The 69,815-nt window shown below is 50.9% G+C and overlaps 3 protein-coding genes across 6 annotated transcripts in view; 1 reads left to right on the top strand and 2 right to left on the bottom strand.

Moving 5' to 3' along the window:
• The window catches only part of ACAN (aggrecan), a 39,963-nt gene extending 19,448 nt beyond the window's left edge, over positions 1-20,515 (top strand). The window contains exons 11-17 of the mRNA XM_049905976.1: positions 1-2,860; positions 12,284-12,397; positions 15,329-15,487; positions 15,934-16,016; positions 17,548-17,692; positions 19,637-19,819; positions 20,445-20,515. The exon at positions 1-2,860 is cut by the window's left edge and continues 887 nt beyond it. Of these exons, the coding sequence (XP_049761933.1) occupies positions 1-2,860; positions 12,284-12,397; positions 15,329-15,487; positions 15,934-16,016; positions 17,548-17,692; positions 19,637-19,819; positions 20,445-20,515 (3,615 nt within the window). The remainder of the gene's footprint in view (positions 2,861-12,283; positions 12,398-15,328; positions 15,488-15,933; positions 16,017-17,547; positions 17,693-19,636; positions 19,820-20,444) is intronic.
• A 3,129-nt stretch (positions 20,516-23,644) lies between these two features.
• Positions 23,645-48,269, bottom strand: HAPLN3 (hyaluronan and proteoglycan link protein 3). Its single transcript, XM_049852582.1, has 5 exons — positions 48,096-48,269; positions 39,095-39,265; positions 33,779-34,147; positions 31,662-31,964; positions 23,645-30,725 (listed from the first exon to the last, which is right to left on the bottom strand). The coding sequence occupies exons 2-5, from the start codon at positions 39,204-39,206 to the stop codon at positions 30,439-30,441; spliced, it is 1,071 nt and encodes a 356-aa protein (XP_049708539.1). The 5' UTR covers positions 39,207-39,265; positions 48,096-48,269; the 3' UTR covers positions 23,645-30,438.
• A 3,219-nt stretch (positions 48,270-51,488) lies between these two features.
• Positions 51,489-67,420, bottom strand: MFGE8 (milk fat globule EGF and factor V/VIII domain containing). 4 transcript variants are annotated; one of them, XM_049906096.1, is made up of 10 exons: positions 67,245-67,419; positions 63,512-63,637; positions 63,042-63,173; positions 60,671-60,852; positions 60,016-60,171; positions 59,157-59,301; positions 53,647-53,834; positions 52,417-52,572; positions 52,143-52,322; positions 51,489-51,837 (listed from the first exon to the last, which is right to left on the bottom strand). In XM_049906096.1, the coding sequence occupies exons 1-9, from the start codon at positions 67,315-67,317 to the stop codon at positions 52,179-52,181; spliced, it is 1,302 nt and encodes a 433-aa protein (XP_049762053.1). In that variant the 5' UTR covers positions 67,318-67,419; the 3' UTR covers positions 51,489-51,837; positions 52,143-52,178. The 4 variants fall into 4 exon arrangements, with proteins under 4 accessions (XP_049762053.1, XP_049762052.1, XP_049762054.1 ...); XM_049906095.1 differs by having other exon boundaries at positions 51,489-52,322; XM_049906097.1 differs by having other exon boundaries at positions 51,489-52,322; positions 53,647-53,831.
• Between the last annotated feature and the right edge of the window lie 2,395 nt (positions 67,421-69,815).

The following is a 69,815-nucleotide window of genomic DNA, read 5'->3' as shown; positions in this document are numbered from 1 at the left end:
ATCAGTGGACTTCCTTCTGGAGAAGAGGGTCCAGAGGTCTCTGTCTCTGGAGTAGGGGAGCTCAGTGGACTTCCTTCTGGAGAAGAGGGTCCAGAGGTCTCCGTCTCTGGAGTAGGGGACATCAGTGGACTTCCTTCTGGAGAAGAGGGTCCAGAGGTCTCCGTCTCTGGAGTAGGGGACATCAGTGGACTTCCTTCTGGAGAAGAGGGTCCAGAGGTCTCTGTCTCTGGAGTAGGGGAGCTCAGTGGACTTCCTTCTGGAGAAGAGGGTCCAGAGGTCTCCGTCTCTGGAGTAGGGGACATCAGTGGACTTCCTTCTGGAGAAGAGGGCCCGGAGGTCTCTGTCTCTGGAGTAGGGGACATCAGTGGACTTCCTTCTGGAGAAGAGGGTCCAGAGGTCTCCGTCTCTGGAGTAGGGGACATCAGTGGACTTCCTTCTGGAGAAGAGGGTCCAGAGGTCTCTGTCTCTGGAGTAGGGGAGCTCAGTGGACTTCCTTCTGGAGAAGAGGGTCCAGAGGTCTCTGTCTCTGGAGTAGGGGAGCTCAGTGGACTTCCTTCTGGAGAAGAGGGTCTGGAGGTTTCTGTCTCTGGAGTAGGGGACCTCAGTGGACTTCCTTCTGGAAGAGAGGGTCTAGAGACCTCTACTGCTGGAATAGGAGACCTCAGTGGACTTCCTTCTGGAAAAGAAGGTCTAGAGACCTCTGCTTCCGGAGCTGAGGACCACAGTGCATTGCCTTCTGGAGAAGAAGACTTGGAAGGGTCTGCTTCTGTACCCTTGGACTTTGGCAGACTGCCTTCTGGAACTCTAGGAAGTGGACAAGCTCCAGAAGCAAGTGGCCTTCCCTCTGGACTTAGTGGTGAATATTCTGGGGTGGAAATTGGAAGTGGCATATCCTCTGGCCTACCTGACTTGAGTGGACTTCCATCTGGGTTCCCAACTGTCTCCCTAGTGGACACTACATTAGTAGAAGTGGTCACAGCCACCACTGCAGGGGAACTAGAAGGGAGAGGAACCATTGGAATAAGTGGTGTTGGAGAAACATCTGGGCTGCCCTTCCATGAGTTGGACATTAGTGGTGGAACTAGTGGAGTACCTTCAGGAACTGAACCCAGCGGCCAGGCATCTGTGTCTCCTGATATCAGCGGGGAAACATCTGGACTCTTTGGCATTGGTGGGCAGCCATCAGGTTTTCCTGACATCAGTGGGGAAACATCTGGGCTTTTTGAGGTGAGTGGGCAGCCATCTGGGCTTCCTGGCATCAGTGGTGAAACATCTGGAGTGACTGAGCTTAGCGGACTGTTTTCTGGACAACCAGATGTCAGTGGAGTAGCATCTGGAGTTGCTTATGGCAGTGGACAACCATTTGGCATAACTGACCTAAGTGGAGAAATATCTGGGGTCCCTGATCTCAGTGGGCAGCCATCAGGGCTGCCAGGGTTTAGTGGGGCAACATCTGGAATCCCTGATCTGGTGTCTGGTACCGTGAGTGGCAGTGGCGAATCTTCTGGCATTACATTTGTGGACACCAGTTTTATCGAAGTGACCCCTACTACATTTAAAGAAGAAGAAGGCTTAGGGTCTGTGGAACTCAGTGGCCTTCCTTCCGGGGAGGCAGATCTGTCAGGTACATCTGGGATGGTGGATGTCAGTGGACAATCTTCTGGAGTAGTGGACTCTAGTGGGTTTCCATCCCAGGCTCCAGGATTCAGTGGCCTGCCAAGTGGAACAGCTGAGATCAGTGGCGAATCCTCTGGAGTGGAGATTGGAAGCAGCCTGCCCTCAGGGGCTCATGAAGGCAGTGGACTTCCATCCGGTTTCCCCACCATCTCTCTTATAGACAGAACTTTGGTGGAATCTGTAACCCAGGCCCCAACCGCCCAAGAAGCAGGAGAAGGGGCCTCAGGCATTTTGGAACTCAGTGGTGCCCATTTTGGAGCACCAGACATGTCTGGAGACCGTTCTGGGTTTTTGGACCTTAGTGGCCTGCAGTCGGGGCTGGTAGAGCCCAGTGGAGAACCTCCAACCACTCCGTATTTTAGTGGGGACGTTTCCGGCACCGCTGAAGTAAGTGGCGAATCCCCTTCAGCCACAGGCACCAGTGGGGAGGCCTCAGGACTTCCAGAAGTTACTGTAATCACTTCTGATTTTGTCGAGGGTGTCACTGAGCCAACTCTTTCCCAGGAACTCAGCCAGAGACTTCTTGCGACACCTTCTCAGCATTTTGAGTCCAGTGGGGAAGCTTCTGCGTCTCGGGACGTTAGCGGAACTACACCAAGTTTCCTCGAGTCTGGGGTAGAAGCGTCATCTGTCCCAGAATCCCGCAGTGAGACATCTGCCTACCCTGAGGCTGGGGTGGGGACGTCTGCTGCCCCTGAAGCCAGTGGAGAAGCTTCCATGTCCCCTGATCTGAGTGGAACCACGTCACCCTTCCATGAAGCTGATCTCGGGACAGCCTCAGTCCTGGGCGGGAGTGGCAGTACCTCTGCTTCCCACGAAGGCCCCAGAGAGGGCTCGGCAGCCCCGGAAGTGAGTGGCCAACCAACCGTTCCCTATGAGGTGGGCACAGATGCTTCGGGCTTGTCTTTGGCCACTCTCCTAACTTCTGGAGACAGAACTGAAACCAATGGAGACCTGTCTGGTCACACCTTGGGGCTGGATGTTGTCATCAGCACCAGGACCCCAGAGGCTGAGTGGACCCAGCAGACCCAGCGCCCTGCAGAGGCACGTCTAGAAATCGAGTCCTCAAGTCCCTTGCACTCAGGAGAAGAGACCCGAACAGCCGAAACAGCCATCTACCCAACAGACGCTGCCGTCCCGGCCTCTCCAGAAGAGACAGGTGAATCAAGGGCAACCTTTGAATGTGTTTGGGTGGGCCAGACTGTGAACAGCATAGCATAGTGGGAGGCAGTATGCTTCTAGGTTCCATCCACAGGCTGGTTATCAGCTCCATCACTATTTGCTGTGCAACCTCAGGCAAGTTTCTTAGCCTCTCTGAGCCTCATCTGTAAAATGGGAATAGCACCAGAGAAGATGAAAAAGGATATAAATACATGTAAGAGGAGTCCCTGTGTGGCACAAAGAGTTAAGCATTCAGCTACTAACCAAAAAGTTGGCAGTTCAGACTTACCCAGAGATGCTTCAGAAGAAAGGCCGGGCGATCTACTTCCAAAAGGTCACAGTCATGAAACCCTGATGGAGTGCAGTTCTATTCTGCAACACATGGGGTCATCACGAGTCAGAATTGACTTGACGGCAATTTTTTAATATACGTAAAACACTGAGATCATACTGTGCACCTAGTACACGCTCATAAAGATTAGCAGTTGTCATCGTTCCAGTGGAGCTCCATCACGTGAACACTTATATGTGAATGCCACAATCTGTGCCTGGCACAGGGAGAGAGAAGGATGACTATTTAGAGAGTACTGGAAATTCCTCTCACCCACCCAGCCCCAGAGAGAGTGGAAACGAGAGAATGAAATCTGCTGATGATGTTTATGCCCAAATACAGCCTCTGTGTGTGCAGGGTTAAAACCTGCACAGTTTAAGGAACTATCAAGGGTAGCTTGGGCTGTGTCCTGACTTTAGACCTCGTGTCCCCACCCCACCCCTGACACCATGTGACACCTCTGTGTTACCATATTATCTTGATTACTTCTCCTCAACATAATTAAGAGTACTGGGCCCTCTCCAGTCCCAAGCACCAGATGCGGTGGCTTTTTTCCCTAGGATGACCTTGCACCTCCCTTTGAACTGAGAGAGCTTTTACCGTCAGAGAGAGACCCCCAGATGCTGTGGGACAGGTACCCAGGAGGACAGGGTCCCCAGAAACATGCTGACCCACGTCAGCCTCATAGACCGCAGGGCCCTTGTACCCTGACTGTGAGCTCTCAGAGGCTGCACTGGTACCCAGGGCAGCTGAGTTCTTGATGCTCAACTTCTCCCCTGGGGCTGCGGCCCCCACCAGATCCTGTGCTAAGGAGCTTTGTGGCACTGGAACCTGCCAGGAGACAGAGGGACTCGTCACGTGCCTGTGCCCTCCTGGCTCCACTGGCAAGCACTGTGACATTGGTAAGACCCTCATCAGCTGGGGGGTGGGCGTGAGGACAGGGACAGGATAGATTCTTCCATCTCCAGAAGGGACTGCAGGTAGGACAATGCAACCGAGGTCTATTGAGACTCTGGCTTCCCCAAAAGGGCCAGGAGAGGCTCACAGTGACCTGTCGGGGTAGAGCTACTGGATAAACATGGCATGTCTTTCTAGAATGTCTATTTCACATGACAGTTTAGGAGAAAAAAGTCAGTTAAACTGCTAAGTAATTTGTTTTCTCTCACGCCATTGGTGATTTATAAGTAGAATGCAAAATGTGCTTGGATTTTGAAGATAAAACTTGAGACCTCAAAGAAATATTGTGCCTGGGTCAGTATCAGGTATAGCCAGTCACGCCCCTCTGCCCCTGGGAGGGAAACTAGGGTCTCGCAAAGTACACCCCACCAGGAAAGCAGCTGAGGCCTGTCCATGGGTCTGGGTGGGCCTCAGGCTCCTTCTTGCCCTGATGGAATGAGACAGACAGAGCTGCTTACCTCAGTGGTAGCTCAGGGGGTCATGGCCACAGGACAGCTGTGACCCAGGGCACCCTCTTCTGGCCACGTACCATTCTGGGGTCTCTGTCCTTAGCCACAGGCTACACACTTGTGGGACTCTGTGAGGATGGGGCCTGGGAGAGGAACTGGGGGTCCTCTGGTTGGAAGTGGCCCCAAAGTGACACGATTGGAATCTACTTCTCAGTCCGTGCACACACCCAAGGTCTTTGGCCCTGCTGATGTTTTGGCTCTTCAGTATCACTACCTCGAGAGAAGAAATGCCCAGTTGACGCCAAGCTCATATTCTTGGGTTAGCTCTCTTCCCTGCCTTATGCCCCTTGTCCTAAGCCTCTCTCCTAAGTCCAGAATCAAAGACCCAGGGTCTTTCATGAAAGGGCTTCTCTTGTAGGACGCATGTAAAAATGGAGAAATGAATCCTGGGAGAAAAACAACCACTATCAGGTAAACAGGAAGCCCTGGTGGCGTAGTGGTTAAGTGGTCTATGGCTGCTAACCAAAAAGATCAACAGTTTGAATCCACCAGGCGCCCCTTGGAAACTCTGTGGGACAGGTTTTACTCTGTCCTATAGGGTCGCTATGAGTCGGAATCGACTCGACGGCAATGGGTTTGGTTTATGTTGTTTTTTTTTATCAGGTAAACCATACTGGGCAACTACGCTCCAGTAGCCTTTACGTCATACACAAAGAAGGATGATTCTATGTTTATATATATATTAATATATATTTAAATTACCATATCATTATATATTATATACTCATAATATAAATATACTGTACATATGCACTATACAGGAAATATATATGTATATATGAACAGACATTAGGGTGGCTATATATTCCCTCTGTCCCCCATTGGGGTCAGCCTCAGCTTATGTGTGGTTACGTGATCTGAGCACACCTGTGCCTTCATGGCCAGAGATGGTGGCCTAGGAAGGTCCTAGCCTAATTGCCAAGGGAAAATATTTTCATTGGACCCTAGTGACCTCAGGGGCCAAAACTTTACCATGATGGATCATTAGCCACCCCTGATGGAAGGATGGAGTGATGCCTCCATTCTGGAAGAGGCTGCCCCAGAAGAAAACTGGGAGAGGCCCTTGCTACAGAGTTGATTCCGACTCATAGTGACCCATATGTTACAAAGTAGAACTCTTCCATAGGGTTTTGTTGGGTATAATCTTTACAGAAGCAGAACACCAGGCCTTTCTTCCACAACAGTTCTGGCTGGGTCTGAACTGCCAACCTTTAGGTTACTAATCATGTGTAAACCCTTTGTGCCACCCGGAACCTGGGGAGACCCTAGGAGTGCGCTTTCCTGCAAGCCATGGCTGAGAAGACTCCTGAGTCAGCCACAGGTGTGAGCACTGTCCTGTGAGAAGCTCCCCCTGGTGGACACTGTCTATATGCACTTCCTACTGTCATGGGTATACAGAGAGAAGGGGAAGCTCATCTTGAGTGGAAGCGCTTTGGAGCTCAGTTCAAGGAACAGTCTCAGTTCGCCAATAGGACTTCCAGGAACTAGGGCAGCCTCCAGGACCGGAGCCCCTCCTCTCCCCCTTTTAGCATCTCCTGACACTTTTCTTAGCTACTCTTGTCCCCAACCTGATACTTGAGGCAAAAATGTCACACTGGTATCAGGTAAATTTAGGTATCAGGAGCCACAACAGGGCTGGTGTCCTAGGTGGTCCTGAAATTAGCAGAATTAGTTGATTTGGAATCGACTCGATGGCAATGGGTTTTAGGAGACAAGTGGCCCTTGGCTATCTTGCTGTAAGGACAAGCATGTATATTTCCGAAAGGTTTTCTTTCCCACAATTTCTTCCCCAAACAGCTCTGCGATAGCTGGGTAACATCCCTCATTTGAAACTGGAACACACAGAGGATAAGTAATTTCCCCACACCACTGAATAAGTGAGTCAGATCAAGAGTTGAGGTCTTAATTCATATGTTTAACACACGTGGCTAAATAAAGAACTCCCTCTGGAACACAGTAATGGTCCCAAAAAGCTAGGTAGCAGCCACCCGGACTTCAGGGGAACCAGAATGGAGAGGGGTCCAGAATTAGAGAGGGGTCCGATTCAACACTTACAGCCAAGTCCTCACTTTCTTCATTTGTAAGTAGGGATAAAGGGAACTGGTTCTCAGCTTTAAAAACTTCTGATGCCTGGGTCCCATGCCCGCAGGTGCTGATCGTGGCCTGGGTATTGGGGCTTTTTAAACTCCCCAGGTGATGATCACGTCCACCCCGGGGCTGAGGACCACTGCTGTAAGGACTGAGACCATCTTTGTACAGCATCAAGCCAAAAGAAGCATTTACTAACAATATGTGTTCCTCCTCCCCAGCTCTCCAAGGGGGAGAAAAATCTTCATCTCTAAAGAGCCAGTGGCAAGGGTCAGCCCAGCACAAAACTGTTAAGCCACCCCCATGACTGCGCCCCTCCATGATCCCAATATAGCTATTCAATATAGCTCATGACTGTGCTTTCGAAAGGACTGCAGATAGTTTCCGGTCTCTGTGGGTGAGCCACCAGTTGTTTTGTGCTAGAAACCAGAACTTCTCACTACTCAGTGCCATCGAGTCGATTCTGGAACTACAGGTTGTTAAAAAGACCACAGATCAGTCATCCTGAGGGGCCGTCAAACCAAAAACCAGTTGCTGTCGAAGTCAGTTCTGACTCACGGGGACCCCATGTATGTCAGAGTAGAATTGATTTTCCAGAAGTAGGTGGCTGGACCTTTCTTCCGAGGTGCCTCCGGGTGGACTCGAACCTCCAACCTTTTAGTCCATGGCTGCTAACTGTTTGCACCACCCAGGAGGCTGTAGGGCCTGGGTATTTTTTAAAATGTAGCATTATTCCTGTGCGAATATATGAATACTTGAGGAAAACTTCCATCAGCAAAGGGGATCAGAGGCTGTATTTAGTCCTCAAAGAAAATATTTGACAATTACTGCCATCTTGTTTAGTCAATATTCCACAATTTCTTGATAAATTATTAATCAGTACATTTAAAAAAATATTTTCTTCTGTTTTTGGTGAAGGTTTACACAGAAGTTTAGGTTTCCATTCAACAATTCCTACGCCAGTTGCTCAGTGACATTTGGTTACATTCTTCACAATGTGTAAACATTCTCATTATTCCCATTCTGGTTGTTCAGTTTCCACTAATCTAGTTTCCCTGCCCACTTATATTCTCATCTTCATTTTAAAGTAATTGTTCATCGTTTGGTCTCATACGATTTTTTTTTTTTAAGGAGCACAGCACTTATGGGTGATATTCATTATTTTTTGAGCCTATTTGTTATTTAACTAGACGGTGATCTCAGTGATTAGTTTTGGATCAAGGTGTGAAGAACATCTCAGGGCAATAGTCTCAGTAATTAATCAGTAATTTTGACATCAAAATACACATCTACTAATGACCACTCCAATTCTTTAGCAATTAAAATCAGGGCTGTTCTAGAAATCTGACCCACCTGAAAACCAGCAGCACGGTTCCCACCTTCATTGCTGATAGCGCCTATGGGAATTAGACTTCCAACTCCGAGGTTTCAACCCGGGCTACCCCTTAGAATCACCTAAAGTGCTTTTAAAAAGCACCATGCCTGGGCCTCACCCTTAGATACTCTGATTCAGTTGGTCTGGAGAGAGACTCGGACATTGGTATTTAAAAACAAAAACAAAAACAAAAAAACCTATCCTAGTGATTCTAATGCCATGGTTGAGAAATACTGTTCTAAGCACATCTCTTACCCAGTTTCCTGGTCTTCCCTGGCACTGTGTGGACTTCACTTGGCTTCTCAGTGAGAACAGCATGAACTTTTAAAACTTATTCAGTCTCCTTCTGTTTCGCTGCCATTTTTCGCTTTCTAGGTTTGGCACTCTGATCTATGATCTGATACTTACTCTTCCTCTAGGGAAAATTTTTTTTTAATTTCAGTGAAATTTTTATGCCTAGGAAAGAAATGCTTTCGAAGCAAGTGAAAATCCAGGGTTACAAGGAAAAATACAAATGATACCTTCTTTACTGATGCTTGACTTGACCAAGAAGTCCCTGGGCAGATTGTAACAGGCAACTAATCGAATCTAAGAAGCGAGATATTAAAGTTACGTTCAAAATCAACCTTTAAGTAGAAGGACTTGAAATAGTATAAAGAACTATAAAAATACTTTTTTTTTAATTAACGATGCTTATTTTAAAGGCAACTTGGGCTAGATACACAGGCTTTTCTCATACCTTCCCTCCATTATGTAACAGACCCAATGAAAAAGTGAGTGTACTTCCTCAGGCCTGTCCATCCTGATCGACCCTAGGTCTTTACAGGGTACAGAGCATCCACTGAGTAAAGAAGGTTTCTCTGTGCTTCTTGAGGAGTTTTCCCCCATCCTTGTCCAGGGAAGTTATATTCAGAGTCCACAGACAGCCACACAGGTTGTGCACTAAACAACACGAAGGATACTATTCATAGCATAGTCTTTATGAGTGGCAACACCTTCAGTTGGGCACCATGTCGGTCAAAATGCCTGCTGCCCCTCTTCATCTAGCCTATTCTGGGAGCCAACAAACTCAGTCACTTGGAGGTCCTGGGCTCTGACCCAGGCAGAAGCTGGATAAAACCTGTTCTAGATAGAGGCCTGAAGTCTTTCATTCAGACACCAACATGATTATTTGCAAGTATCTCTACTCTCTTAGCCTTTACCAGGTAGAAATAGCATGGGCAATGACCAGCTTACACCTGGAGATCATTTAGCTGGAGGGCCTTGGTCGGGAATATCCCTTTTAGTTATAGCAGCAGGAGGAGGACCCTGAGAGTCCTGGATCTCCCCAGAGTCCCTGCTAACAATGACAGGTAAGCCTATGCTCCATTGCCTCCTATCATGGTGCAACAGAGATGGTGCCAGGTGCTAAGAGTCCTGCACCCAGTGTCCCTCCACATGGGCAGAGGCCCAACTTCCTGTTTCATTTCCTGAGTCCTCCAGCTCTTCCAGTCTACCTCCCCACTTACCAGCACATGGGCAAGTCACTTCACTTGTTTCCTTGCCTGTGAAATGCCATCATGATGTCTGTGCCACAGGGCTGCTGAGAAGATAATGTGTGTGAGACATAGCGTCTGCCCCAAGAAGGTTCCTCACAGATGTTGGTTCCTTCCTTTCCTATCTTCCTTCAGGAAGTAAGCTCATTGCCCACAGCCCCTTCCCTTCCTCCACCCGCTCTGCTCTTGCCTTGTCTGGGATCTCTTGCTCTGAGCTCACACAGGGCCAAGCTCGACTCTTCTCTTGGCTCCTGAGGTGTCTGAGGGCTATTCCTGCTGCCTTCACAGAGAGAGGTGGATAACACAAGGCCACTGTGGCCCTTCCGGCCAAATGAGGAGCAGAGATGAAGCACCACAAGGCCTGAGTAGCCAATAAGAAAGCCCCCTGAGGGTACCCAGGCCTCTTGTCACTGCTGACAGTGCCTCTCCAAGAATCACCCCGGCAGCACCTGAAGGCTCTTCTGGTCTTCAGAACTGTGGCCCTCTGTCCCCCCTTTTTGTAAATTCAGGACCCTGCAAAAAAAAAAAAAAAGCAGCTTCTGAGCTCAGGAATTGGTTATTTGAGTTTCAGTCCCGGCAGCCTCCTCAGATCTTGTGCTCTGGCCCGACACAGAAGGAAAACAACTGAGGCCCCCTAGGCCCGGCAACCTAGAGCTGAGTGATGGGAAACAAGCCTCTGGGACACCTGGAAGCTGCCTGGCCTGACCTCCCTCGGGGCCTCCACCTTTCCAGCCCTCCTGCATGGGTTGGCCAGAGACCCCAGGGCTGGCGTCTGGCTCTTGTCCCCAGAGGCCACTCCTGTCCCCTGCTCTATACAGCTGCTTTAGCGCCTACATTTGCTTCATTTCCCCTCGCCCGGTGCTTCCCATAATGACGCTAATGGACAAAAGAGAACAGTAGCTTTCCTGACGCAGGAGAGCCGCCCCTAGCTTCCACCCTGCCGACTGGCCTGACCTATTGCTGCTACTGCTGCTGCTGGGAATCCTGGTGCATGCTGGGAATCCAAGTGCATGCTGCGATCTCAGTTCATTCCTCCACGCATTTTGGGTTTGCTTGGAACGATTCTAGACTTGAAATTGTTGGAACTGCTGTACATTCCCTGAGATGAAGTTTAGAGCTTCGTGGGAAGTAAGAGAAGCCTGAGGACTGGAGATTTTCAGGTCACCTGTTGCAGAAACCCAGCTCTGGCCTAAAAGATGTCTACAAGGCATCGCCTCTATAAGGATCCAGTGGAAAGTGCTTTGTCCAGCTTATCAGAGGATTGACTTTAATGGTCTCAGGTCTGCTCGTGGGAGGCAAGAATTAAGTCCTGGAACACACTTAGGACTCTGGGGTCCTATTCTTTGCACAGGGCTTAGCTGCTCACATGGAAACCACCTGTAGATACCTCATTGGATCCTGATGGCTGTGTGAGTGTGGCTGTACCTACCAAGGCTTAGCATCTTCAAACCACATATCATGGTGCCACTGGTACACCACTTCATTGATCTCCTGGGAAGAGGAGGTCCACAATACCTTTTACAGTGTTCCCAAGGGAGGAAAACCAGAAAGAACCAGCAAGAGCCTTTGGAGTACAACTATGAAGAGATCTTTCCAGGTCTTCTGGTTTCTCTAAAAGATGCAGAAAGACCAGATTAGGTGATACAATTCTGACCTTGGCTAATCAATGAAAATTGGAGGCAAAGGTTAATGACTTACCAATTCAATTTGCACAAGCACACCTTGGGACTGGAAGAAGAGAAGGGAAGAAGATCCTGCCTGAGAAGAAGAGGCTGATGGGGAACACTTCAGGCTGGTGCTGGTGGGAGGCCACTTACTAACTGCCTCACCAGCTTCAAAGGCTTGTCTCCCACTGGCCAGTATGGAAACCCTCTAGAAATTGTGACTTACTGGAGATGTCCAACTTCTGAGACCTTAAGCCCAAAGGAGATTCAGTGGGGAAATATTGGACAGGGTTTCTGTCCCTTCCCAAGAAGGAGATCCTGGCTTCTTCTTTGGAAGATACTCTAGAATCTTATTTACCAAAGGCAAAGAAGTGTTTGCAACCGGAGAAATCTAATGAGTCTCAGACGAATATCCCATGCCACCGTTGTCTCATTGGCCTACATTCTGCAGGCCCCCTCTAGCCTGTTCATTCTAGTGCTGCAGAACCTTGCTGTCTTCCCCTGGTTTATAACTACAGAGGAAGCCATGTCCCAGATGGAAAAGAGAAAGTCCTCTAACCAAGTTTCAAGAGCTTGACGTCCAGTGTCCTTTCTCACCATTATGTTCCAAGCCAGTTCAGATCCCGTGCCTTCTTGAAATAGTCATAAGAGAAGATACCCTGGAAGACCTCCATGCTCACTCTCACAAAAGGCATTTGGCTTCAGAAGAACAAGATCTCTTCAACCCAGTGAGAAACCTGATTCCAATACTCCAAGCTTGCCAGTCAAGAATAACACACATCCAAGAAAACCCTTGTCTGGATCTTTGGTTCAGCACTCCAAGATGGCGGCAGCAGCAGCAGCAGCAACAGTTCTTAGAAAATTCAGCCAGTCTCCTCCCAGGGCTCTGGAGAGCAACAGGGCTTGCCACCCATAAGGAGGCCACAGTGTTTCCAAAGCTGGAGTTGCCGGCAGGAGTCCTAATGGTGGCCCTTGGTTTCTTGCAGACATTGATGAGTGCCTCTCAAGCCCTTGTCTGAATGGAGCCACCTGCGTGGATGCCATCGACTCTTTCACATGCTTATGCCTTCCCAGCTACGGAGGGGACCTGTGTGAGATCGGTACGGCCGTCTCGGCTTCAGCTAATGTTACTAACTGCTGCACCCTCTCCTCCTCCCTCACGTTTCCCTTCTAACCACAGGTTCTAGGCCCTGGCCCCCAAGGCCCATCCAAACAGCCATTCCAGAGGCCACTACTGAGAATCCTGCCCCACTCACTCACTCCTCTTGCTGTTCCCCTTGAAAACTCTCCTCTAGAGCATTAGGTGATCTGACCACGGATGAGCTGTGCAGGCTGAGCCAGTCTGCACTTTGGAAGGTGGGGCTCTGGGGAACCTTTAAAACACTAACCTTCTCCAGGGCTTTCAGACCTGCTGTTCCACCACTGAGGTTGGTGTGTAAGTCAGACTAAGGAAGAGCTGATTCCCTGCGTTTGTCTTGAAGGAAGTTGTGGGGTGGGAAGAATTGGCTCACTCTCCAGATGACAGCCATGGATCTTTGCAGCTTGGTCATGGGCATGTGCCTGTCTACGGTCTTGCCCATGGGACCTTCCCACAGCCTTGGGAACCACCATGCCACACTGGCTAAGCTGTTCCTTGTCTACCTGAAAGCCCAGGTGTCACCAGCATGCTCAAGTCATGCATGAGCAGGGACTGCTGCATGTTACCTCCACCTCATCACCCCCATGACAACTGCCATGTCAGTGCCACTCAAGCCCATGCTTCCTTTATCCCCACCTCGTGCCAGGCAAAGGGCTGGCCAGAGAGAACAGAGCCTCATGCAAAGGCAGGGGCTGAAGTTCCTCTCTTGGGTCTTGCCAAACCCTCCACTTCTGCACCTGGGCTGGGCTGCCAGATCCACCAGAGGAGCTGTGTGCCAGGAGCCCTCCCAGGGACAGCCTGAGCCCCCACCTCTCTCACCTTTGGTGCTTTCTAGACTCCCCCCATCCTCCTGGATCTCAGGGGCTTCCCAACTCAGAAAAGGAGAAATGGGGCTTCAGAACGTTATAGCAATGGTCCACACAGAACGGAAGTGTGAATTGAAAACCATTTTCAATGAATTCTCAAGTTGAACATCCCAGAAGCTTCCAGAAGACATCTGAGCAGGCTGAGGAGGTGGTTTTGGATGCATATCCCTTGGAGGCACTGCCAAGGCTACAGACTGGTGGAGGAACTTGGGGCTTCTGAAAGAAAAGGCCTGGATTCTCCTCCTCCCCTGTAGCCACCCACCCTCCATCCTCACCCCAAGACCCTGAGAAACTGGTGCGTGGGGCCTTGGCTAGGGTGGGAGTGGAAAGCTAAAGGATTCTCTCACCAGCTTGCCAAAACATTTGGCACAAGGGAGAGGGGTCTGTCTGGAAGTCCATGCAGACAACAGCTCTTGAGGTTCCGAATGGGTGAGAGGGGTCCTCTGCTGGAGTGGAGACAGAGCCCTCACAGGGCTCTGCACCCTGATGGAGCAGAGGACGGTGCAGGAGCCACCCAGCTAGGCTGCATCTCCTGGCCCATTCCAATCCAGAGCCCTCACCTCCCCGCAGGTGGCCCATGCCTTGGCTCTGGCCTTGCTGCTTCTTCCAGCCTTCCCAAAATTCTGTTTCTGTTTCCCCAGAACCTCCATCCTGCATGGCCCTGGTCCCTTCCCAGAGAAGCTGCACTCCCAGCTTTGCCTGCCCAGCTCAAACCTTAGACACCAAGGTGGCCCAGGTAATGGCCCCACATGCCATCCTGGGATGAGGTCTCTGGTCTCCTCATGTGTTGATCTGCCGCTGTGGCTTCTCCTACCTTCTTTCCAGACTTTTGCCTCGCCCTCTGGGGAAGGCATTGGCAGCCACCGAAACAGAGGCATCCGCCTTAGGCCCCTCCTGCCGCTCTGCCTCTTTCTTCCCAGGCTGCTGTTGCCAAGTGTCTCTCCTCCAGTTTTGCCAAAAATCCACCTCTTCAGCCTAACACTCCTTCCCCTCCTGGGACAGCCACACTGTGGAGGGAGCCTAATCAGGGAGGCTGCCACATAGCCTGAGGGTTCAGGGCCTTGCACTCAGCCCCTGGGGCAGCCCTTCACCCTGGAGACTCCCGGGCAAGAAGGAAGAGAGGTTCTTGGAACCCCCTCTGTCCAGTGGCGTGCTGGCAAATGCTTAACAACTGGCTGTCACAGAGGGAGGGGGAGCCCTGCTGTGTAGCATCTGCCAATTTCTAAGGTGTAAATACTCCTATCAATTTAAAGCTCCCATCCCAGGGCCACTGAAGGCGGATTTGGGAAGAGAAGCCCTGCCTCCGTCCCCACGCTGCCCAAGAGCTGTCCAAACCAGCCCCTTCTCCAGAACTGAGACCTATTAGAAATTTAGGTTTGTGAGTGGATGGGCTCCTCCCCCCTTCCATTTAACACGCACACACAAAGACAGAGCCCCAGAGGCAGATCGTGTGCTCAGCTAGAGCCAGCTCTGATTGGTGGAATTCTCAGAGCTCAGAGCCTTCCTTGGACCCAAAGGAGATGTATTTCTGCTCCGCCGTCACCATCCCGGGTTCTGCTGGAAGGAAGTTGCCAGCTCCATGTCATGTCTCCTGCACTGCCCTTCCTGCCGCTTCCACCTATGTGCCCCCAGCTACCTCCTCTCCCTGGAGCCCCTCAGAGCTTCTGAACCACATTTGCCTTAAACATCAAAACTGCCCACCCTCCCCCCTCCTTCTACCTGGCTTGCAAGCTTGTGCTTACCCTGAAGAATGAGAGGGTACCAGCCTTCCACACCAGGCATCACCAGGGCAACATCAGGGAGAACAAGGGTCCCTGTGGTTTTCCAGAAGGAAGGAACATGCACTGACCTCCTCAGAGGTCATGACCAGGCCTTCCTGACTTACAACATAAGCTGGGCCTCTCCCTTCTTTGAGGGCATGACATTTAAGGTAGAGTGAATATAGGGGTTCATGCCATCAAACTGGCAGCAACTGCCCTCCCCATTTGGTCTCGGGCCCCCCTTCATGCTCCTGACCTGTATTGCAGACCAGGAGGTATGTGAGGAGGGCTGGACCAAGTTCCAGGGCCACTGTTACCGCCACTTCTCCGACCGCAAGACCTGGGTGGATGCCGAGAGCCTGTGTCGGGAGCACCAGTCACACCTGAGCAGCATCGTCACCCCCGAGGAGCAGGAGTTTGTCAACAGTGAGTGCAGTGGGGCCTCAGGCCTGAGAGGAGGGTGGCCATCTGGGCAAAAGGCCTCACTCACCAGAAATCAGCAGACTTGGCCCCAGTGAGGCTGCAGGTGTGGAGGGATGGGAAGGAGGGAAGGGCATTTGCCCAGCTGGAGTTCCTTAAGGGAAGAAGGCAGAGGTCTTGATGACCAGAAGCTCTGGCTGCACCCAGGCCAGCCCACCGTCAGTCAGAGTCAGCACCCAGACCTAACCCTCTGGTTGTCACCAGCCCATGGCAGCTTGGGAAGGTGGCCAAGGTGTACTCCCAGCATGCATGTGTGAGAGTCTTCTAAAGACCTCAGAGGCATGTGAGCACACTCCCAGGAGCCCACCACCTCCCTCCCCCCTTCATGAGCCCTAGTCTGTAGGCACCATCAGTGCCCAGCCCCTTGCCCAACACCTGTGTCCTCTCTCCAGACAATGCTCAAGACTACCAGTGGATCGGCCTGAACGACAGGACCATTGAAGGGGACTTCCGCTGGTCAGATGGACACCCGTTGGTGAGTCATGTCAAGGGCACCAGGCAGAGCTGGTGGCCCAGAGGAGAGGGGGTGGGACGAAGACCACCAGAGACAGAAATATCCAAACCATGTCCCAATACTCACTGGACACCTGCTGGACCATCAACCCACGGGGGCGGGGATGTGTCTCATTCATTCTGTGTCACAGGGCTGGACGGGTTGAAGAAATGACAGCACAAGGAAGGAAATGGATGAATGAAGGCCAGCCACCCTGAGGAAAATGTAAAAGCTTTAGAGAGATTCCTTGACCACAAAGAACTCAAATCTACTCAAGGAGACAGATGGACAGACAGAAAGCAACATAGATACCAAATGAATTATGTTGTTGTTGTTGTTAGTGCTGTCAAACTGATTCCGACTCATAACAACCCCATGTGACAGAGTAGAACTGCCCCATAGGGTTTTTTTTAGCTGTAATCTTTACAGAAGCAGATCGCCAGGTCTTTCTCCCGAGGAGCCGCTGGGTAGGTTCAGTCAGCCTTTCAGTTAGCAGCCGAGCCCTTAACCTTTGTGCAACCAGAGCTTCTTAAATGACCTGTAAACCCAAACCAAACACACTGCCATCGAGTCAATCCCGACTCAGAGCAACCCTATAGGACAGAGTAGGACTGCCCCACGGAGTTTCCAATGCTGTAAATCTTTCCAGAAGCAGACTGCCACAGCTTTCTCATGCAGAGCGATTGGTGGATTTGAACCACTGACCTTTCGGTTAGCAGCTGAGCGCTTAACCACTGTACCACCAGGGCTCTTAAATGAAGTGTATGGGCAGTAAATGCTGCAGGAGCTCAGGGAAGGCTCGCTGCAAGAGATGAATGTGACAGAGCAATTAAATTAGAGGAAAGGAGACTATCTTTGCCTCCAAGCAAGGCTAGAGGGAGGAGCCTGGGGCAGAGTCTGGAGTGTGAGCCAATGGTTCAGCGCTTCAGTCCAGCCCAAACAAGACAGCCTTTGGGGTGAGCCTTTGTTTGCCCATATGAAAAGGGGAGTGTCATCCTTCAGTGGAGGTTTGCATGTTGCTATGATGCTGAACAGATTTCAGACTAAGACAGACTAGGGAGAAAGACCTGACCATCTTCTGAGAATCTCCCAAAGAAATCCCTATGAAGCACAATGGTTCAAACTGCAACCGATCGTGGGGATGGTGCAGGACTGGGCAGCATTTCTTCCCTTTGTGCATGGGGTCACCATGAGTTGGGGGCCAACTCAGGGACAGCTAACAACAACAATCAGCTCATTAACAAGACTGTGAATCCTTGAGGGTCCGAACTCCGGGAAAGGTCCAGAGCCAGGCTGTGTAACAAGCTCCTTCGAGGGCCCGTGGGTTCCATGGTGCCCCAGACAACCCTTACCAGACTCCCAACAGCCTTTGTGCTGCTCCTGGATGAGTCAGAAGTTGGGCTAAAAGAGAAAGGAGACAAGGAAGAGGCTTGACAGAAGAGAAAGCTGGAGTTGGGCCAGGCGGCAGCTGCTCCTGCCCTCTCATCATACCTTCCCCTCTCCATGCCTGCAGCAATTTGACAACTGGCGCCCCAACCAGCCGGACAACTTCTTTACTACCAAAGAAGACTGTGTGGTGATGATCTGGCATGAGAAGGGCGAGTGGAATGATGTCCCCTGCAATTACCTCCTACCCTTCACGTGTAAAAAAGGCACAGGTAAGCAGGGGACTGGGAGGGGATCCTAAGCAAATAGGTTCAAGACTTCAGGCCCTAGTCCTGGCTGGCTGTGTGGCCTGGGCCAAGTCACCTTGTCTTAGCTGCTGGTGTCCCCTCATCTGTCAAACAAGCAGATCGGAGGTAATCTGGGGCGTTTGGCGGGGGGGGCTCTCCCAGCACCAACATCCCCAGGGCAAGCATCCTGCAAGGGCAAGCCTACTCCTGGGAACCGTGGGCAGGGACAGAAAGAGGGTGGAGTTCACAGGACAGAATCCCCTGCTACACACACACACACACACACAAGGTCCCTTGGATGTAGGCCGCAGGAAGTCACCCACAATGGCACATGGGTTGGGGGCCGGTCTCTCTTTGGGGCTCTCAAGTTCATCAGTCACCAAGAGTCAGAGTTGTCAGGCTTTGATCCCAGAGGCCCGGAGAACTCGGCTTGAAGTTTGTGGACAGTGAGGTGCTGGTGGGACACCCCCACCTGTTCCTGCTCATGGCCTTTCGCCCCCAGGCCTCCTTCAGGCCCCACTCTTCCTGCACTGAAGGCTTTCATAAATTACCGGCCAGCCGTCTGCCTGGTCTCACCTTCTTTCCCTTCATTCCTCCCTCCCTCTTGTCTTCTCTTCATCCCCTGAAGAGGCCCCCCCCTTTTTTTTTTTCATTTTAACAGACTATATTATTTAGGGCAGTTTTAGGTTTGCAGAAAGTACAGAGTTTCCATTTACCTTCCTCCTCCTGCAGTTTCCCGTTATTAACGTCTAACATTCCTGCATTACGTTTGTACAACGGAGGACCTGATGTGGGTACATTATTATTAGCTAAAGTCCACAGTGTACGTGAGAATTTACTCTCTGCGTTGTATGGTTCTATGGGTTTTGACAAATCCATAATGTCACCCATCCATCAATTACAGCATCATGCCAAATAGTTTAACTGCCAAAAAAAATGCCCCGCGCTCCACCTATCCATCCCTCCACCTCCCCTGAGACCCCTGGAAACCACTGGTCTTTTCACTGTCTCTGTAGATTTGCCTTTTCCAGAATGTCAAATAGTTGGAGTCAAATAGCGTGTAGCCTTTTCAGACTGGCTTCTTTCACTTAGCAGCATGTATTTAAGGTTCCTCCATGTTTTCTCATGACCCCATAGCTCATTTCTTTTCATCGCTGAGTGATTCTCCGTTGTACGAATGTACTCTGGTCTCCAGATATTGCAAATGGTTTGCGCTCAGCTACTAACCAAAAGACTGGCAGTTCAAATCCACTCAACTCAACAGCACCACGGAAAATCTATTTCTGTAAGATCACAGCCATTGAAAACCCTACGTAGCACAGCTCCACTTTGACACACATGGCGTCACTATGAGTTGGAATTGACTCAGCGTGAATGGGTTTGGTTTTTTGGTTTGGGTTTGTGTGGAGGTACCACAGTTTGTTACCAGTACCGGCTGCCATTGAGTTAACTCTGATTCATGGTGACTCCATGTGTGTCAGAGCAGAGCTACTCTCCATAGGGTTTTCAATGTTGGTTTTTTGGAAGTAGATCACCAGGCACCTCTGAGTGGACTCAAACTTCCAGTTGGCAGCCAAGCGTGTTAACTGTTTGTACCACCCAGGGACTCCAGAGTTTGCTAAGAACCCCCTTATTACTTCCTTCCTGCTGCTCTATATCACTGGGGGACCCAGATGTTAAGACCAATGGTTTCCAAATTCTTAGTGATGCATGAAAATGCCCTTCTGCCAGGAGTCACGGCTCACCATAGGGTGCGGAGACACAGTGTCCCTCCTACAGCACCTCAGCTTCAAGTAGCTGCTCCCAACTCTGGAGTCCTGCTCTGGGCTGTCTCATCGCAGCCAGAGGTGGCTCCACCGGCTCATGACCAGGGTGAGTCACCATGGAAGAGGCTAGGAGAGCCCTTTCTAAGGGGTGTTTGTCCCCTAGTGGCCTGCGGAGATCCCCCTGTGGTGGAGCATGCCAGAACCTTTGGACAGAAGAAGGACCGGTATGAAATCAACTCCCTGGTCCGGTACCAGTGCACCGAGGGCTTTGTGCAGCGCCATGTGCCCACCATTCGGTGCCAGCCCAGCGGGCACTGGGAGGAGCCTCGGATCACCTGCACAGACCGTGAGCACCGCCCCTTTGCTGGGCTCAGGGTTTGATTCTGCCAGAATGGCCTCCTCTCTGCCCTGGAGCACAGCCCCAGTGGCCAGCCCTCTGCACCACGCACAGCGTTGAGCGAGGGTGGTGCAGTCAGGGGGCAGTGAGGTTCTAAATCCTGCCCCTTGCCCCTAGGGAGGGTGGGTGCCTGGGCCAGGGAACAGCTGACCTTCCCTGAGAGGATGAAGGAGAAAACTGGTGGCCTGCTTTCCTTTCCAGCACCAGCCTGAATCCCCTTAGGCCACTGAGGTTCGAAAAAAAACAAAACCTGTTGCCGCGGAGTCAATTCTGACTCATAATGTCCCTCTAAGACAGAGTAGAACTGCCCCATAGAGTTTCCAAGGAGCAGCTGGTAGGTTTGAACTGCTGACCTTTTGGTTAGCAGCCAGCTCTTAACTACTGCCCACCAGGGCTCCAGGAGTTTCAAAATGAAACCAAAAATAGAGAAGAGGAGAAAGCTCCAGGCTGCCTTCATGGCTTCTGCAGGCAGGGGAACCACCTGCACAAGGTCAAGGCGGGGAGGAACTAGGGTCGGCCTCACTTTCTTCCCAGAGTGGTTCGCAATACTTTTCCATCGCTTTCTCTCCCGCAGCCTCTGCTTACAAGCGCCGACTACGGAGCTCCAGGTCCCCGAAAAGAAGCCGCCCCAGCTCCGCCCACTGAGAGAAGCGTCTGGGATGTGCCCAGGACACTGAGCCCAGCAGCCTTGCCACGCTGACAGCGCATTCCACACAGATGGTGTCTTCTTCTAGTCGCTTTTTGTCATATAAGGAATTCCATTAAAGAAGGAAAAATGAAATCCCACATTGTGTATGCACCCACCCACCTACCCCCAAATCGCCAGAAATGCGTCGAATTTTTTCCCCCACAAATACCAAAGCAAAAGCAAACTCATGTAACCCATGGACTGAGTTTAGAGACAATTTCTTCAATCTCCTGTTGTGCCTTTCCGGGGACCAGTGCAGGGACAGAGGGAGAGGGGAGGGGTTAAGTTAAATAAAGAAGATTATTTTTTGTTTCTTGACTTTACCCAAGAGCAGTGCAATCGATTATTTCATCTCCAGGGAGAGCTAAGGAGGAGGGAGGAGGGGTCAGAGGAGCTGGAAGGGGCTCACAGAGGCCCGGAGGCATGAAGAGCTCGGAGCCCCTGCTGAATGTATTGGACAAGACGGAGCCGGGAGGGCTGCGACATCTGTCCCCTGGGGCGGAGGTGCAGGGTTCTGGCCCAGGTGAAAGGGCAGGAGGGAGCCCTGTGAGGGGTCTTCCGCAGCATGGTAGTCGGGTTCCCTCCAGGGTTTCTCCTCCAGGGTCCTCTCAGCCGGGTCTGCCACCCTAGCAGGTGTCTATCTCAGCAGGGCTGGGTGGGGGGCACTCCCTCCCTAGTGGGAGCGTCACCTATCCCCCCTCCCCCTCCCCCTTCCCCGGGACCGTGCAGGCACCAGGGTTCCGTGCACCTATTTATATTTTTGAAAATTGAAGATTATGATAATTATAATAATAATAAAGACATTGGAAGAGATCTATTTCTTTTCTTTTCCTTTTTTTTTAATTTAAGTAGAAAGCAGCCATGCTCTAGGGTCTACTGAAGGGGCTGTTAGGAACAGTGACAATGGGGACTCGTTTTGATCAAATGGACCCAAATTGGTGTGAATCTCATCCATTCAGAAAGCCTGGCACTGTCATGTCTATTTTCTATTTTTATGAGGGTGCAGTTGTGTCTGATGGATTCTCTAGGTGTGTGTCTGTTTACAAACACGCAGTGCATGTGTGCGTGTGTGTGCAAGCATGTGTGACATGCCTGTATGCATGCGTGCACGCGGGTGTGAGCTGTCATGTCAGTAATATGTGTCGATTAATGGGTGTTGTGTGTGGACACACTGTTGAAGAGCAACTTAAGCGAGATGGCTGGTCACTTTGCACACTGTTTACTCATGTGAGAATTTGTCTGGTGGACTGATTTGAAGAACAGAGGCAAGATCAGGATTTACAAGAGAGAAGAAAAAAATACTGCAGGTGGTTTGGGCACACTTTGTTGGGGTGAACTGATTAGCTGGCTGCTAGCAAAGAGGTCTGGGCACGCCTCCCTTAGGTAGGCTGTAGGATATCAATGAAAAGGACGTCGTTTTTTTGAGTCTCCAACAAACTGAGTTGGACTGTGGAGCATGCAGTCCTAGCTGTGTCTTTTCACCGGTACCTCCACCCAAGGGCAGATTATCCAATAGGCAAGGTAAGCACAGTGCTTACCTTGCTTACCAGATCATCTGTAGTGAACAATTTCACTTTTTCTTTTCACCACATCAGAGATTCTGCTTCTAGATATGGGTGGCATCTGTCTGTCCCTCAGCCCCACATCCTACAGAATCAAAGGCTCTTTTCAGGGACAGATAACCCAGTAGGCAACGTAAGCACGGGCTTACTTGTGCTTTCCAACTAATCTGTAGTGAAGTGTTTCACATCTTTGATGTAGTGAAAACCATGTGAAATTGCTCACTACAGATGATCTGGTAAGCAAGATAAGCACCGTGCTTACTTTGCCTGTTGGATAATCCACTTATCCACGCCTGTCTCCACCTTATCAGTAGCCAGGTCTGCACACACTCCTCATCAGCTCTTCAGCACGCCTGTGGGTCTTTGTTGATGATTGTGTTCATGTGTTTTTAAGTGAATCCCAGTGTCTTTTTTTGGCAGGGGGTGGGGGTGTGCGATTGAGTCTCTGTTGATGAATGTGTACGTGTGCAAGGTTGTGTCATCTGCATATCACAGGCTGTTAATGAGTCTTCCTCCAATCCTGACGCCCTGTTCTTCATATACTCCAGCTTTTCAGATTATTTGCTCAGCAGTGCAGAGACTTGTCATGGCCAACAGCAACTTAATAACGTAAAAGCTCACTAAACTCAAACAGCCACCAAAAGAAAAACACAAATCTTTGAGTCCATGCAGAAGAAACATTCATTCAAAAAGTGATCAAAGGATGTTCATATAAATCTTTGATCAAAGCAGGAAATGAGTAAGAGCAAGTAAACTGAGGCACTTGACTAAAGTAAAAATGGTTGCTTTAGAGTTTGGGGCCCTACTCTATCTTGCCTTTCTTTTAATACATGAAAACCACTGACTTATTCTTTAAGGCCTGTATAAAGGTAAACTAAAAGTTTTCTCTTTTTCTCTGTGGTTAAGCTGAGAGAATAACAATAAACTGTTTCACAGGCACTATCAAGACCCTTCATTAAACAATGTCTCAAGAAGAAGGCCTTGATGCTGACTCTTATCTAAGTCTCCTTGGCAGCTGCTAACAAAAAAAAATTTCACTTAAGCTGTTTCTAAGGGAGAAATGTTCTATAACCTTCCCTTCCTAGCCCCACTTCTAGTAACACACCTTGTGTCGATCTAAGTTTGTAATGTCCAATAAAAAGAATACATCTCAAGTTCTTTGTTTTCACCCTTTAAGACATCTCCACAGCTTCGCCATTTTGGAAGCATTCATTCACTCTAAAATCAGACATTTTCCCCAGTCCGCCCTGATATCGAACCTTCAATAAATCTTCTTACTTTATTTTAACAGAGTAATTGTTTATTATTCTTAGACAGTACTTATATTTTTAGAAACTGGTGCTTTATTTTTCTGGGATATATGCCTAGAAATGAGGTCCTTGGATTAAAGAGTATATACATTAAAAGTAGAAACAAACTAAATTTCCAACAATAGATTGATGACGCAAATTCCACACGTACATTACAAATTATACATACACTACAACTATTGACAAACTTTTATTGATTTGGAAAAATGTTTGCTAGAAGTTGTTCAGAAAAAAAAATGGTATAAAACAGCATGTGTACTGTTACTCTGTTTTGTATACATGCATAGAACATTGAGAAAGGATAAACACCAAAATATCAACAGTGGTTATTTCTAAGTGGTGGGGTTACAGGTGACTTGTATTTTCTTGTTTTGACTTATCTATATTTTCCAAGAGCCCTGGTAACACAGTGGCTAAGCACTTGGCTGCTAGCCAAAATGTTGGCCGTTCAAACCCACCAGCCAAAGATAAAGACGTGGCAGACTGCTTCTGTAAAGATTTACAGCCTTGGAAACTCTCTTGGGGCAGTTCTACTCTGTCCTATATGGCTGCTATGAATAGATTCAGTGACAATATGAAGCCTTCCTAAGGATTCCCTGGGTTGTACAAACAGTTAACATGCTTGGCTGCTAACCAAAAGGTTGGTGGTTTGAATTCGTCCAGAGACACCTTGGAAGAAACGCCTGGTGATCTACTTGCAAAAAAGTCAACCATTGAAAACCCTATGGAGAGCAGGTCGACTCTGACACATGTGGGGCTGCCATGAGTCGGAATCAACTCGACAGCAATTGGTTTTATATTTTCTAAATTTTCTACAGGGATCACGTGCTACTTGTGCAGTCACGTGTTTCGGTTCTCTCGGGTTGCAGGTGGCAAAGACCAGCTCAGGTGTCTTACCCAGTAGAGGTTGGGTTATTTTAAGGCTCCGTGGGGAGGTGAGGACACCAGACATCTGGGAGGTGGCACATTATTTAGGATAAGGGTGGCTATGGCCACCCCTAGGAGCAGGGGTGTGAGCCTCTCCTCGCCCTTCAAGGGCAGGGAGCAAGTGCTCTTGCTCAGAGGGGCACTGCTGCAAGTGTGTCTTGGCCCATTTTTGCCATGGCTTCTGCTTCACCCATGAGCCTCTGCTCCAACGCCCCTTTCCACTCTCCTCTTCACTGAAAGCATCTCCTCAGGTATGTTTCTTCCTGCTTCATGGCTTCTTTTTGTTTGTTGTTAGCTGCATGGTGACTCCATGCACAACAAAGGTCAGACTGTTGTGATCCACAGGGTTTTCGTTGGCTGATTTTTGGAACTCGATTGCCGGGCCTTTCTTCCTAAGTCCATCTTACTCTAGAAGCTCCAGTGAAACCTGTTCACTATCACAGCAGCATGCAAGCCTCCACTGACAGATGGGCAGTGGCTCTGCGTGAGGTGCACGGCCATAAATGGAACCTGGGTCTCCAGCATGGAAAGTGAGAATTCTTCCACCCAACCACCACTACCCTTGGTTCTGCTTACTGTCTTCTTTACCCAGATTTCTTGGTTTCAGCACCTCCCTACCACTTGTATCCCTGCTTCTCTGAGGGTTTTGCACTCGCCCCCCTGCACACTTCTTACGGTGTTATCAAACACCCTAAGAAAGATCTGGCTGGGTGACCACTCACTATTCAGTATTGAGAGCACCTGTCGGGCAAAGCTTTAGCACCAGGCCATGTCAGAGGCCACTAGTCAGCCTACAGATGGCTGCTTTGGGCTCAGCTACAGAACCCTGTAACCAGGGTGGTGGGATTATATTGTTTGCCAGTGATCCGTTGCTACTGGAATAATGCTCTGTATGATAAAATAAGCACAAAACCCAGTGGCTGAAAACAATAAGCATTCATTTTGCCTCTTGAGTCTGAGGGTCAGTTGGATGATTCTTCTGGGTGAGGCTGAGCTTGGCTGATGTCTGCTGGGCTGGCTCATGCATGTGCTCTAAGCTCGTGGGTGGGCTGGGTCCTGGCTGATCTAGACTGGCCTCAGGTGGAACAGCTTGCCTCGGTTCCACATGGTCTCTCATCCTCAACAGCCCAGCACAGGCTTGATCTAATGGTGAAGACAGGGGTCGAGAGTGATGCTTGAGGTCTAGGCCCAGAACTTGCACACTGCCACCCTGTCATTGGCTAAAGCAAGTCACAAGGCCAGCCCAGATTCAAGGGATGGGGAAATAGACCCGGACTCTCATTGGGAGGAGCTACAAGGTCACAAAGAAAGGGACATGGAAACAGGGAAGGGAAGAATTGGGTTCTGTTTTGCAGTCAGTCTACCATGTGGTGACACAAAGCTTGGTGAACATAGGTACAGAACCAGTTTTGGCTCTTTTCTCAATAGGACCCTGTGGATATGCCAGACCCTCAGGGCATCCTGCCAAGGAATTTAGAGGGCTTGGGAAACCTGGGTGGGAGAGACAGGGGCATTTACTTTAAACAACACTGCTTTGGCCACTGGGAAATTCTAAGACTTGCCTGCCTGCTATTTTGACAGCAATTTAGGACATATTTCATTATTACCTTCTGCAAACTGGTTATTCTTTAATATGTAATTATACATATGTGCCAGTTGATTGCTTTGTTATTAAATACAATGATTACTGAACTTATGATTTCTCCTCTCCTCCTAAAACAAACCACATCCCAGAAAAACAAAACCCTTGGCCAATGGCAGGCCCAGCCCCCAAGAAGGAGGTGTGCCAGAGACCTACCATCTCTCTGGACTCTGAACTAGGCAATGGCTTTGAGTAATCTAGTTGAATAATGTAGCTGAATAATGGCTTTGAGTAATCTTCCATTCTCTGGCCTAAGAACCCAGCGTTCATCTACAGTGTTATCCGCATGGGAAAATGCATTCCAAATTCCAACCAACTGATGTGCACCTGAACTGTCACTCTGGAGGTTAGGGACAGCCAGAGCATGTTCTGTTGTGGCTTAGTCTTCTGACATTGTTGTTTTTGTTTGCTGACATTGAGTTGGCCAACTCACAGCAACCACATGCACAATAGAAGGAAATGCTGCCCATTCCTGCGCCATCCCCCTGATCAGTTGTTTCCATTGGCTGATTTTTTGGAAGTATAGTGCCAGGATTTTCTCCCTAGTCTGTCTTAATCTTGAAGTGTTGTTGAGACCTGTTCAGCATCATGGTAACATGCAAGCCTTCACTGACAGATGGGTGGTAGGTAGGGGTGAATGAAGTACACTGGCTGGGAACTGAACCTTGTTCTCAGGCATGGAAGGTGAGAATTCTACCATTGAACCAGCACTGACCCCACAAGTCCTGTCCCCTGTCCCCTCTTCACCTCACCACCTCCCCTATACACACACTCATTCCTCACATGGTACTTCTTCCATGAAGCCCCAAACAGGTGTTCTATCTCCTTCCACTGAACTCCTTGGGTCCTTGGACCTGGCTTACAGTACTAACCTTGCTTTGCCTAGGTTCTAGAGAGCCATGTGAGGGTCCTGACCTTCTTACAGAACATTAAGATCCTTGAGGAACTGGGTTTTCCTCACCTTGGTATCCCTCCAGGAAGAGTACAAGGAATATAACATTTTTGAAGCACCTAAAATGTGCCCCACTCTGAATCCATGCTTTCTCACATACTTTATTTTACTTAACCCGCAGCACCTAGCCCAGGACCTGGCACGTAGTAGATAGATGCTCAGTAAATAATTCTTCATTTGAGTGACAGTCTCCTGCTTTGAAAACCTTCATGCAACGCCCTGTACCTCAGTCCTCTCCCGGCCACTCGTGGGCGCTCTCCCAATCTCCCTAACTCACGGCTGCTGTCCAAAGCTACCCTTGCCACCCTCGGGGCAGGTGGAGGACGGGCTCCCTGGGAAACTGTCATCTGGTGTCTGAGGAAAAGCCAGCCCCCTCCTCTCCAGCCCCCACCCCAGCAGATGGGATGCAGTGAGTTTGCTGGCTCCTCTGCTCCAACAAGAGCGGGAAGAGATTAGATCCCCGGGACCCACGATGCGAGAGCATGTGCGCTGGGTAGAAAGCTCAGCCCTCAAACTCAGGTGCACATAAGGTTTAACCTTACTTTTCATAAATCAACTATTCTGCTGAACTGGGGGGAACTTAAGCCTAGTTCTTGGAGATCCATTCCCTACTCCATCTCCCACCACATGGGTAGGCCCAGTTCCCGGATCTTAGGCTAGGCCAAGGCATCTGTCATCAGACAGATGTGCACGTGGTCACTGCTGAGATATTCGTCATCTCAGCATAGAGATCACACCCCAGGTCCAGAAACTCCGCAAATTCCAGCTAGTAAGGCTCCCACCTGGACACATCTGCTGCCATCCTTCTCTGGGGTCATGTGTGTGGCCTCTGGGGGGCAACCAGGACTCAGCTCCAATTCTAAAGTTCTTTATTCTGTGACTACCTGACAGCTGCCAGCTTCTCTTCATGCTGTCTCAGCCCCTGAGGGCCTGAGAGAGGTGAGCCCAGCTGATTGAGGTAGTGCCACTCCTGGTCAGCAGAGTAGGCTGACCACAGAGCTGCTTTCCCTAGAGGGCACTGAGCCTTGCCCTGATTCCACCCCGCACTTGCTTTGTTTTCTCCTTAGTGACCTCCTAGGACACCTACCCGGAAGCCCTAACAGAGGCACAAGCTTGACCAAGGTCTTACAGCCACCGAATGGCCAAGGGAGGATTCCAACCCAGGCGGTCTGGCTTGTAGCGCTACACTAAACACTACTGAGTAGATCCAGATGTCAAGGGAGGTTTCAGGAGTCCTGATGCCTCAGTGCCCTTAGGCAAGTAATGCTGATGGACTAAGGCAGGGTCATAATACATAATACATAGATAATAAATAAATCATTAACAAGTGGAATTCAAGCCAAAACTCAGAATAAAAGCAGTCCTCTGTTCCACTGCAAAACTTAAAACCCGTTGCTGTCGAGTCAATCCCGACTCATAGTGACCCTATATCCCAACACTTAAAACCACAGAACTCAATTTTGCCCATGATTCTGCATCTCTGTTCCACATGCCATCAGCTGGGGCTGCTTGACTCAGGATGAAAGATGCAGTCCCAGGATGGGGTGCTCACATGGCTGGAAGCTGATGCAGGCTTAGTTACATTTTGCTGCTGTTGTTGGTGTTGCTAGTTCTGTCAAGTCGATTCCTACTCATGGCGGCCTCACGTGGGCAGAATAGAATTACTCCATAGGGTTCTCAAGGCTGTGACATTTTGGAAAGAGATCGCCAGGCCTGTCTTCTGAGGCTTCTCTGGGTGGGTTCAAATCCCCAACCTTTCAGCTAATAGTCGAGTACTTAACTGTTTGCCACCCAGGGACTCCTTCTCTGTGCCCAATCTGCTTTTTATGTCTCAAGGGTGATTAGGTTTAAGATACACCCTATACCGATATGGCCTCATTATTCCCAAATAGGATCACATGCACACGTATAGGGGTTAGGATCCCAACACATTCTGGGCGACACAATTCAATGAATAGCACCAGCTGAACTGGCCCAGCTGCCCTGTGAAGCCTGGGAGAGAACGGCCCCCCACCATGCCCACTGGGCCAGATAGCTGTGCCCAGAGACTGAAGCAGACACAGGGGAGGGCTGGGAACAGAGGAAATGGTCACAGCAGCATTTATTGTCCAAAGAAAGAACACACACCTGAGGGCCACTCCCCAATTGGGGAAAAATGAGAACAAAACACAGGTTCTTTGGAATCAGGAGAGAAGGGAGGGGACTGTCCGGGTTTTGAATAGGAGCCTAGGGACTCCCTTCCAGCTGCAGTTTCTCCCAGGGGTTGATTTGGGCCAGCAGCTTAGCAGAAGAGTAGGAGGGGCAAGGAGCTGCAAGGCCCGAAGCCCTCTCCTTGCCCTAGGCTGGGTCTGAAGCCACACAGTACAAGAAAAGGCCAAGGGTCTACTCCAGCTCAGCCCTGATAAGACAGGGACCAAAGGCCCTGAGATTGGAGGGTGCCTGTTTGAGGAACAGCAAAGAGGCTGGCGTGATTAGAGCAGAAGCAAGTAAAAGAGGGATAGGCTATGCTATCAGGGAAGTAATAGGGGGTTGGGTGTGGAACCTAGGGACTTGTTGAGAAGGGAACAGAGGGGCCCCCAAATGTGCAAACAAAGTAACAAGAAATGTGCCAGGAAGTAGAAACAAAGCTATTCCCCAGAACAATGGGGCAAGGTATCAGAAAATTGGCTGCAAACTTCTTCAGAGTTGTCTTTCAGAACCAGCAGGAGAAAACTCGCCCAGGGACATGCACAGAATAGCCACCTGTGACCGCTGTGTGACCTTCCACCAAAGGCAGTAAGGGGCTACAGCCCCAGCCAGGGAATCGAACCCGGGGAGCGAGAGACTGCACAGGTGCAACACCCCATAATAAGTCCTATTATGAATCCCAGAGGCCTCCGGGACAGGAGCCATCTTGGAAAGCTGCTGCACGCGCACGATAGTTAACATATCCCCGCCTGTGCCTACGAATAAACATGAATCTTTTCCCACCCAAGAATTTTTAAAAACCCAGGCCCATCTTTTGTTCTGTGAGACGGGAGTATGCGTTGCTTAGGCCCTCCTCATCTCCGCTTACAAGCCTCTTCAATAAACCTTTGCTTGTGTGGAAAATTTATTCGTGACCAATGAGAGGCAAGAACCTTTTTCCCGTAACACTAACTTCCTGAGGCACCGTGGACAGGCTATAGCCTCCTCTGGGTAACAGCATGCCCAGGGCAGAGACAGGGCCAGGCTCAGTAATGACAAGAGACTTTTTAAAAGCCCAAAAGGCACAAATGTCCCAGAGGAGGAAGCAGGAGGATTTCTGGAGGGCAAGAGCCTTGGGGGTGTCCACTGAGCAAAGGAAGGGCCTGGATTCTGTCGAGTTTACAAAAAATAGTCATACTTTAAAACTGTTTAAGTATAAAAACAACACTAAAATTGCCCTAACCCTCAAGGGATGACGAACCATTTGATAAATACACAGCTGTTGAGGGAGTGAGTGGGTGCAGGGCTGGCGCCCCAAGTTCTACCGCTGGTGGTAGCAGTAGACCCCATACTTGTGGCTCTGCGGGTCTGGGAAGCCAAAGCTTCGGACGCCGGGTTCAGCAGACCCACAGTTGGGGCGGGGGTGAGCCACTGGGTAGCGGACGCTGCCATCTGCCAGCCAGCCAGCATCACAGCGGTCCAGGCCCCGGAACTTCCAGGCGGCAAAGAGCTGGCCCACCTTGGCGATCTGGGCACCGTCCTCCTGGCAGGCTGCCTTTGCCTCTGTCAGGGTCAGCTTCTCGGGGTGCTCCAGGTAGTACACCTGCCCTAGGGGGAAAAGGAGGTGTGAATGCTGGGTGGCCAGAGGCATAGCAGAGTTGCCACACTGCCAGCCCGCCTAGGTGTCATCAACCAGCCCCCAAGGACCTGACAACTATCTGAGCCCAGGAAGCCACCATGCTGTGGGCAGGGATAGTACACGCTTTGGGGGTGCCTTCCTAGGCATCATTACCCTCTTCTGAGAGCTCCACCCCACCCACTGCAAGCTGGGGTCCCTCAGTTGTATCCGTAGTTCCCCCATTACACTTCCCTAACTGCATCCTGGCTGGGCGCCCACCAAGGCTGGACCAATCAGAATAGCGCCCATCGATCTTTTATGGAGCACCTACTATGCACCAGGAGTCCCTGGTGGCACAGTGATATACTCACCTATTAACCTAAAGTTTGGTGGTTTGAACCTGCCCAGAGGCGCCTTAGAAGACAGGCCTGGAGATTTGCCTTCGAAAGGTCACAGCCTTGAAAACCCTATGGAGCAGTTCTACTCTGCACACGTGGGGTCACCATGAGTGGGAATCCACTCAAGGGCAAACTAACAACTACTATCCACCAGACACTTTTCAAAGTGCTTGGGATATGGTGGTGAACCAATTTTTTTTTACTTGCCTATCTTCTCCTGAAATGAGTTGCTTTTTGAGGACAGATGGTGTTTTACTTGTCTGTGGTGCCCCAGGGCCTAATCTAGGCCTCAGTACACAGTAGGCACTCAGGAAATGTTGGATGGGTGACCAAGCCAACGATCAGCATGGAGCATCAGCAGCAAGGCACTCAAAGCTCAGACAGACATCATTTTAAGACCCGCCTGGTACTCTGGACCTCCAGGTGAGGGGCCAACAGGGCAGGCTGAGGGTCTGGAGTTCCCCAGAAGCTGCCCTCCTGCAGGTCCCAGGCCACCACTGGACCCTGGGTGGGTGCTTGGTCACTCACCCTTCAGGGCAGTGGCGAAGCAGAACACATCATAGCGGTGCAGGCGGCGGTGCCGTGGGCCGTAGCTGCGCACGCCAGGCGCCAGGCCCAGACCACCACAGGGCTGCCGGGGCAGCATGATGGGGTACTGCACTGAGGCGTCCTGCAGCCAGCCTGCATTACACCAGTCCAGGCCCTCCTCCCAGGCCCGGAAGAGCTGCTCGAAGGAGGCCAGAACCGCGTCCTGCTCCTCACAGGCCTGCTGGGCCTCATGGAAGTTGAGCTGGTAGCGCCCCTGGGGAGGCTGGTAGGGAAAGACCACGCCTGGGGAGAGAGGAAAGAGGTGCTTGGAGGAGTGGGCAGGAGCTGAGAGAGTGGGAGACCCCAGCACCCTCCCACCTCCACGGGATATGTGCTCTTCCATTATACATACATGTGCACGCACACACACGTGTACAGGCACACACGTGTGCACACACATGCGCACGCGCACACACATGGATACATGCACATCCACACCATCCCTTGGTAAACCTGCAATTTCCTGTCCATTCTCAGAGTTCCCCAAATCCAGGGCAGAGCCCACGTCTGGTTTACACCCCCTCCTAGATGTAGGCTGGCACATACTCAGAAACATTTATTCAGTTTTTAAGGTAGTGTCCCAACTACAGAACTGGAACACGGCCTAACTCACAGGGCACTTGCAAGGACCTAATGGGGAAGAACGCCCACCTGCAGGAGCCAGGTTTGATTCTCAGCAACCCTCTCAATAGCTGAGACCTGATCATCAATGTTACTGTTAGGATGGATGATTCGTCCAAGGAAGGAGAGGGCCTAGAAGCTGTGACAGAGCGGGGCTAGTAAACTGCCCTTAAGTAAAAGGAACCCAAAAGATGGAGAGCCAGGGTCTGCTAGGGGCCACAGGCTCCCATCAAAATTCACTGTTAATGGTTGAAATTTTACTAAACTTAATAAATATATAAACTTTATATAATAAAAAGTTGTGAGCACTGCCATTTACCGAGCTAGGCACTCGGGGCACGTCTCACCTTCGTCTCTTCTAAGGAGCAGCTACTATAGGTTTCCATCTTACACATGAGAACCAAGGCTCAGACAGGGTGAAGTATTTGCCCAGGTGCCACAGCTAAGACGGGTACACCAAAAAAAAAACCTGTTGCTGCTGAGTCAGTTTCGACTCATAGCAACCCTATAAGACAGAGCAGAACTACCCCCTAGGCTTTCCAAAGAGCAGCTACTGGATTCGAACTGGCAACCTTTTGGTTAGCAGCCAAGCTCTGAACCACTGCGTGTCTGCATCCAGGGCTCCACCAGACAGGTAAAAATGGGTTCAATCCCAGGTCACCTGACCCAGAAGCTATGGCTTTGGCCCCTGTCCCAGCTGGCTCTCCAATAGGTGGGAGAGAGATGGGAACACACAGCCCCACCTAGAGGCAGAAAAGGTAAAAGTAACTTAGAGACCTCAAACTGGAGCCCACAGACAAGATCTAGTTTGCAGGGTCTAGCTGGTTTGGACAGTGCCACGTTTTCTAAAATACTGGAGATTTTTACATAAATATCCAGCAATTTTATACAAAAAAAATAATAATAATAAGCTTCTCTAATCAAATCAGAAAATCTGACAGCGCTGGGCCTGCATTCTGGTGAAGCATCATTGGCTAAGCCTGAATAGAACGGTTCCCTTTGAATGGGGCATGGGCTCAGCACTGTGCCCCAGTTCCCACCATTCCCTATTACTCACATTGGGTCTGCCTCACTCACTTGTGTTGCCTGTAAACCCACATGAATCTCTGCCCTAATCAGCTGTGTGATCAGCTCTCAGTGCCCTCTGAATGGGATATGAGTGAGAGGGAGTGGAGTGCAGCAGATTCTTAAGCCAGACTGATTCAAACCCCAGCTCTGCCCTTTATAAGCTCTGTTACCTTAGGTAAGTTACTTTACCTCTCTGTGCCTCGGTTTCCTCATCTGTAAAATGGGGGTGATAATAGCTTCCTCCATAGAGTTGTTTTGGGGGTTAAATGTGTGAACCTGTCTAAAGCTCAAAGGTCTGGATGCTCTCTCACGGCCCCCTCCTTCGCACCCCCAGGGCCAACATCACCTAACCCTAGTCAGGGCCTTACCCCTCAGCTCCAGCTCCACCAGGCCACTCTCATCCTCCAGCCCATCAATGACCTCGCAGCGGTAGCGCCCATAGTCCTCCAGTTGCAAGTCCCGGATCTCCAATGAGACTTCCCACTCCCTCTCCTGCCGAAGGTGCACCCGGCCTTGGTAGTCCCCGAAGGAACGGTGCCTCAGCCCGATGGCCACTAGCACATCCTTCTCCGGGGCCCCGTTCTCCGACAGCTTCCACCACTTGATGCGCACCGGCCTTGGGGAGGCCAGGGCTGGCTCATAGTGGTAGCGACAGGGCAGGGTCACGTTGGCCCCTTGGTGAGTGAACAGGGTCTCCTCAGGCGTCTCCACCACCAGCTTCACTCCGTTGAACAAGCCTGGGGGGAGAGGCAGGGTGCAGATGGGGAACAGCTGTGCATATCTGTACCCCTGCAAGGGCTGCCCTACCTTCATCCCCAGCTCTCTCCAGGCTCAGGTGTGGTAGATTGCAAAAATGGACGCAATTTTCCACCCCTCCCGGTACTCACCCCCTCTGCAGTATGACTTTGCAGCTCCTCCCACCAAGAAGTAGAATTTATTTTCCCTCCCCCTTGAATCTGTACTGGCCTTGCCACTCCCTTTGACAAATTCAATGTGGTAGAAGCAATGTGCCTGTTCTGAGCCTGGGCCTCAGGAGGCCTTTCTGCTTCCACTCTTTCTCTTGGAACCTTGTCAGCTACCATAAAAACAAGCCTGAGCTAGTCTGCTGGAGGATGAGAAAAAACACGGAGAGAGCCGCCCCAGTTGAAGTCAGCATAGACCAGCCATCCTTCAGCTGAGCTGCCGACTGATTGCGGGTACATAAATGAGCATAGTCAAAAACAGAACAACCACCAGGCTGAACCCCGCCCAAAACGCTGACTGACAGAATTATGAGCTAAATAAATGGTTGTTGTCTTAAGCCACTGAGTTTTGGAGTGGTTTGTTATGTATCAAAAGCTAAATGATACTTTGGCACTTCCTCGAAAGTTAAACATAGAATCACCACATGATCCAACAATTGTACTCCTAGGTATATACCCAAAAGACGTGAAAAGTAGGGACTCACACAAAAACATGTCACAAATGTTCACAGCAGCATTGTTCACAACAGCCAAAAGATGCAAACAACCCAAATGTCCAACAACCAATGAACCAATAAACAAAATGTGCAATATTCATACAACATAATATTATTCAGCCATAAAAAAGAATGAAGTCAGTACCTGCTATGACATGGATGAACCTTGAAAACAATATGCTAAGAGAAGTAAGCTGGATACAAAAGGACAAATACTGTATGATTCCACTTGCATGAAATATCCAGAAGAGGTAAATCCATAGAGATGGAAAGTAGACTAGTGGTTGTCAGGCGCTGGGGAAGGGGAGATGAGGAATGACTGTTTCAGGGTTTTCTTCTGAGGTGACAAAAATGTTGCAGAACTAGATAGAAGAGGCGGTCGCACGATAACATGAATGTACTAAATGCCACTGAATTGTGCACTTTAAAATGGTTTATGTTATATGAATTTCACCTCAACTGAACAAAATAACTGAAATAGCAGGCAACAACATGAGCCTCTCCACATGATGTGGGTGGCTAGGACTAGCAGCCATGGCTTGGATGCCCCCAGAGTCTCTTTTCCTCCCACGCTGGTCCAGGGGAACACAGCCTTCCCTTCACCCTCTGGTCCAACTGTCCAACTGTCCACGATGACTCTGCCCAAGCTCCTAGTAGCACTGATGAGAAGTGGCCAAAACTTCTAGAGGAAACTATGCTAAGGGCTCAAAGGTGACAAACACAGAGCATAAGATGCAACAAAAGAACCAAGTTTACAGGCCGGTGGACGCATCTTTAACCTTCTCTAGTGGGCCTCACAGAGCCCTGGTGATGTAGTGGTTAAGCACTTGTTTGCTAACCGAAAGGTTAGTGGTTCAAACCTACCACCCTCTCCACAGGTGAAAGATGTGGCAGTCCGCTTCTGTAAAGATTATAGCCTCGGAAGCCCTATGGGGCAGTTCTACTCCGTCCTATAGGGTCAGTACGAGTTGCAATCAGTTCAATAGCAATGGGTAGGAGCCTTGCTCCCAGTGTGATGCAGAGTTTGTGCTTGGCTACTAACTGAAAGGTTGGCAGTTCAAATCCACCCAGCAGTGCTGTGGAAGAAAGGCCCGGTGAGCTACTTCTATAAGATTATAGCCATTGAAAAACGCATGGAGCTCAGCGCCACAGCATGTGGGGCTTGCCATGAATCAAAATCAATTCCGTGGCAACTGGGTTTTTTTGTTTGTTTTGGTTTTTTGTTTTTTGGGACTTTTTTTTAGGGATCTCACTGCCTCTTTCTCTTGGGTCTGGACTTCAAGACAAGCATGAGGTATGCAAGGGGGGAGGTAGTCTTGGGGGTAAACCAGGAGGTAGACTGTAAGGCTCCATGTAGAAGATCTCATGCGGAAAAAGAGCTATACCTGACGTACCAGGTTCTCTAGCGCAGCGGCTCTCAAAGTGCGGCCCCTGCACCAGCAGCTTCAGCATCACTGGGAATTGATTACAAATGTAAATTTTTGGGTTTCACACCAAAACCAAAAAAATAAACCAAACCCATTCCCATGGAGTTGATCCTAACTGAATCCAAAACTCTGGGGTGGGACCTACCACTCTGTTCTAATAAGCACTCCAGGTGACCCCGATGCTTGCTCCCGTTAGAGAATTCCTGCTCTGGAGAGATAGCACTGCACAGAGGTTTGAGATCATAAACCCTGGCCTCAGGCAATCTAGGTTTGAATCTTGGCTCCACCATTTCACAGCTCTGTAATCTAATCAACCCTCAGCTTCCTCGTTTGTAGGTCCCTACAGCTACTGTGGTGATGCTCAAACAAGATGAGGCAGAACACGTGGACCACAGAAAATGCCCAATAGACGTGTTTTCCCGACTCCCTTCGTTATTGTTGTTGCTCTGTGCTGTTGGATTGATGGCAACGCATAGCGACCCTGTAGACAGAATAGAACTGCTCCATAGGGTTTCCAAGGCTGTAATCTTTACAGAAGCAGGTCGCCAGGTCTTTCCTCCGTGGAGCAGCTGGGGGGTTCAAACTGCTAACCTTTCGGTTAACAGTGGAAAGCTTAACCAATGTGCCACCAGGCCTCCTTAACTCCCTTGTAAAAAGAGCAGAACAGACACACACAGGGGGAAGATGCCATGTGAAGACAGGAACACATTTATAAGGCCAGGACAGCCAAGGATGACTGGTAGCTGTTAGAAGATGAAATAGACAAAAGAAGGGCCTCTCTGTACGGTCACACCCTGAATTTGGATTTTTAACCTCCTGAACTATGAGAAAATATATTTCTGTTCTTTAAAGCCATCCATTTGTGGTATACTTTTGTTGTTATGGCAGCACTAAGTAACTTAGACAGCTCGGATCTTATACCCAGGTATTCAATCAAACGCTAATCTAGCTGTTGGTGTGAAGGTATTTTAGAGACGTGGTTAACATCGACAATCAGTTGTCTTTGAGTAAAGGAGATTACCCTTGATAATGTGAGTAGGACTCATCTAATCAGTTGAAAGGCCTTAAGAGCAAAACCGAGGTTTCTGTGAAGAAGAAATTCTGCTGTAAGACTGTAGCGTCCACTCCTGCCTGAGCTTCCAGCTGTCAGCCTGCCCTACAGATTTAGATTTGCCAGCCCCCACCATCATGAGCCAATTCCTTAAATTAAGCTCATTTTATGTATATATATGTGTGTGTATATATGTATATTTATGTATCTATATGTGTATATATATATATGGAAACCCTGGTGGCGTAGTGGTTAAGTGCTACAGATGCTAACCAAGAGGTCAGCAGTTCAAATCCACCAGGTGCTCCTTGGGAACTCTATGGGGCAGGTCTACTCTGACCTATAAGGTCGCTATGAGTCGGAATCAACACGATGGCAATGGGTTTTATATATATATATACACACACGTATATATTTATAGTTACACATATATATCCATGTATATGGAAACCCTGGTGGTGCAGTGGTTAAGAGCTATGGCTGCTAACCAAAAAGTTGGCAGTTTGAATCCACCAGGCACTCCTTGGAAACCCTATGGGGCCGTTCTACTCTGTCCTATAGAGTCGCTATGAGTTGGAATCGACTCGACCTGTTGCTGCTATATACACACACACACACACACACACATACATACATACACATATACGCGTATGTATATATTTATACAAATGTATATTTATGTGTGTATATATACATACACACATATATATGCATATATTTATATTTATACACACTTGTCTATGTATGTGCATATACATATACATACACACCACGTGTATAAACCAAACCAAACCCATTGCCATTGAGTTGATTCTGACTCACAGCGACCCTATAGGTCAGAGTAGAACTGCCCCATAGGGTTTCCAAGGAGTGGCTGGTGGATTCAAACTGCCAACCTTTTGGTTAGCAGACAAACACTTAACCACTGTGCCACTAGGACTTCACATATGTATATATGTATATATATTTATTTATATTTACACACACATATATGTGCACATGTATATATGTATGAAGCCCTGATGGTCCAGTGATTTAGAGCTCAGTTGCTAACCAAAAGGTCAGTGGTTCAAATCAACAGGCTGCACTTGGAAAACCTATGGGGCAATTTTACTCTGTCCTATAGGGTCTCTATGAGTCAGAATCAACTCGATGGCAATGGGTTTGGTTTATACACATGTGTGTGTATGTGTGTATAGACATATATATATATACACACATAGATACGTATGTGTAAATATAAACATATGCATATATATTTGCAATGGGTTTGGTTTTGGCAACAGGTATATATGTATATATATTTATATTTACACATACATATCTATGTATACACACACGCATGCGCACACACACACTCATATATGTATATTTACATATTGATTCTGCTCCTCTGAAGAACCCTGACTGATACAGATCTCAAACCCTTTTTCTACAGGGAAGACCAAAAGAGGTCATATTTAAATCCTGAAAAATTCCAGGACTTTGAGAAAGTATAGAAAGCACAAGCAATTGTCCTTAAATAAATTCAGCTCCAGGTCTGAGGGGACAGCAAATACAGAGTAAGTGAACCATCCCTTCCTCTCAGTGTAGAAGCAAGATGGTCCACCCAAGGGCACAGATAGCAAAGGGCTGCTGACTTTGCACCCTGCCCCCGCCCCAGCCTGGATACTTCATATCACAGCAGAAGGCAGGGAAGGCCTTGGTGACCCCACAGAGCAAAGTGTGAGCCAAGGAGGCCACCCACCTTCGCCATGGCCAAGACCCCAGCCGTTGGGGCCATTGGAGTAGTAGAAGCCATTGTAGAAGGGCAGTCCAGAGGCGTAGGGCAGCAGAAGCAGCAGGAGCAGCGGGCTCATCGTGTCATGGACGGCTGCAGCAGCAGTGTACCCTGGGCAAAGCTAGGGGCCTGGGCAAGCTGAAAAGAGGGGGAAAACAAGCCAATTAGAGCAGCCTCCTGTGAAGTGCCCAGAAGCCTCTGTTCCATCAACCACTCACTCACCCATTCAACAGTCATTTACAGAGACTTACTACATGCCAGGTTAGGTCCCTGGGTGACATAAACGATTTGCACTCAACTACTAATCAAAAGGTTGGCGGTTCAAACCCACCCAGCAGTGCCATGGAAGAAAGGCCTGGTGATCTGCTGCCATAGATATTACAGCCAAGAAAGCCTTATGGAGCAGTTCTACTCAGTAACATACGTGGTTGCCATGAGTCGGAATCGACTCCACGGCAACAGGTTTGGTCTTGATTTTTTTCCTACATGCCAGGCACTATTCTCAGAGCTGAGACAGCAGCAGACGAAGGCCCTGCTATCGCAGTGCGACACCTTGTAGGCAGGTGGCCAGTACACAGGCAACAGTCCATAACGAGCACTGAGTAGGTAGCACAAAGACCACGGAGAGAATGAGGCAGATGCTATGAGAGTACTAACATGTTTCACGCTGCCGGTTTGAATCTGGGAGGTTATAAGCAGCATTTTTTCAATGAAGCCACGTAGATGAGACTAGAAAACATCAGGGTGCACTGTACATCATGAAGGTAAGTTGTGCATTGTGAAACTTTCGTTTCAGTCCAGAAATTTCTGTGGGGCCAAGGGGGTATCACAACGTGAAATTTATTCCTTACTGTGATGGTTAAGATTGTGCATCAGCTTGGCTGGGCCACTGTCATGAATTGAATTATGTCCCCCCAAAAATGTGTGTATTAACTTGGTTAGGCCATGATTCCCAGTGTTCCGTGGTTGTCCTCCATTTTGTGATTGTAATTAGGGTGGGATTATAACACCCTTACCAGGTCATATCCCTGATCCAATATAAAGGAAGTTCCCTGGGGTGTGGCCTGCACCACCTTTTCTCTCTCAAGAGATAAAAGGAAAGGGAAGCAAGCAGAGAGTTGGGAACCTCATACCACTAAGAAACCAGTGTCGGGAGCAGAGCACGTCCTTTGGACCTGAGGTTCCTGTGCTGAGATGCTCCCAGACCAAGGGAAGACTGATGCATCACAAGGACCTTCCTCCAGAGCTGACACAGAGAGAAAGCCTTCCCCTGGAGCTGGTGCCCTGAATTCAGACTTCTAGCCTAATGCACTGTGAGAGAATAAACTTCTCTTTGTTTAAGACCATTCACTTGTGGCATTTCTGTTACAGCAGCACTAGATGACTAAGACAGCCATGATTCTCAGCACTTATATGTGAGTAGCCAGTCAGCTGAAGGGGAGTTTTCCTTGGGCATGTGGCCTGCATCCAAATATAAGCAGCCTTTCTGACTTTTTGTTCTGCCCTGGATCCTGCAGCTGCCTCCTGTTCATTTGACCTTTGGTTCTTGGAACTTGCGCTATCAGCTTATCTGCCAATCTTGGGATTCATCAACCTTCACAGCCTGTGAGCAAGAGCCCTGCTTTCTGACCTGCCAATCTTGGGTTCGCCAGCCCCTGAGGCTACATGAATCGAGGGAAGCCTCTATCCTGATCCACAGACTTGGGACGTTCCAACCTCTACAATGACATGAGCCATTTTCTTGTTATAAATCTCTCTCTATATATATATTTATACACTTTACTGGTTTTGCTTCTCCAGAGAACCCAGCCTAAGACACTTACTGGGTCAAGGTTAAAAAAAAAAAAAATTTATAGAACACCATGCTAAATATGTTCAGGGCCTACTCCAGTTTCAGTAAACATTCAAATAAAGCAGGCAGCTGGCCTATGGGTCATAGTCTGCTGAGCTGATTTTTTTAAATATTATGTCTTCTACAGCCTAGTTTGATGAGTAGTATCTGGGGTCTTAAAAGTTTGCCAACAGCCATCTAAGATACAACTATTGGTCTCTACTTATCTGGAGCAAAACAGAAAGAAGGGAACTAAAGACTCAAAGAAGAAAGAAACTAGTCTACAGGATAAATAGTCTACAAGAACCACAGCCCTGAGACCAGAAGAACTAGATGGTGCCCAGCTACAACTACCAACCATTCTGATCAGGGCCACAGTAGATGGACCCTGATAGAATGGGAGAAAAATGTGGAGCAGAACCTCAAATTACTTTAAAAAAAAGAATCCAGGCCTACTGAACTAGTTGAGACTGGAGGACTCCCTGAGATTATTGTCCTGAGATACTCTTCAAATCTCGAACCAAAACTAACCCCCGAGGTTATCTTGTAGCTAAATAACAAATTGGCTCAAAAAATAATATCACCCATAAGTACTGTGCTCCTTGAAAAAAAATCACCTATATATAAGACCAGACCATCAACAATTACTTTAAAACAGAAATGAGAATGTAAAGGGGCAGGGAAACTAGGTTAATGGAAATGGAACAACCAGAACAGAAAATAATGAGCATGTTCACGCACTGTGAAGGATGTAATCAATGTCACTGAACAACTTGTGTAGAAATTGTTGAATGGGAACCTAAACTGCTGCATAAACCTTCACCAAAACCACAAAAAAAAAAAAAAATCATTAAAAAAAAATATATATATATTAGTCTTGATTTTACAAGAATTTTAAGTTCTGTTCCACATTTTGCCCCCTTTTGATCAGGATTCATCTATAGAATCTTTGATCATATCATTCAAAAATGGTAGATGGGCACTGTCTAGTTCTCCTGGTCTTAGCAAAGGAGGCATGGAGGCAATTGGACACATATTCCAGTTCCTCCTCCAATTTCTGACCCTTCATCTTCCTCTGCTATGCCAGGGGAATATAGATCAATTTTTGTACCTCGGATGGCCACATATAAGCTTTTAAGGCTCCAGGCACTACACAGTGAACTAGGGGATTGAAGAGAAGCACTAAAATCTCTATTAGGCCAATTGATTAGAATGTCTCATGAAGCCATGACCCTAAACCTCTGAACCAAGAAAACAAATCCATGTGGTGTGTGGTTGTACCTAGGCAGCCAATGAGTTTGGAAGGCCCCCTGAAAAAAACTGCCCTGAGGAAATCTTTAAACCTTCAACCAAAAATACTCCCTGATGGCATCTTTAAACAGTAGTTTAGCTTAATTAGGAAAGAATGTCTGCCTTGAGCATTGTGCTCTTTAAAAAAAAAAAAAATGCTATGTGATTAAATTGACAACAGGAATTCGAAAGTTTCGATGAAACCTCAGGGAGCAGTGAGTTTGTGCTGACCAAGATGAAACAATTCAGAAAAGGATACCAACCAAGAAAGGTAGCACAACTTGAAGAATGTAACCAATGCCACTGAATAGTATACTAGAAATCGTTGAATTGACGTATGTTTTACTGTGTATAAATTTTCACCAAAAATAAATAAATAAAATATTATGTCTTTGTACCCTAGGCTAACGCCTCACCCATCTCATCCTAGTCCCGGCCCTACTGACCGCCTTTACTAAGCGCTCTCAAAGATGAGAAGAATTTGAGTTAACGGTGGTGGAATAATTTGGGAAAGCATAGTGGTGACGGTCACACAACACAGTGAACGTAATCAATGTTGCTGAATCATACATGTAAAAATTGTTGAAGCAGCAAATCTTTTGTTATATACATTTTGATCTTAATAAAAAAGATAAGATTAAATTTAAAAAACAATTAAAAGACTGAGTCACTCTTTAGAGGAGCTCAGTGCGGGAGGCACCAGGAGTCACAGGCAGGCCTTCACGTTGCGTGCAGTGAATACAAAGATGGGGAAACAGAAAAGGAGCATGGAAACTAGACTGAAGATGCAGGAGTTAGCCAGGTAGAAAAGGATTTGCCAGCAGAGGGCATAGCAAATGCAAAGGTGTGGGGGGCCAGAGAAGGCGTGCCAGGGCTGGTGGTGTGCTGGATGATCTCCATTTGTCCTCCCACACTCTCCCAGACCCATTATCTGCCCTTCTCTGCTGGGCATTGGTCCCTGGGGTCACATCTCCTGGGCCCCCGGCCCTCTGGGTTCCAGGTGGATTAATTCCAATAGGAGGCACCAACAGGCAGGGACCTAATAGCAGCTACAGCAACTAGTGTTAAATTGCTGGATGATCTCTCACAGCTGGTGACAGAAGCTGTCATGGCCAATAGAAACTGCTTGTTGGCGCACCACCTCAAGCAGCACCCAGGGTAGGCACACGCCCAGGACAAGCCCCTACCCGGTATACTTTAGTTATGCCTGCCTCTTCCAACAGGCAGGAGGGGAGAGAGAAGACAGGGTTTTTCTCCCAGCTCGCTCCTTGCTCCAGAGCCTCTGATTAGTGTTGTCTCCATAGCACCGTTGGTCCTTGAGGGCCACAGCTCCTGCCCTGGAGGCTTCTGTAATTTTACTTCCTCTTCCTTCCCCTCCAGGTCCAGGGGCAGTGACTGCTGTGACTTGTCTTTGGGTCCCCCAACTCCCTTGTTTTTTTCCTTCACCCTCCCCTCCAGAAGTAGCACCTTCATTAAAGCCTGTTTATGGGAACCAGCTGGGTTGAATTCAGCTTGCCACGTGGACCCTGGCTGACACCAGAAAGTGGAGATGAGAGGGGTCAGCAGGGCCAGAGTCCAGGAGCCCTTGGGTTTCAGGCCCAGAAGTTCATCCTCTGTCCCAAAGGTCCCAGCTGCCAATGATCGCTTTAAGCAGAGGGCCACAGGAGCAGACATACATCCTAGAAACATCCCTCCCGAGGCTGTGTGGAAGGTGGGTCGTGGGGCAGCATAAAGAGAAGCCATTTGCAACTATAACAACGATTATATGGAGCAATGTAGAAAAATGCTTAGGGCGTCATTTAAGACGGACAAAGCAGAATGCAAAATTGCTACTCTGCTGTGATTGCTAGTATGTGGCCTTATGAATGCCTGTGTACAGGAGCCAGGAGAAGAAAGGGGGGAGGGGGGAGGAGGGGAGGGGGGAGGGGGGAGGGGAGAAGGGGAGGGGGAGGGAGAGAGGGAAAGAGGAAAAGGAAAGGAGGGAGGGAGGGAGGAAGAGAGGAAAAGAAGAGAGGAAGAGAGAAAAAGGACAGGAAGGAGGGAGAGAGGGAGGGAGGGAGGAAGAGAGGAAAAGAAGAGAGGAAGAGAGAAAAAGGACAGGAAGGAGGGAGAGAGGGAGGGAGGGAGGAAGGAAGAGGGACATATGAACTTTGTAACCGGAGGGCTAACAAAAACAAAAAAGGATCCTAATAAGAAACACGGGCCCTTTGAAAGCTCCCTGAAGTCCACTGATGTCATCCATCAGCCCTTTGCAGCCTTCGCCTTAGGGGCAAGTGCCCCCTCCTGCAAGATGTAGGTCCTGGGGGCATTTGACTCCAGTAGAGACCAGATGTACTAAAATTAAAAACTGGATCCAGAGTGAAGCTATCTTCATCAATCAATTCTTTTTTTTTTAACACAGAGGAAATGTCTTTGCAACTTTTTCATCTGGAGTTCTAGTTTTATCAGAACACCTTCCATTGTAGAATGTGCCTTCAGTTGCTGAGGTTCAGAAATGCAAAATCGCTCGCCTAGGGTTCCCTGGTAACAGATGAAGGAGCTGGGACTTGATGTCATTCATTCAACATATGTTTATTGTGCATCTAGCATGGGCCAGACAAAGCAGGGGACAGGTGTTCCTTTAGACAGGAGGGAGCCAGGTCACCCAGTGAAGGTCTGAGCCTTGGTCATCCTGGGGGAAGAGCATTTCAGGGAGAGGGAACAGCAAGTGAAGAGGAAGGGAGGGTGGGTGAGAGTGGCAGAGAAAGGGTGAGGGAGGGTGGCAGGAAGTGAGGTCTTTGGGGGACCAGGTGTCCCATGATGTAGCATCTTTATTCTAAGAAGCGAAGACACTGAAGAGCTGCCAGCAAAGGAGTTACACGAATCTTATTTCCATTCTAAAAGCATCATTCTGGCTTCCTCCAATCTCAAATCAAATGCATGTCTTCACCCTGGCTCCTTATTTCCAAGCTAAGAAGTCTAGTTCTCACCATCACTTCCTGTACAACTGGCTCCAATCTGGGCATCCACTTTGGTCTGCTCTCTGATGTTAAAGCCAGGGGTCCAGTCAACACCCCTCCCTGCTGGATGCTAACCCTGCAGTCATGCAACCTTGGAATGGGTGGGGGGGCGCCAAGAAAAACAAAATGGGTTCTGAAGGAAAGATCAGACTTGTGTCCAAGAGCTACAGCCCAGGTGGACCAGGCCGTGCTTTTCCAGCCTTTTCTGAGAGGACGAGGCACAAAAAAGTGAGGTTCCCAGTTAGATTCACTGTTTGGACCTGGACTCTTCCATCTGCTGGCTGGGTGCCCCTGGCAAGACATTTGACCTCTCTGAACCAAAATTTCCTTATGTCCAGAAAAGATGAAGGCGGGGGAAGCTCAGGGGCTGAGGATAAGAACATCCCCGAGAGCTAAGGTTAAAGCGCAGAGCAGAGTCCTGAGTTGCAGTCAGGAGCGGCAAATACCGCTTGGTCGCTGCCCTACGTCTGCCCCACCCATGACCACTCCTGCTAAAGGGAGTGATGACAGCCTCCACTCCTCCACCGTGGCCACCCAGCCACCTGCCCCTCAGGAGCACCACAGAGCTCCCAGCTGGAAGACAGGGCTAAGTCCAGCCCAGTCACTTCAGCAGTGGGTAGCTCCCCCAATCAGCTGGAGCCTTGCCTGGGGACCCAGAACTGGGCTTGGCATTAGAGATGGATGGATACACCTGCATCCTGTTGAGTGACCTTGGACAGGTTACTCAACCTGTCTGTGCCTTCATTTCCTCATCTGTAAAACAAGGATAACAATATCACCTTTCTAAAGGGCTGTGGTAAGGATTATAAAATATGAATTATATCCAGCCCCTGACACATAGCAGGCGCTCAACAAAGAGTAGCTAATATATACTGACAGAAGAACATAAGTGGCTGAGATTTCGGGCTCTAGAATCATATTGGCTGCCTGGGTTCAGTGCTGGCTCCATCCACGTACTAACAGTCTGTCGCTGGACAAGTCACTAAACCTCTCTGTGCCTGTTCCCTTGTCTGTAAAATGGAGATGACAACAATACCAACCAGAAAACATTTTTGTGAAGAATTGGCCTGGTAGGAGCCTAGCACTCAAAAAATACTAGTTATTATTGCTATTCATAACAGTTTACAGAGTGAAATTTCACATCTCAAGGGATCTTGCTCCTCTGTCATTGCTTAGGAAAGAGGGCAGGCACTATTGCCACCTCTTCACAGGTAAGGAAACTGAGGCCAAGGGCGTGTGTAGGTGAGTGAATTACCCAAGGCTTTATCTTTGACAGATAATAAACCAAACCAGCTGCCATTGAATAGATTCTGACTCATGGCGACCCCATGTGTATCAGAGTAGAGCTGTGCTCCGTAGGGTTTTCAAGGGGTCATTTTTCAGAAGTAGCTCACCAGGCCTTTCTTCTGAGGCACCTCTAAGTGGATTCAAACTGCCAACCTTTCGGTTAGTAGCCGGCTGTATAACCATTTGCTCCACCCAGGGACTCCTCTCTTGGTAAATTTAGTCCACTGTTTTTGGTAAACCAGAGCGTTCTAATGGGCCCCCTCTCTACAAACGCTCCTCTCCCAACCCCCATTCACCTCCTCTCCCAAAATGTGACAGCCTCAACTCCAGGCGCTTCACGGATCCTCCAGCTGCTCTCCAGCCCGGTCTGGAGACTGCCCGCGTCTGCACCAGCTCCTCCCTCCGGGCCCAGCCACCACTTATCTCAGGACCTTTCACACGCCAGAACAATAAGCCGAGTCCTGACTTGGAGGGGAGGTGGGTGCCTCACCCAGCCGCCTCCCACCTCCCCACTTCCCCACCAGGCCAAATCCTCACTAGGCGAGCCCGTGAGTACAAGTCCCTTAGACACCAGCAGAGGTCAGCATTGCCCCCCAGGTCTCCACCAGCCGGGCTCCGGGCGAGGAATTTGACATCCGTGCCCCCTGTTTAGACAAGGTTTATGAGCGCCTTTGAAACTGGCGGCCCCCGGAAAGTGGAATCCAGAGGTGCTTCCTACCCGCATTCCCAGCTCGCTGACCCGTGCAGGGCCGCGGAGAGGGGCCAGGGCGCTTCCCAGTCACCAGCAGAGGCACTGCCGAGGGTCAGCGCTCTTCGCCGCGAAGCAGACAGGGTCAGAGGCTGCCCGTGGCCACTCAGTGTGTCGGTGGCAGGGCTGGGTCCAAGTGCCCCGCGCTGTTTCCTTCCTGGCCGCTCACGAGCCCTAAATTTCTCCCTGAGCGACCCCATCTCTCATCCACCCTCCCTGCCTCTTCTGGGTCTCCTGGTCCCTAAGGCAGACACCCCGGTGAGCCGATGCCTGGAACCGACTGGCATCCATTGCGTTGGCCCTGGGGCGGCCAGAGTAGGCCCGGGCTAGGCAGAGAGGGAGGCAAGGAGGCGCAGGTCCGCCCGTCCGCAGTCCCTCCCAGGGCTCCCCCGGCCCCTGCGCGGGGATCATTCAGGCAGATGCCTGGGGGCAGAGCACAGCGCTGCGCGCAGAGCTGGAGGCAGCAATTTCGACCCGGATGGGACAAGACGAGAAGGAGGCAGGAGGGGGGCCCCGGCAGGAAGGGGGCTGGAGCTGGGCCGTGGTCTCGGAGGCCACCGGGTTCCCTCGGGATGTGCCTCCTCGAGGCGCGTACGCAGGTCGCGCGCCAGTCTGCCCGCGTCCCGGCTCTGCTCCCACCCACTGTGCCTCGGGCGCCCCCGCGGGTGAGCACAGCCAGCTCCGCCGCGCACCCGCAGTGCCCAGCTCACTCCCCTGGGGAGGCAGTGGGGGCCCCGCTGGAGACCCAAAATGGGGAGGGAGGAACCCGGCTGCTGAGGGCCCCAGCAGCCTGGCTAACCCCGAGCCACCTACCGTCCCCGGGCGGCTCTTCGACGGCTCGAGCGCTCGGGGCTTCCGGCTGCCGGGTGCGAGGCAGCAGAAGGATTTGGGGATTTTCAATCGCCAGAAAGGAAGCGGCTCGGGACAAACCCCCGCGCTCCCGCCAGGCCAGCCCCTTAAAGGAACACACGCCCCTTTCCCTTCCAAGGGGTGGGCCCGAAGGGAGGAGTTGCTGTAAATGCCTGGCAGTCGCCAGACTGGGCTGGGGACCACCCGGCTGGGGAGCAGCTGGATGGTCGGTGAAGGGAGCGCCCGGAATTGAGGCTGTCACATCTTGGGGTAGGAGGTAAATGGGGGATGGGAGAGGAGTGTTTGTAGAGAGGGGGCCCATTAGAACGCCCTTGTTTCCCAAAAACAGCGGGCCTAACAGTGGGATCCACTCTCTAGCGCTCTGCAGGTGAACGTCACTGCACCTCTCGGCAGAAGGAGGGGTGAGGGTTCTGGGCGCCTCCCCCTCCCCCTGTAAGAAGCAAAGGGCTTGGGAACATACCTCTGCCCCTGAATTAGGCCATCATGAAATCATCAGCAAGACTAACAGTGCCAAGCACATAGTGCATGCTGCCCCCAGGAAGTGTAGCTTGAATGAGTGGCTTGGGGGAAGGGGAGGCCCAGCATAACCATCTGGGTGGCCCCCTCCCAGATTGGCTGTTTGAACAGGGTGTTTTCTTTCTTGTCCGGACCAGTGGGGGCCCTGGCCTGGACAGTCCTGTTGTTCCTCAGAAGAAAAATCTAAGGGGGCCCTTCAGCTTTGGCTAGATGAGCCATGGGGTCTCCAAGCCCAGAGCCTCTTCCCAAACACACCTCAAGACAGCTGTGTGTGCACATATCAAACAAACAAACCAATGGCTGTGGAGTCCATTCTTACTCAGGGTGGCACGTGTTGCGGAGTAGAACTGCGCTCCACTGGGTCTTCAAGGCTGTGACCTTTCAGAAGCAGATCGCCAGGCCTTTCTTCTTCTAAGGCACCTCTGGGTGGGTTTGAACTGCCAACTTTTTAGTTAGTAGTGGAGCGCTTAACTTTCTGACCCAGGGACTGTGTGTCTGTCTCTGTGTGTGGGTGTGTCTCTGGGTGGGTGGGTGGGTGTGTGCTGTTGGGAGCAGAGTTACCAGAGCCAGAGTGGACTAGAGGGAAAATAACAGGCTTGACAGGCAAAAGTGCGCCAGTGGCAGTGCCTCTGCAGGGAAGAGCAGCATGTCTGACCCTGTGCGCAGGATGGATTGGAGGGGCAATAAACAGGACACAAGCACCCATCAGGACGCTCCCCCAGCTTCTCTAACAAGCACGGCCAGGCTATGCACCTGTGCTTGTGTGCCTCATCTCACCTGGTGCCCACAATGCCATGGAATCATCCTATTTTTTCAATTTTATAGATGAGGGCACTGAGCCCAAAAAGGTCATCTGATTTGAGACCTTGAGCTCCTAATCACTCCACTATATTTAAATCAGGAACTGAAAGGAAACTGGAGTCCTGGGAGAGGCAAGGTCAACAGGCACTGACCACTGCAAAGAAGTCAGTCTTATTGCAGCAGGAGTTCTCCACCCTGGCTCTCAGGACTGCAGTCAGAATACAAAAGCAAATATGCGGAGGTGATGCTGAAAGCCATGGACACAGAGACCGTCCAGGGAGAGAAGCAGCCCAGAAAAGATGGGTCAGGAGTCGGGGGGAGGGGTGAAGAGACCCCAGATAGCATCACAGGGTTCCAGGAGTGGAAATTTCTGCAAGGCCATACATGGCCAACACTTCCAAGGCTGCAAAGGTGAGAGGTGGAATGGACTAAGGGTGGCTTTAGTGATTCTAGCATCACCTTAGACCTCCTGGGTCAGAGGGGGGCCTTGTAACCACCGCCCACCAGCCAGAAAAGCCAGTGGTCTGATGAGATTGGCCCACAGAAAATACTCAATGCAGCGAGAAGAGGAAAGTAGACAGATAGGAGTGAAGCTCAGGCCTGACTTCCCTGGGCTCTCAGTTGCCCCTTCTGCAAAGGATTCTCAAGTTCCAACAAGGCTCAAGCCACAGTTACTGGGGAGGCACAAGCGTCCCAGGGCCAGAGACGCTAGGGAGAGAAGCCTCTCCTGCTGTCTGCTAGTCCCAAGGGAGACTAGAACAGGGTTGGAGTAGGGAATGCTTCAGAAGGGAGTTGAGGCCACAACCACCAAGACTGACACCAAGTCCAATCCACGCAGCTTGGGGAGAGCTCAGGGACAGAACCAAGTGAGCTCAGGGACCCTGAGGGGCAGGAATCTCCACACCCCTATTTCAAAAGGCCTGTGCCTTTTATTCTGCCCCTGGCCAGCCACAAAGCCCTGGCAACAGCAGCCTTCAGGAAAGAGCCATTTCCAGACTCGTTTCCCTAATGAGGTTCCAGCAAACCCTCACCCTCCTTCCAGCAGCCCAGAGGCATATCTCATTGTGGCTCCCAAAATTTGGCCCAAAAAATTCACCCTGTATCCCAAACCTTGAATACTAGGATGGCTCCATAAGCCCCTGTCCTAGCTAGTCAGTCCCTCCTGTCGGCCAGCCCCCCTCCCAGATCCCCAGGGCTCTGGCCCGCTCTGCTTCACCTACTGGCCACTTCCGGGTGGGCCCCACACCAGGGAGGGCAGAGCTGTCCTCCAGCCCTGGAGTGAACACACCAGTGGCCTCCCAGTGTGCTCGCCTCCTTCCTACCCCACACTGCCCCCTACCCCAGAACCTCCCAGGAGCAGCCCAGGTTCCCTGTTTCTAATAGTTTCTCCAGCCCCCTTCTCCGGTGGCAGAGAAAATGAAACTGCTGAAGGGGAAAACGAGCAGCTATCTTCCTGGCATGGGAAGGGGGCAAAGGCTGGACGAGACATTGGTGAAGACAGCCTCCATGCCAGGCACTCCCTGGGCCCCGACCACACTAACAAGTGAGGCAGCAGCTCTGGGCTCCTGAGCCCCACGGGGATGCAGGAAGCACTAAGGGGAAGAGGACAGGCCTCCAGGACTTGGAAGTCCAGACCTTCCAATTAAAAAAACCAGTTGCCATGGAGTTGACACCAACTGATGGTGACTCCATGTGTGTCAGAGTAGAACTGTGCCCCAAAGGGTTTTTGATGGTTGATTTCGCAGTAGATGGCCAAGTCTTTCTTTCAAGACACCTCTGGCTGAGGTCGAACTGCCAACCTTTCCATTTGCAGGCGAGCAGGTAAGCGGCTGCACCACCCAGCGAATCCTGACCCTTGAGTGGGAAGCCCCAATGATGTCTTCCCTCCTCCTGCTGTTCAGCTATTTGTAGCTGGGCAGGAAACACAAAGAAGGCTGGGGCTCAGGCAGAACTGAGGGTGGAGGGACCAGCACAAGCCAAAGCCCATTACCAGGAAGCAATGACGAGCAAGAGGCCCAGTGGATAACATAAATATATTTTGGAAGCTGCCTGTGTGTACTCCAGGTGAAGAACAAGCAGGGGTGCCCCCCGCAACCCAGCCACCCCACCGCCTTCCCCAACCCTGCTCCCGGCTCTCTCCGGAGGCACCCCACCCCATCTGTCTCTTTCCAGGCCTCAGGATAAGGGTCAAGAGAGGTCTCCAGGGAGATAAGGGGGAAGTGACTGGGGGATAGGTGGCCTCTCCGGTCTCTGGGGGGCGGAGCTATTATCTCCAGCCTGGCGCCTGGGGCCTTCCTCCAGGGCCCAGGGATGTGCTCTGTGAAGAGGGTCTGGGGTGGACATGAGGCCCTCTGCGGTGCACCAGTACCTGGGACCAGGGAGGGGGAAATACAGGTAACCTGCACCCCCTCCTGAACACTACCGTCCACCCCGGCCCCACTCAGCTCCTACAGTGCCTAAGAAAACAGAGTGGCATGAGAGTGGCCCCAACCTCCCCCCCGCCCTGTGGGAGGTTAAGGGTCAGAATGAGGGAGGAGGGGTGACTGCCTGGTGGCGCCTCCTCTGACACCCAGCCCCTCCCCCACCCCTGCTCTGGCTACAACAGGAAGAGGCAGAGGGCCCGGTGGCCCACTGAAGGGGAGGAGAGGGGGCTGGTCCTCCCCATGTCCTCACAGCCTGTCCAGTCTCTCCACCGAGCAGCAGGGTGGGCTACGCCTTGCAGCCCAGCAGCTCCACGCGCAGGGTGATGCGGTTGTGCCAGGCAACGGGCAGCACGCGGACAAAGCGGGCCAGGAAGGGCGTCTCAAACACATTCTTCTTGTGTGAGTTGTTGTCTGAGTTGCCAAGGAAGATCTGGAAGCAGATGGGGGCGTCAGGAGGACCCCAGGTCAGGCCCCCAGGCACCCAGATGTGGCAAGGGAGGGCAGCAAGGCAGACGGACACTCACCCTGCTGTCCTCAGCCCCGTGTTCCTTGTATTCGGTCCAGTTCTGGCCGTTGTCACTGTAGGCCACCTTGTAGGCTGCCACATACTGGATGTAGCCGAAGTCGCGGGCCCCCTGGGTGATGATGCCTGTCACCCGCCTCCGTAAACCCAGGTCAATCTACAAAAGACCAGTTTCTTTCCCTGGACCATCTCCACAAAGGTGGAAAGAGGCAGACACACTGGGGCTCAAATCCCTGCTACTTCACTTAGCTGAGACTCAGTTTTCTCATCTCTAAAATGGGCATAAATAATACCACCTACTTTGCCAGACACAGTGCTGGGCACTTCACTGCAGATGAAGCTCAAATTTCAGAGCCTGGGCCCTAGCCAACCCCTGTCCCACCCCTGCCTCAAACCTGTACTGGGGTATGATGGGAAGACAGTCAGGAGAGGCCACAAACCTACAGGGGAAGTAACTGCTGTAGAGGCCTACTACGGGGCTGTCCCAAGCCTTACATTGGTGCTGAGGGTGCCCAAAGGCAGGTAGCTCATAGAACCCAGCTCCACAGTGGGCTCCTGGGGGCCTAGAGACAGACCTTCCATCCCCAGCTTCAGTCTCTGTCATCCCTGACCACCCTGGGAAACCTGCCAGCTGCCCCTGGTCAGACAGTCCCAAAACCTAGGTTCCAAACCCAACTCACAGTCAACCAGCACATAAGCTCCACGTAACTCCTAATTCTGCTGGAACTGTTTCCTCATCTATAAAACAAGTTTTCCAGGACTCTCTTGTGTGTTTACAGGTTTCAACCAAATCCAAGGGCTGTTCTACTTCTGATACTCAACACTGCGTCAAATATCTGCTCTTTGCTCAGGCAGAAGTCCTGAGATGCTTGGGCCAGGTCTCGCTCTTCCACCCCATCCTGCTGGCCTCAAGCTGAGCCTTCTCAACCTTAGGGTAGCTAATGGAGGTGGCTGTATCCCTAAATATACATACACACTCTCTCTCTTTCTCTCTAGAGCAGAGCCCTGGTGGAAACAGCACTGTCCCCTCACCTGGCTCTCTCTGGTGTTACAGGATCAGGAGAAAGGTGGGGCACGTGAGAGGAAAAAAGGGGAAAGTCAGAGAAAAACAAGGCTTTTCAGAAACGCTCTGAGGGGGCAGAAGCCCGGGCCGGGCGGAGGTCAAAGATGGCAGCCCCAGCCAACCCCAGCCCCCAACCCCAGCCCTATACCCCCGAGGGCCAGACCCCACCTGCAGCCACTCGGAGGCACTGTTGCTCTGGGCGGTCCAGGCGTTGAACTTGCCCTGCTTGTCCAGGCGCGCGTACGAGGGATGCCAGCTGAAGGCATTCAGGCCCCAGGACTTGAACATGCTGGAGGCCGTGATCTGCTTGTCGGGGATGGTGTTGTCCTTCAGGCCCAGGGGTTCAGAGCATCCTGCTAGCAACGGGAGCTGTCACCAGATCTTGGGATCCACAGGTTCCCCAGGATGTGAGCACAGGCCATGCAAGGTAAGGCGCTCTGTGTGCGGATCAGCCCCTGGCATCCTCTGAGACAACAGAAAGACGCTCCCTCCACCTCTCACAGCCAATGGTTCTCACTGCCTGTCCCACCAAACCCCTCTGTCCTCTCCTCACCTCAGCCAACATTTCCCACCCCCAACTGGCCCCTCACGGATCACCCAAGACTTCTCACGCACCACTCTTCTCCCTCAGCACCAAGGCAGCCCCTGCTCCACCACCTCCCACCTTCCTTCAAGGCTTGACTTATAAGACACTGCCTCTGGGAAGCCTGTCCTGATCGCCTCACTTGGCCAGGACTTCTCCCTCCTCTGGACTCACAGCACTTCCTCTGCGGTGCAGTCGTATCTATATTGCTACATCCTGGAAGTGTCATCAAGAACTTTAATAGCAAGCCAAAACCAACCCGTTGCCATTGAGTGATTCTGACTCATGGTAACCCCATGTGTTACAGGGTAGAACTGAGGGTTCTCAATGATTGTAATCTTAACGGAAGCAGATCACCAGGCCTTTCTCCCACAGTGCTGGTGGGTGGGTTCCAACCGCCAACCTCAAATTGTGTCGCCAAGAGCAAACCATTTGTGCCCCCAGGGACCTAAAACCAAACCCATTGTTGTCGAGTTGATTCTGACTCACAGCAACCCCAACCACTTGTTTATTCAGTGCTTACTAAAAGTCATTTAATCTGCCACCAAAATGGTTAAGTAGATACTACTAACCCCATTCCATGGATGAGAAAGCTGAGGCCAAGAAACATTAAGAACTGTGCCCAAGTTACACACACAAACTCCTAACCACCATGCCACACCGTGATGTCATCTGCACCATCCACGCACTCCACCAACATGTGAAGCCCTGCCTTGTGGCCATCCAGCGATGACAAGGATGCATTTCCTGCCCCCAGCAGCTCCCAGTCCATACAAGTCAGAGCAGTGCTGGGACCCAGGATCCTGTGTCTGTCCCCAGCAGCCCCTCCCTCGGTGTCTACCAGAGGGCTTCACACACACAGCAGACTTTTCCGGTTTCCGGGGTGCGGGAGACCTGTGAGGGCTGCTCCTGAGGAGCTGGCCTCTGTTTCACTCCGGCCCACCCCAAACACTCAGGAATGTGCCTGCTGATCCATGCTAATCACCAGCACCTGGTAAGTGGCCAGGGGCTGAGCAAGAGAGAAACCTCCCAGAAGAATGACAGGTGTGTTCCACACCTGGCAGAATCCCTGCTCCATGACTATCTGGCCCCCTGGGGAATTTGTGGGGCAGGTCCTGGGAGCAGGCTGTATTACGTGGTGCTTTATCTCACTGTCTCCCAGGACGCTTGCACCCTTGCCATTAAAGACATTTGCCTCCTGTGTGTTGATGTGCCTGCCAATGGCACCATCAGTTCCTGGTGACGGCGCTGCACCAGGTAACCGCCACCCTCCTCCCACAAAGACTGGCTGCTGGGCTGGGAGGTGGCTTGTTTCTTGGCTCCAGACCTGGGGAAGCCTGAGGCAGCCTAAAGCCTGGGCAGTTCTGCAGAAGACAACGTCAGTTCTGCAGCATTTGCTCCAGGTGGGCCCTTCCACAGATCATCTGTTTCAGCAGTTCATTCCTCCCAACACTGGGCTTCCCCCAGGAAGCTGGACATCGTTCCAGGTAAGATGCAATTGGAAAGGGTACCCGGGCAAAAGCCAGGACTCCCAGCTACATGCCTGCTCCGGCACTCACTATGTGACCCTGGGAAGTCCCTTCCCCTCAGTTTCTCCATCTGTAAAATTAGGAAGTACCACTGCAGTCCTTCTCACAGATCACCTGGGGGTCTTATAAAAATGAGGATTCTGTTTCAGCAGGTCTAGGAAGGGCCAGGAATCTTCACTTCTAGCAAGCTTCTGGGTGATGCTGGTACTGCTGTCCTGTGGTCCACATGTGGAACGGAGGACTCTAATCCACCCACCCTGATCCAAGCCAGCACCACATCACCTCAGGCTGGATGACTATGTAACTTCTCACAGGTGTCCCCTCTGCCCCGTTCTCCCCACACAGCCTAAAGGAACTCTTTAGACACAAATCTAATCAAGTCCTGTTAGCACTCCACAAACAAGAACTACCACTCGTTTCAGGATAAAGACACAAACCTTAAAATGGTCCACAAGATGCCGCCTGGTCTGGCCACAACCACCTCTCCAGCCTCATCACCCACCAAGCTCTCCTCACTCTCTAGGCTGCAGCCCCACAGGCCTTCCTTCTAGCCTTCAGTACACCCCAGGGCCTTTGCACTCACTGATTCCTTTGCCTAGAACACTCTTTCCAAGCTTCTCACGTGGCTGGGGAAAGGAGACAGCGCAGTCCTAGAGGAAAGTAGACAGGGTGGCTTCACTTCCTCCCTTTTCTTGATGTTCTCCCACTCTTGGCCTTACGAGGGCGCCAGCTGTGATACGGTCATGCAGGCAACACAGCCAAAGGCTTCAGACCACCAGGGTGGATGGCACCCGTTTTCAGGGACATGAACACAGGGTGGGCTCCCACAGACTTGCTTGGCTCTGTTCTTTACCAAACCAGTTGCCATCAAGCCAATTCGGATTCATGGCAACCTCATGTGCTATAGGGTAGAACTCCCTCGTAGGGCTTTCTTGGCTGTAATCTCTACAGAAGCAGTTCACCAGGCCTTTCTGCTGGGTGGGTCTGAACTACGACCTTTAGGTTAGTAGCTAAGAGCAAACCGTTTGTGCCACCCAGGCACCTTTACCACCCGCCACCGTAGAGTCGGTTCCGACTCACAGCCACCATACAAGACAGAGTAGAACTGCCCCGCAGGGTTTCCGAGACTGTAATCCTCATGGGAGCAGACTGCTGCATCTTTCTCCCACAGAGCAGCTGGTGCTTCAAACCGCCAACCTTTCGGTTGGCAGCTGAGCGCTTAACCACCAGTTGCCTGGATTTCCTTTTAGCAGACAGCAGTCTTTTACTCACCACTTGAACTAGAAAGCTCAAAAGGCAGTGAGCCCAGGAGAGGGAACACATGAAAACACTTAAGTTCACATACATGCACAAGACTAAACCCAGCCAGGCAGAGACTTCAGCTCTGAGTGGTACTGGGTGGTCTCTGAAGTGGAAAAGGAGAGCGGAAAGGGAGGGAGGTCTTGGCTAAGGCAAGCAAATCAGCGAGCCACCTACCTGCTCCACAGTTCTGCCTAGTGAACCTTGCAGTTCCACCTGTGGCCAGGAGGTGGCACTGTGGCTGCAAAGGAAGGGAAATAGGCAGCCCTCCAGAAAGTTGGGCAGAGCCAGGATGGAGCAGACCTGCTGGGTCACCTGGCCTCCCCTGCCCCTTTGCTCCAGACTAAGTCAATGTTGAGATTTTCCTGGCTCAGCTGAAATCTGTTCCTGTCTGCTTCTCCCACCTCTTCATCGGAGGAGCTCCCTGGAAAGGGCAGCCAAAGCACCAGTTTCAGCCCTATGGCCCTGGAAGTGTCCATGTTTCTCTAGAACAAAGACTATATATAGGAGGTTGGGGTGGGGAGGGGAATCACTGGAAGGGTGGGTGTCAGAAGCCCAGGGATCTAGTCAAAGTTTTAATACCGACCAACTGTGTGCCCTTGATAAATAATTTATCTAAGCCTCAGTTTCCTCATTCATTCCTCATTCGTCAAATATTTATTCAGCACTTCTATGGATGTTGGAGCCCTGGTGGCACACGTAGTTAAGTGTTTGGCTGCTAGCCAAAAGGTCTGCAGTTCAAATCCATCAGCTGCTCCTTGGAAACCCTATGGGGAAGTTCTACTCTGTCCTATAGGGTCAGAATGGACTCAGTGGCAATGGGTTTGGTTTGGGTTTTATAGGTACTAAGGAGCCCTAGTGGCGCAGTGGTTGAGCATTTGGCTGCCAACTGATAGGTGAGCAGTTCAAACCCACCAGCCGCTCTGTGAGAGAAAGATGTGGCAGTCTGCTTCAGCAAAGATTTACAGCCTCGGAAACCCCATGGAGCAGTTCTACTCTGTCTTTTAAGGTCACTATGAGTCAGAATCACCTTGACAGCTATGGGTTTGGTTTTTGTTTTTTTAATATACTATGTACTGCCAGAAGAATGAGCAAAACTTCTTGGAAGGAGTACAGCCAGAATGTTCCTTAGAAGCAAGGATGTCAAGACTTCATCTCGCACAATTTGGACATATTATCAGCAGGGACCAGTCCCTGGAGAAGGACGTCATTCTTGGTAAAGGAGATGCTCAGCAAAAAAAAAGGAAGACCCTCAATGAGATGGACTGACACAGTGGCTGCAACAACGGGCTCAAGCATAACGCTGATTGTGAGGATGGCGCAGGACCAGGCAGTGTTTTGTTCAGCTGCACATAGGGTCGCTATGAGTCAGAACTGACTCAATGGATAACACCTAACGACAATAACAACATGAGCTGGAATTGGCTAGGCAGCAACGGGTTTGGTTTTTGTTTTTTTTAAATAGATGTTAAAAGGAGCCCTGGTGGTACAGTGGTTAGACACTCAGCTGCTAACCAAAAGGTCAGCGGTTTTAACCCACCAGCTGCTCCTCAAGACAAAGATGAGGCACTCTGCTTCCGTAAAGATTACAGCCTTGGAAACCCCATGGGGCAGTTCTACTCTACCCTACAGGGCTGCTATGAGTTGGAACCGACTTGACGGCAATTTTTTTTTTTTTGATATAGATATTAAAGGAGTCACTTGGTGGCACAAATGGACAAGCGCTTGACTACTAGCCAAAAGGCTGTCAGTTCGAACCCTGGCAATCCGCTTGCAAAAGGTCATAGCCTTGAAATCCCCAGTTCTACTCTGCACATACAGGGGGTTGACATAAGTCAGAATCAACTCCATGGCAACTGACAACTAACAGATACCAAGCCAGGCACTGTTCTAGGCACTTGGAATGTGGCAGTAAATAAAACAAACTTCCTGCCTGCATAGAGCTAACATCTGTAAAACAGAACTAATGCTACTTGTTCTAGAAGCTCAAAGAACCAACCAAAATAAGTGAAAATGCTTTGAAAACTGCAAAGCATCCCACTGAGGCAATGTTTTTTTTCCTCTACCAACTACAATGCCCAGGGCCACGGGTTGGCAGAGGGCAAACCCCTGAACAAGACCGCTGATGGCCAGGTGAGCCCTCTACTGTGCATCTCCTGCTCATGGTCCCTGGGCCTTGCTGCTTCCTGCCCAGCTCAGCACGGCTGAGAAAAGAGGGAGCAGGAAAGGGCCATCTCCTAAAGCTGGCCACAGCCCCTGGCACTTACCATTCAACTCACAGCCAAGCAGCTCGAAGCGGACAGTGCAGGCCCGGTGGCAGACCACGGGGACCAGCCTCACATACTGCGTCTCCAAAGGGGAGTCAAACAGATTGGTCTTCTGGCCATTGTTGTTCACGTTACCCACAAACACCTAGGAAGGAAGGGCAGATTAAAGGAATCAGTCAGTGTGGGCAGTACTGTTTCCTGGGGTTGCCTCACCTTCCTCTTCAGCTCTGGGTTGGGGGGGGGGCACAAACAGACGAGATTGGGAGGGACTTAGCAGAGCTAGCAGGAGCTTGGATATTAGCCCTTACATTGGCCTTCCCACAGCCCCCAACACAGATCCCCCTTCTTATACCCTCCTTGGTCATCATGGGATCCTAGGCATACAGCCCTGTCTTTCACACAGAGCTACCTCTAACCTATAGAGTGCCTCTATGCAAATTAGAAAAAGACATTCTTTGCTCAAGTTATTTCATTTATTATGACAATTTTCTGACAGATTTAAGTATACAAATATGTGATGTCTACATTGTGAATGGTGCCCACTTGCTAAGGGCATCCTTGAGCGACTTACAGCCTGCACAACTGTACACGGTGGCCCTGGAGGCTCAGAATGCATCCAGCTCTACCACCGCCCTCAACAGGCCATTTCACCTTTCTGAGTCTCACTATTCTTATCTCTCAACCATAGCACATGGGCACAATCTGGGTGTCCTAATTTCTGAGAACCAAGACACACCTGAAGGCCCACCTCATGGCTAATTGCCCAGGGTACCCTCCCCTCACTGGGGGCCCTCAGGCAGCATTAGATCCCCAGGGAGTGCTAACCACAGCCCTTCTTTAGGGCCCCAACAGGCCCCACCTTGTCTCTAAGCCCCTCTGCATCCTGGATAAACTGGAACTTGTGCCCATCAAGGCTATAGGCCACCTTGAAGGTCCTCAGGTACTCAGCACTGCCCACACGGCTGGCGCCCTGCGTCACCACACCCGTCACCCACATCTTCCTCAGCAGGTTCACCTGGACAGGGGACAGAGAAAGCGGTACCCTCATCTCCCAGGTTCTTTCTGTCCAAGGTCCAGGCCAACCCACCTCTGTCACTCCCTCAACTGAGAGAAGGTAACACAAGCAGGACAAAGGAGGGGTGGCTGCATTTTCCCAGGGAGTGACAGGGGTAGCATGTTGCCCTGGCAGGGGACTTTTTATCTGGTCCTCATAGGGCTCTGGGCTCAGCGCTCATGGAAGCACACAACGAGGGGCAAGACCCCTACTCCATGGCAAACAGCCCCCGCTGCCACAGCCTGGCCCCCAACACTACTTTCCACTCAGACATGTACGCTCCTCTCCCTTCACCTGTGGGCACCTGCTACCTTGCTACCTAGACCCCAGTTATGAACCCTCCCCTGGTGGCCCCCCAGTGCAGGCCCACTCATTCCACCTTCTCCCCTCCATGGCCAGGCCCTCCACCATCCAGTCTCAGGGCCATCCCTCAACGGGCCCGTTAGTCACTTGTCCACACCTGGATCCAGGGGCTCTTGTCATAGTTGCTGGCCGTCCAGGCATTGACGATGCCAGTGCGGTGTAGACGGGCCAGCTCCGGGGCCCAGCGCTGCATACCCATGAAGCCCAGGTACACCGAGGAGGCAGAGATCTGTGAGTCAGCGATGGCACCCCCCTCCATGCCCAGCGGCATGCTGCACCCTGAAGAAGGAGGAAGATGACAGTCAGGCTGCCACCGGCAGGGACCAGGGCCAGCTAGGACCCAGAGGACAAGAAAGTAAGGCAGTATGGCCTCTCTTGGACCCAGAGCCAAAGAGAACCTCAGAGCCTTCACCCAGACCAGGGGCCACAAAGGGACAATGCAGATGATGGACAGAAGGGGGAACTGGTGAGAGGGGCACGACGAGGCTGGGATGTGGGTGAGAGAGAGAGAGAGACGTTGCACAGAATCATGGACGGCTGAGACCCAGGGCTGCCAGGAGGCAGGCCAGGCCAGCATTCATGGGACTGCCAGGACTGGCCAGCAGTCTCACCCCTATAGGCCATTGGCAGCATTACTCTGGTGTGGAGGGTGGGATGGCAGGAGAGAATAGCAGTATGAGCCCCTCTCCCTCATCTCCCCCCAACTCCACCCCTGCCCCTGGCTTCCCCAGGAGGAGGGGGCTTCAGGAGAAGGGGCACCTCAGACGGCAGGGAACAGTATGTGCACTGCACATAAAGCAATAAGAAAATCTGCCTAGAGTTTTCTAGAATTCCACTGGCCAGAGCTTTCAGGTGGGGCGTGAAAATCATTCTGCTCTCCTACTTGCTCATCCTGGCCCAGCCATCTGTGACCATCACCCTTACCACTACCGCAGCGATGTGGTACCAGATGGGGGGGAGGAGTTTCAGGCCAGCTACCAGGCCCACCAATGGGCCGAGCCTCCTCTTTCGTCTCCCAGGGGTCCCCCTTCCAGGCAGAGAACCAGGGACAGCTCACTCTTGCTGAGCCCCTCCCAAAGCCCAGGCTCATGAGAAGGCGAGACACAAAGAAGTAAAGCCAGACGCCCAGGAGCAGAGGCACTCAGGATGATCAGAGAGATGAGCCCAGTCTGTTCTCACACCCCTGAGCCCACACCACACAGAGTGGCCCAAACTGTGCATTCTTTGGTCCTGCGGGGTCCTTGTTGGCTCCAGGAAGCACTCCACATAACAAGCAAAGGTCCCTCTGGGGGATCCCCTGCCTGTGTGGTTGTCTCCTGCCTTCTGCCCAGGTGCCACATATCCAGGCTGGGCAGACCCAGGGCCAAGGAGTTTGAAGAGGGCTTAGTGAGTAATTCCAGCTCAGGTACACCCATGGTTACCTCAGCTCCCAGCATGGTAATTAGTCTGCCCAGCTGGCCCCACACTAGGCTCTGTCTGCAGTAGCAGGCCCCCCACCGCTTCCACACACACCCACCAGGACCTCAAACAAATCTGGTCTTAGCCCACAGCCCAAGGCACAGGCCCTGGGTGCCGTCTCCTCTGAGGGAAAGGGCATGCGGGGCCCCTTACCTGCCCTCTCCCAGGGCCAGCTCCTGCACAGCCAGCCCCACCCAGCCCCCTCCTCCTGTAACTCAGCAAGCTGCAGAGTCCACCCCCACATCTGCCTGGAGGAGGGCTGCCTGGCCCCCCACCTGAGACACTTAGGGCCTGACCCACTGGACTTAGGGAAACTGGGACCCCACCCCCAACTCCACCCATCCCTGGGCCCAGATGTGGGCCCAGCCACCCCAGAGCAGGCCGGGAAGAGTCCTATTTGGATGGGAGCACAGGGTGGGAGGGGCCCTGGAGAGCCACTGCTGGCCATGTTGGCTGGGCACCCACCCAGGGCAATTATGTGGCCGAGCGGATAGTCAAGCAGGTCAGTCCCTCTGCACACGCTGGGCCTCTGACAGCCCGGCCACTGCCCGGGCTGCTTCCTCCTCCCCCAGCTCCATGATGAGGCCACAGTTCAGATCTGGGCCAGGATCTGTCAGACCCCAAGGACTAGCCTGATTTACCGACCTCTGGGCAGGATTAAAAACGTGTTTGCTTTCCTCCCTGGGTAGAAAAATCCCAAAACTTCCAGAGCTCTGTGTCTGCTTCAGGCTGCCCCAGCAAACAGCACTCCCATGACCTCTGGGGGTCACCACAATCCCTCCTCCCTTGGAGCAACATAGGGCTTAGCCTGCAGCCCCAGGAGAGACAGCCAGTGGAGAGATGCTGGGGAAGGACAACAGGATCCTGTGTCCCCGCTTGGCCTCACTGAGGCTCTGCCCCACCCTCACCCTGAGGAGACTTAGACACAGGAAGTAAGGCCAGCACATGGCCTGTGACGCCAGGACTGGAGGTCAGGGTCCACCCCCACAAGCAGATACCCCGATACTCACTGGTCTCACAGTGGATGCCTGCGTAGCCCTGAGGGCACTTGCAGATATACGGGGTGAAGATGTCCCCTCGGTGCAAGTCGTCAATTACCTTGCATTTGGCATCGTGCTGGCAGGGATTTGGCAAACAGGGACCTGGGAGGCAGGTAAAATGGACAGGTGGTCAGGCAGATGCTGGGGACAGAGATGGGGTAGCAGATGTGCCTAGTCCAAAAGGACCCACCACCCAAATTCAGTCCACTGTCCACCTCTCTCCCAACCCCAATCTGCAAAGGATGGTCACGTGTAGATGAATCAGCCCAATAAGGGAAGCACCCAGTTTTCCAAGTGGCTTGGGGGTTTCCATGGTAACGCTGGCCAACAAGACAGGGTGCTGAAGCCCACCGCCCACTTCAGGAACAGCGCAGTAGCCCAAGGCCCCTACGACTTGGAACTGGGGGTGTGGCGTGGCAGGCACAGCCCAGGGCAGGTACCTTTCTCAGTCTCATTGCACGTGGGGCCCGTAAAGCCTTCAGGGCAGAGGCAGTAGAAGGGGGCATTGTCCATTTCCACCAAGCAGGTCCCACCATTCAGGCACTGGCTGGAGTCACAGAAGTCACCTGCAATGGTGACAGAAGTCACCTGACTCAGTGACAGCAAGTCATTCATTGGATAAACATTTGGGAGGCCAATTACCATGGACGTGCTAGGCCGTGAAACAGAAATCGGGCATGGTCCAGGTCTCATGAAGCGAATCGGAAAGAAGTGGGCGGGTCAACACAACATGAAAAGGTGCCATGTGCCTTAGCAGAAGCAGCCTGTACGAGGGGCGATTGAAAGTATGATTTCTGCCAAGGAGATGGAAGTTCTTGCAGAGGAGAGGAGCTGGGTCTAGAAGATAGAGTGGGAGCATGCCAGGCTGGGGAAGCAGGAAAGAACATTTTGAAGACTAGCAGAAGTATGGAAGAGCATTGTGTGTTGGACAACACTAAGACACAGCTGGAAAGGTAGGCTGGTGACAGACAAGCAGGGACCTTAAGAATGACAATTTAGAGTTTTCATCCTGCAGACTGGTGGCTCTTAACCTTCCTTCTGCCTCCCCACCCTTGTCCACCAAGACAAAGAATCACAGTGATTTTCAAGCAGGAGGTGAAAGTAGAAAAGCCACTTCCAATTCCAGGAAGGAGAATGGTGAAAAGAGCCCATCTGCAGAGGTGCTGCTGGGCTCCCCTGGGGTGGGGAGGGATCCTGTAGCTGCAGCAAGATCCCTCTGGCTGCAGGGTGGAAATCAGACTGGAGGGGGTGAAGTGGAAGGCCCAGAGAACATCAAGGAAGCTGTCACAGGCATCTGGTGGGAGAGGAAGGCCAGATTTGAGAGACACGCGCAGCAAGGACTAAAGAAGAAGGAGGACACCGAGACTTCTGGCTGGGAACCTGTGTGACAGATGTGCCCTATTAGTCATGGTGGAGAACACAGAAGGAAGAGCAGGAGCATGGTCAGGGTAAGTTAAACATTTATGTAGGTTTTGGATCTGAATGACTGTATATGTAGGACGCTCAAGAGGGTCCCCATTCCCACACTCAAAAATGCGTCCCTACGTCTGGGGTCTTAAATGCTAGCAAGTGGCCATCTCAGATGCATCAATTGGTCTCAACCCACCTGGAGCAAGGAAGAATGAAAAACACCAAAGACATAAGGTAATTATGAGCCTAAGAGACAGAAAGGACCACATAATCCAGAGAATACATCAGCCTGAGACCAGAAGAACTAGATGGTGCCCGGCCACAACCGATGACTGCCCTGACAGGGACCACAACAAAGAACTCCTGAGGGAGCAGGAGAGCAGTGGGATGCAGACCCCAAATTCTCGTAAACACACCAGACTTAATGGTCAGACTAAGACCAGAAGGACCCCGGAGGCCATGGTCCCCAGACCTTCTGTTAGCCCAAGACAGGGACCATTCCCAAAGCCAACTCTTCAGACAGGGATTGGACTGGATTATGGGATAGAAAATGATACTGGTGAAGAACGAGCTTCTTGGATCAAGGAGGCACATGAGACTATGTTGGCATCACCTGTCTGGAGGGGAGATGAGAGGGCAGAGGGGGCTAGAAGCTACCCAAATGGACACGAGGAAAGTAGAGGGAAGAACCATGCTATCTCATTAGAGGGAGAGCAATTAGGGCTGTATAGGAAGGTGTATGTAAATTTTCATATGAGAGACTGACCTGATTTGTAAACTTCCACTTAAAGCACAATAAAAATTAGTTTAAAAAAAATAATAATGAGTCCCTTAAAGGCTGGGCTTGAAGCCCAATTCACCCCAGCCTGTCCCCAGTCCCTTGACTCTGGTACCAGCCAGTGAACTGCAGCCCCCTGGGTCTGCCAGGCTAAGGAGGGTCCACTGGCTGATCTTAACACTCAGAAAGGCTGGCCCAGGCCCTACGCCCAAATCAGTTATTTGGGGCAAGATATGAGCAATCTTTTCTGCTTGCCCCCAGATTCACCCCATTTCGGGCTGGAGGGCCCTCCTGAAATTCCAAAGCACCAGAGAGCTCAGGCCACCTCTCCAGGGAAGACAGCACCATTAATGAGCTGTCAGAGCTCCACCTCAGCCCAGGACTTAGAAGCTTAAGGCCACTCCCAAGGAGCTATTAGTCATTGGCTTTAAATAGCAGGTTAAATCCCTCCCCGACCTGGGAGGCTATGACATGCCACGGAGGCTTGGGAATGGTTAGAGTCCTGGGCTCCTGTCCCAACATGGTCCAACTCCTCTTCCTCTCCCTCCCAGGCTCACCCTCTACCCTCCAGCCCCCACCATACTCCTCCAGGACAAAGCAGTGCAGCAGGAAAAAGAAAGGGAAAAGGAAAGATGTCCCAGACCTGACCAGGTCTTCTATTGACAAAGGCTAGGCCACCTGTGCAGAGCACACAAGGTGCCTTCCCTTTCTGGGAAAAGTCAGATCACCCTCTGCAAAATCTCCTTTGGGATTTCAGGGTCCTGCTGTTTGGGAGGAGTTCCCCAGGGCTCAAGTTGGGGAGACAGCAGGAGTGGAAGGGGACTCTGAGGACTAGGCCATCTTTTCAGGGTCGCTGGGGAGGGCCAGGAGCTCCCAAGTCCATGGGAGTTTTGGACTGGCCTTAAGGGCTCAGCTCCAGGTCTAGGGGCCACACTGGTCACAGGGCACAGAGCCAGAGCCCAGCTGTGACCCCCTCACTTCAGCTAATCCTATTTCTATGAGAAAACGATGGAGGGTGTGCCTGACAAGTTCTTGCCCTCACCCTGCAAAAGGCACCCCTTTCCCAGCCGTGGAGGGGTCGACGGGGCACCACAGTGAAGGGAGTGGGACAGCACCGGTGCCCCTCCAGCCCAAGGCACCACCATGAGCAGGCTGCAGGAGGCCCAGCTGTCAGCTGAGGTGCGGAGGAGGACCAGGGGAGATAAAGCTCTGGCCAAGGCCGCGGGAGGAAGCCAGGACACTCTCCAGCAGGAGGCAGCCCTTTTCCAGGTGTCTTCCGGGCTCTCAGCCCCTCCAGAATCCCACCTAGAGCCCACGCCCACTCCCCCCCAGCCCCTCAGTAACTGCCCAGACACCTCCAAGTGGGCACGCAAAAAAAAAAAAAACAGTGACCCATCTAGCTGGGAAGGGGCTGGGAGAGAGATGCTGGCAAAGTTGGCTGAAGAAGACAATACAACAGTCCTGGAATCTTCCAGGTGGAAGGGGTTGTGAGTCAGGCACAGTTCAGTGGCCTCTTTTCACAGATGGGAAAAGAGAGGCCCAACACAGCGGATTCCTTTGTTGTGTATAAGCCACATCCCTGGGAGCGGCAGGGCTGTCACCCAGTGTCCCGGGTCCTCGTGCCTCCACCACTGCCCAAAACCCACTGGCGCTGAGACAGCAGGAGAGACAACGCCCGTCCCTCCCTCCGCCCGGGCGCAGCCAAAAGCCGCCCCTCCGCACAGCCCCCGGCGCTTCGCCGAAGTTTGTAAACAGTGGAGGTGGAGGAGGAGCCCTGGTGGCGCCGTGATTAAGTGCTCGTCTGCTAACCGGAAGATCGGCGGTTCGAACCTACCAGCCGTTCCTCTGTTCCATAGGGTCTCTATGAATCGGAATCGACGGCAATGGTATTTGATTTTGGGTTTGGAGCTGGAGGGAGGGCGCCCGGGAGAACTTCCGAGCGGCGCGGAAAGCGGGCGCGCGGGCGCGCGGCGGGATGCACTCACCGGAGGCGGCGAAGAGACCAGTGGCGCAGAGGAGCGCGCCGCAGAGCGCGGCCAGCAGGCGGAGGTCCGGCATGCTGCGGGGAGAGGGGCGCGGGAGCCGGCGGCTCAGCTGATCCGACTGGCGGGCTCTGACTCCTGCTCCTCCCGGCCTGGGATAAATCGGGCAGCGCCGCCCCGCCCACCGGCCCCGCGCTCCGCCCAGGCCGGCGGGAGGCGGCCCTAAGGCGGGGCTCCGCGGCGGGGAAGGAAACGGGGCAGCCGAGGGGCCAGCGGCTCGCGCCTCCCCCCGGGCCACACCCGGCACCGCGCGTCCCGCGGGTGGCCAGGCCCCGGGTCCAGCGTCCAAGGCTCCGGGTCGTCAGTGGACTGCGCAGGGAAGAGCTCGGGAGACAGGAAGTTTTCTTAGGAGTTAAAAAAATAAAAAAAAGAAAACTTTTAGACTTAGAAAAAGATCCTAAACCTTGCTTATAAAAAGAGAAATGCAGATTAAGACTATTTTGAGCATCAGGTTTCACTAGTCAGATTGGCAATATCAAATTATTAGCACACCGTGCGTGCGAGGCTGTCGGAGAACAGGCCCAAGCTTGCTTTGTTGGCAGGAGTGTGAATTGCATCAACTTCTCTAGAGGACTACTCATTAATTTTGATAGCAAAATGACAAATACTGAGACCTCAAGACCTAGCAATTCCACCTGGAGGAATTCATTCTACAGAAACTCACATGTGCAAAATGACGTATACACATGGATATTCATAGCAGCATAGCAGCATTGTTTGAAATAGTAAAGACTAAAAAAAAAAAATCAGTAAAGTGCCAAACAGAAAAAAAAAAAAAAATGAGGCTTTACCTGCCGTAGAGAGCCCTGGTTGCACCGTGGTTAAGTGTTCAGCTGTTAACCTGAAGTCAGCGGTTCGAACCCACCACCTGCTCTCTGGGAGAAAGATGTGGGAGGAAGACGTTCAAGTCTGCTTCTGTAACGATTTACAGCCTTGGCAATGCTTTGGGGGCAATTCTACTCTCTTCTAAGGTTGCTATGTATTATCAGACTGACTCCAGAGCAGTGGGTTTGCTGTTTTGTTTGTTTGCTTTTATCAGCCATAAGGTCTCTGTAACTACTCACCTCTGTCCTTGTAGCTGGAAAGCAACCATTGACAATTGGTTAAAAAAAAAAAAGTGAACATAGTGGTTGTCCAAGGGGAAGGAAACCAGGGAACTTTCCCAAATTCAAAACTTACTACAAAGCTACCATAATCAAGATGGTGTGGTACTGGCAGAAGGATAGACATATAGATCAGTGGTATAGAATTGAGAGTCCAGAAGTAAACCCATACATTTATGGCCAGTTGATTTTCAACAAGGTAGCCAAGTCCATTCAATGGGAAAAAATAGTCTTTTCAACAAATAGTGGTGGGACAGCCAGATCTCCACACACAAAAGAATGAAGTTGGGCATACACAAAAATTAACTCAAAATAGATCAAAGATTTACATGAAAGAGCTAAAACTATGAAACTTTCAGAAGAAAAACACAAGTGTAAATCCTTGTGATCTTGGATTAGGCAATAGTTTCCTAGATAAGGCATCTAAGCATGAGCAACTAAAGAAAAGATAGGGAAATGGAACTTTATCAAAACAAAAACTTTTTCTGCTTCAAAGGACATTATCAAAAAAGTGAAAGGAAAACCCACAGAATAGAAGGAAATATCTGCAAATCACAAGTCTGATAAGAATCTAATAGAGTATATACAGAACTCTTACAAGTCAACAACAAAAAGACAACCCAGTTAAAAAGTGGGCAACAGATTGGAATCAATGTTTCTCCAAACAAGATATAGGAATGACCAATAAGGACATGGAAAAACTGCTCAACATCATTAGTCTTCAGGGAAATGAAAATCAAAACTGCAATGAGATACCACTTCACATCCGCTAGAATGGCTATCATCGAAAAGACAAGAATAACTGCTGGCGAGGATGTGTACAGATTGGGTGGCATTGCTGGTGGGAATGCAAAATGGTGCAACAGCGGTAGAAAACAATTTGGCAGTTCCTCACACAGTTGGAAACCCTGGTGGCCTAGTGGTTAAGAGCCACAGCTACTAACCAGAAAGGTTGGCAGTTCAAATCCACCAGCCACTCCTTGGGAACTCTATAGGGCAGTTCTACTCTGTCTTATAGGGTCACTATGAGTCGGAATCAACTCCACGGCAATGGGTTTGGTTTGGGTTTTTTTCACACAGTTAATTAAACAGAGCTACCATATAACCAATAAGAAGCCCCTGGTGATGCAATGGTTAAGAGCTGAGCTGCTAATCGAAAGGTCAGTGGTTTGAACCCACCAGCGGCTCCTACACGCATAAAGATTACAGCTTAGGAAATCCTATGGGGCAATTCTACTCTGTCCTAGAGGGTCTCCATGAGTCGGAATCAAGTCAACAGCACACAGCAACCATATAACCAAGCAATTCCACTCCTAAGCATAGTCCCAAGAGACCTGAAAATGTACGTGCATGCGAGCACATTCGTGAATGTTCTAGCAGCAGTGTGCATTATGGGCAAAAAGTGGAAACA

This window comes from Elephas maximus, chromosome 13 (assembly GCF_024166365.1).
Source record: "Elephas maximus indicus isolate mEleMax1 chromosome 13, mEleMax1 primary haplotype, whole genome shotgun sequence".
Lineage (NCBI taxonomy): Eukaryota > Metazoa > Chordata > Mammalia > Proboscidea > Elephantidae > Elephas > Elephas maximus.
This window is presented reverse-complemented; position numbering and strand designations above follow the sequence as displayed.

Coding starts and splice junctions, on each gene's coding strand:
- HAPLN3 (XM_049852582.1), bottom strand. CDS start 39,206: ATGAGCCCGCTGCTCCTGCTGCTTCTGCTGCCCTACGCCTCTGGACTG. Junction 34,148..39,094: donor GGGTCTTGGCCATGGCGAAG/GTGGGTGGCCTC, acceptor CTCTCCCCCCAG/GCTTGTTCAACGGAGTGAAG. Junction 30,726..31,661: donor CTTCGCCACTGCCCTGAAGG/GTGAGTGACCAA, acceptor TTTTCCCCCTAG/GGCAGGTGTACTACCTGGAG.
- MFGE8 (XM_049906095.1), bottom strand. CDS start 67,317: ATGCCGGACCTCCGCCTGCTGGCCGCGCTCTGCGGCGCGCTCCTCTGC. Junction 63,174..63,511: donor GTGCAATGAGACTGAGAAAG/GTACCTGCCCTG, acceptor CCTGCCTCCCAG/GTCCCTGTTTGCCAAATCCC. Junction 53,835..59,156: donor GCTTGGCTGTGAGTTGAATG/GTAAGTGCCAGG, acceptor TCCCGTTGCTAG/CAGGATGCTCTGAACCCCTG.